At 41.9% G+C, this 72,089-nt stretch overlaps 2 protein-coding genes across 3 annotated transcripts in view; one reads left to right on the top strand and one right to left on the bottom strand.

Moving 5' to 3' along the window:
• Positions 1-18,904: 18,904 nt before the first annotated feature.
• c1qtnf6b (C1q and TNF related 6b) lies at positions 18,905-41,825 on the top strand. Its single transcript, XM_084076171.1, has 3 exons — positions 18,905-19,027; positions 24,800-24,988; positions 40,630-41,825. The coding sequence occupies exons 2-3, from the start codon at positions 24,811-24,813 to the stop codon at positions 41,175-41,177; spliced, it is 726 nt and encodes a 241-aa protein (XP_083932297.1). The 5' UTR covers positions 18,905-19,027; positions 24,800-24,810; the 3' UTR covers positions 41,178-41,825.
• Positions 41,826-65,660: 23,835 nt separating this feature from the next.
• The window catches only part of mgat3b (beta-1,4-mannosyl-glycoprotein 4-beta-N-acetylglucosaminyltransferase b), a gene marked incomplete at its 5' end in the record, with an annotated part of 69,064 nt that continues 62,635 nt past the window's right edge, over positions 65,661-72,089 (bottom strand). For both annotated transcript variants that reach the window (XM_084044625.1, XM_084044624.1), the window contains one exon: positions 65,661-72,089. This exon is cut by the window's right edge and continues 1,994 nt beyond it.

The following is a 72,089-nucleotide window of genomic DNA, read 5'->3' as shown; positions in this document are numbered from 1 at the left end:
TAAACGAAAAAGTGCTGCGTGATGACATAAAACAGCCTTCATGAAAATAAATGAATCTTGATTACATGCACCTGTTTGATTCCCATAGCTGCACGTTCTTCAAACACAGCTGATTTTAATTACAGAGATACTCCGTTTTGACTCTCATTGAAGATGAGTGTATTACTCATTTTAAACTTCATCTGCACACTAAAATATGTATCTGAAAACATTATAGGTTAGAAATAAGCCAGGTAGTAGCAAACGTGCTTCACTGGCCGTCTCTCTCTCTCACTTGTAAACAAACACTAGCTGTGTGCCGCACATAGAGGTATAAGGTGCCGCCCCTTATTTTTAACTCTATGGGTGCCGCACGGCTGAAGTGATTGAGATCCAACGTCCCATAGCCTGAAGGGATGGGACCTTCTGATTGGTTTAGAGTCGTTGAGCGACGTTTCTTTTTTCTTTTTTCTTTTTTTCTTTTTTTAACAAATCTTTATTTATATTCTCATAGATTACAATACAATACAAAACGAACAAACACAAATAACATACACAAACAAAGAAGTTATCAATACATCTATATAACATCAGAGCCAGGGGGGTTTACTAACAGAAAACATTAAAGAGTGAACACAAAAAGACAGTTCTTGCAGCTTTCTTATTTTTTGAGTCATAAATTGTTTTAATGTACTGCCTGGCTTCAATCTCGAATACAAAGAATGAGGGTTTGGAATGGCTAAATTTGGATTTATGTACTGTATATGAAATTTAGCTAGAATAATTATCAAATTAATTATGAATTCCTCATTTTTCTTCTTATTACTATTATTACTGAAGCCAAACAGTACATTTTGCCAATAAAGGCTAAAGTCAGAGTCAACATTATCAACAATATACAGAGATACATCCTTCCAAAACTTGTTAGTGTGGGTACAATTCCAAAATAAGTGCAGCATCGACTCTGGGTACATTTCACACAATGACCAGTTCCCTCAATTCTGTCAAAATATCATAAACAAATGTTGTTGGCATGGTCTTTGATATATAAACACAATTTTTTTCCCCATAAATGCTACATCTGGAATAATAGGTGCATTTTGTTTAAAAATAGATCTTTATTTTATCATAAGGGTTTAACAATAATATTATCCGTGTGTATCAGTTACTTGATGGTAATGGGGTATTGTTGAGTTACTCTGAGTTTTAAGAACTTTTGGCATCCCTAATACCCCAAAGGAGTATGCAACGGTGATGGATGCTATTCCTTCTGGAATTTTGATGCTCCTTAAAGGGACGGTAAGATCAGATGACGCACCATTACTTGACCCTGTGAAAACTCCAGTGGGTATAGTGTCTGCCTGTCACCTCATTTAAAAAATGCAAACCGTAACATACAGGCTTTATTCCAGAAAAATATTATTAGTACACCTTATGTTGTATCCTATTGGTCCAGATTTGTTGATAGTCTGAACTGGAAAGTTATTTGGAATCTTCCATATAAATATTTTCTTACCAATAAAGTGAGGGAAGTTTCGTTTAAAATCCTGCATAGGTATTATATACAAGTTGAGCCGACGTTTCAGGCTGAACCTTCAAAATAAAATGACCAAAAATGTCTCTTCAGTGCGTCTTTAATGCTAAGCCGCTAATTAGCTAAGCTAAATCACCTGCAGAAACTCACCTCTGTTTGGTCAGATGGAGAAAATGTCTTGTCACAAGCGTGTTTATAGCAGCTTTCACCACTCTGGGAAACACTGACAACTCTACTCAATGTTCATGTCGAGTAATGTTACATTATGAGTTGTTTATTTTGATCTTTTACTTCCAAACATTGCAGGGGGGGGGGGGGGGGGGAGCTGCCAATTGGAGGACTTATAAAGCCCGCCCCTCCCTCCCTGCTCCCTAGGGAGTGTGGAGCAATAACTATACCTCCCAGCCAGGGCAGGGTTTCTCAAAGTGGGTGCCCCGTGGCCAGTGGTGTGAAGTAACTACAGTACGTTTACTCAAGTACTGTACTTAAGCAAAATTTTGAGGTATTTTCACTTTACTGGAGTATTTACAAATTGCAATACTTTTACTTCTACTCCACTGCATCTCAGAGGAAAATATTGTACTTTCACTCCACTACAATTATTTATAATTATTTACTAGTTACTTTGCACTTTTGCAGATATAAATTATTACATTATAAATCATACATTAACCACTTTAGCCCTAGTTTATACATAGGCTGTTTGAAAATATCCGATCTACAAGCTCAACAGGTTGTTGTGAGCTTGTGTATGTATATATATATATATATATATATATATATATATATATATATATATATATATATATATATATATATATATATATATATATATATATATATATATATATATATATATATGTATATATATATTGCCATGTATGCCATCCATTTATATTGTAGTTATGTTAGGTTCATTCTTTAATAAACATTTGTTATTTATTTTACACCTGATATTCCTTCCCTTATTTGTCATGGATTTGAGCCAGCCACGACACTGGGGACACCCTGCCCCCCTGGATTCGCTATTTATCTGTGCCAGATTACATTATCTGCCATATGTGTTTCTTCAAAACACACTACGGTCATGTGATCAAGATGTATGAGTCAGACCCCATTCCAATTAGCTATGACTGGCTTCCAAAGGGCCCTGGGCAACCCGGCCTGGCGGAGACCTGTGCTCTGAGGAGCACACTTTTCTAGTTTTTAACTGTATTTATGAGACCGCATTGGAAACAAGCCGTCAGGCTTTATTGTGTTATACTTTTGACCAAAATGTGAAATTTTTGTTCTCTACATATGCTTGTTGTCAATCAATCAATCAATCAATCAAAAGCTCAATGGACAACAGTTATACCGACCTGCTCCAAGGTGTGTGACAGATTCTATTACACAGGCCCATAATGATGTGGATTCAAACATATTCAGGAAAACCTTTAACTACTAAAGATTAAAAAGAGTGACTTAAGAGTATTTTTGGATGTCACTTATGCACATTCTAATCGATTGGGTGAACAATCATTCATTCAACCATTTTATTATAATGCATTCAGTGCAAAGAAATCGTCAAAGTAATTTTGATGTAGTGAAACCAGATGGGGAAATCCAGCTGATCTGGCATGGAATGCTGATTAAGTTATGGACATCGGCCATCTTATATTTGTGAAGTCTCTGCTTTGCTTGAGAAAACTATTATAATAACAGATGGAGCTGCATCACAGCAGAGCCAACAACACCATGAAATGTGTTTGTCTTGACTCAAATCTGATCAGTGGCTTACCACAATATTTATTCATACAGCATACAAATAGATGAACCTGAAGCCAATCAAACAATTACATGTTTTTTGGTAATAAGCATAAGACAGTTGTGTGAGCATTTTTAGATATTCCATATTCCATTCATTACTTGAATATAGCCTACCTTACAGATAAGATAGGCTACTGTACAGTACATGTACTATCTTTGTATGACAACCTGCATAACCAATCAAATCAAATCAATCCAAAATATGAATTTAAAGGGAAAATCACATTCTGAAGTGTCTATTTTATGATCTATTATTTCTTTAATCAAAAATTAAAAAAAATAGCACTCGGGTGGTGACAGAGCCGATTCTCAGTTCTATGTAATGTGGGTTTATAAGTTCTATTCATATTGTTAATGTGTTCAACTAATTAATCATTCAATTGAATAGATGATGTATATTCTTCTCCTTATGTGTGCAGGAGCCAGAGACTGCATATTAGGTGGTTTGTTATCGTTACAGCTACAGATGTTTACATAGTTTCCTTATCTCTAAGTCCAGCAGAAGCTTGCTGTCTCTGTATCCTCTGCTCTGCCTGCTAACTTCAAGTACTGAGTACTCATAGAGTACTTCCTAAGCCCTGCCTCCTGCTTAACTGTATCTCCTGTCTCATGTTGCTGTATATAAACCAATGTAAAGTATTTGTACTTCAGAAATGATTCAGGTCAAGCTGTACATTGCTCCTTGCGCAAGTAAAAAGAAGGAGATCTCCGTTGTGTCTGTGTCTATCTTATTCCAATGTGTGATCTGAGCCTAAGGTGTTTGTAAAATGATAAAGCAATCTATCATTACAATGGTCCCTCGAGCCTGGATGTCAGAGCTGTTCCAAGAAGAGTAAGAAGGAAGACGCCGCTGGAAAAGTCTGCAGCCAGGACCCGGATCCTGAAAAAATCCTGGAGCGTTGAATTCGCCTCCAGGCCGGTGGTCATCTCGTCTTATCATCTGCTCTTCAAGGAACGGCCGACGGCATTTGAACGCTGATCACACAACTATAAGATAGCACGTGAGTGAGACACAAAAGTTGTCTATGTGAATATAGACATAGGCCTAAGCACTGAATAAGCAGTGAAATCTTAGGATATTTTGCTACGTTTTAGAAGCAACAGAGTGATTTATTTCCTGCAAATTGTATACTGTAGTGTGTATGAAATCACAGATATTGACAGACGTGCGTCATCACTATGTGTATCCAAAACGCGATCTGAGTGAGTTATCCGGGTCTAACGATTTTCTCTCCGCGGTCATCACTAGGAGTGAGCCGTGAGCACTTTTCCGGATCATCTTCTAGAATAACCCACGAGGTATCTGTATTCAGTCTAAATCTAGAATAACCCCCATTTCATTCTAAGGGGTGTTCGGTCTAGATTGGATGAGAGTACTCTTGGGTGTTCGATGAGAAATCCGTTGGAACGTGGTGAAACTGAATGTGTTTATATTGTATGTTTGTGCTTAATATTACTAAAAGATCCTCACTACCGTGAGCACCTTTCCGGAGAAATCCGTTGGAACGTGGTGATAGTGTATATTAAGATGTGTTATTAAGGAATGTGTGAAGTGCGATTCAACCAGTATACAGCAGTGTAAATAACGCTCGAAATAAGTATGAATGATAATCACGGTGGTTGAGAGACGAGGTCTGTTTGGGACAGTCGCGTGGACTGGTGATTTCTGTATGAATCTATGAATGAAAATACAGTGTGATGGATGGGATCCCAGCGAATGTGCGTGCCTGGTGAATGACATGAGTATGTGAATGAAATTGAAGTACATAGATACAGTGATTTAGTCAAGATCTGTGTCATTTGTAAGACTTTGTGTGTGTTTGTATTACTCTACATGTCGTGGTGTACCAGGACACGTGATGCATTAAGGCTTGAATGAGCAGACAAAGTGTTGTGACTTTGAATGAATGAGATTTTCAGTGTCTGTGTATGTCCTCACGAGTATAGGAATACAAGTGAATGTGTGTGTGTGCATGTGTGGGCAGAGAGAGAGAGATAGCGATTGCTTGAGAGAAAGCCGTGTGTGTGAAAAGTAACTGAGTACATTTACTCAGATACTGTACTCAAACGTGCTGTGTGTGGGACTGTGTGGGAGTGCGCGCGGGTGTGCAAGATGGATGTGAGAGAGAACGAAAGAGAGTGGGGTGCTAAGTCAAAAGGGAGGAGAGGCCCCGCTAGGCACCCGCGAGAGCGAGTATGTTATCGGTGTGGCCATAGCGGCCATTTCATAGCAGATTGTAAATCGAGCACTACGGTTGACGGATGGGAAGAGGAAAGACATAATAACAGAAAGACACGTAAACCTAAGAGCAGAATGGAGAAAGATGATACATGGCAGGACATTGGTTTAATTGGGACAGAAACCCTTATCTATATGTATATTTATATGGTGAGGGCACACATTTGGTATTAATTAGCTACGATGTCTTGGCTCCTTTCCTGTTTACAGTAAGCCTTTTGTCTAAAGCTACAGTTAAATGCCCCTTGTAGATACCCAAAACTTTCCCAGTAGTCAACTAGTGACACACAAGACCGACAAAGTGTTTGCACAGGAAGAGTAAAACTAGTGACGGTGTGGGGAGCATTTCCAATACATTATTTTATTGTCTACATAATAAGTTGTTAAGTAAGCCTTGCCCAGCAACAGTGTGAGGCCCATAGAACAGGAGCCTATCTCCTGTTTCCTTAGTGTGAGCCAGTTTTGATGTACAAGTACACCCCCCTGGACATGATGTTTTATGATTTCTGTTACAGTAAAATATGAAGTTTTTAGTAAATTATCTAAGCAAAGCGCTTAAGTATTGAGCATTGTAGTAGTTGTCACACACTAGCAGTCCCAGCAGAACGATGTATTAGGTGCAAGTACCCCAAGCTAGGAATGTGCACTCACAGGTCAAGGGTCATTTTTGTCCAGCAAGTTAGCCCAGGGTTTGTGTGTGGCTTTCAGGATCATGGTGTGAACGATGGCACTGCAGGGCCATCTAAAGCTCCATTATAATGAAAAGTGGCTCACAGACTTTGGGGAGATAGGGAGCATTTTTTTTTTGTATTAAAACTATATTCAATATTTTTGTTTTGATTTAAAAATAGTTAAAAGACTTAAGCGAAGATAGCTCTACTTTTGTAAGTGACATTTGTGTCTTAACTAGCAATGGAAATCTTTTTCCAAAAGATGGCAGATCTACAAGCTGTAGAGCAGTTGTTGATTTTAAGAAATACTCAATAATGAAAAGTATCATAAGTATTAGAAGACTTATGTAAAGTTACCCTATGTCAAAACGGACACTTCGTACATGTTTGAGAATCAGTAGTATTCATAGTTTTGGCCCTTTCCCTCTCCACATGTAAGAAACTAGAGTATTTCTACTCAAATTGTGGAGTATATCATGTGAAGACATTCTAATCTCAGCCTGCAAGATGTTATGGGTAGAGCAGTGACTACCTCGTCCCAAGCCCATGGGAACGCTTATATAAAAAAAAAAGCAAAGGAAGCGAGTTCAGTTCTCATGGAACTTATCTTTCATTTGTTGTGTCTTGATACTAGTGTGTCAAATTCCTATATTTGAAGTACCCAAGCAGTGTTATAAGGCGATTGTTTTATTTTTTTATTTTTTTATAATTATAGTGTCTTAATGCAGTAATTGAAATATATTGAACCAATCATCTGAGTAATGGTTCAACAGGAGGGATAGTTGAAGATTATGAAGCATATTCACACTATATTCACACTTATATTTTAAAAATTCTGGTAAAAGCCATACACTGTAAAAATGAATTTGAAGACGTTACAAAGGTCAAAAGAACTAGTAAGCTGCCAAGATTTTATCTCTTCCACAGGAACGATGGGACTGCTTATGGTGATGCTGACCAGGTCATCAAGTGTGAACTGAACTCTCCGTGCTAGGAGGGTCCATGCCCGGGTCACGTCAACATGCCAACTGCTGTGAGATGCAGTCCCTGGTCAACATGTCACCTGATGTGAGACGTGTGGTTTGTCCAATCCACACAAAAACATTCGCAAGTTGGTGCAAACATCATCGAACATTACGTAAGAAGGTGAAGAAGGCCGGCTTGTGGGGTGGAGTCTCACATATAGAGTGATATTAGGCCCTAACCGGTGAAGAATCCACTTAGAATAGTGCCCCCCCCTCACCTGATTACACTTAAAAGGACGATGCACCACACTTGTTTTTATTTTTATATTTTCCTATCTATGTTATTGTATATTTTTCTATGTATCTTTTGTCTCTATTATTAAAAGTTAAGCAGGGGAAGGCTAAAGCTAAGATAATTATGATTGTTATGTTGCATATATATATGTCTACATCCTACATTTCCTGTTGCAGTTAACTGGTAGTAAGTAAGTGCCTCGAATCCAAAATAGTGAGTGCGCCTTGGGGGTCAATGCTATTTGCCGTGCAAAACGTATGATCAGTTTTAAGCACAAAAATAAGAGCTTTTATGTCACTCTGAAGCGGACTAAGTATGAAGTGTGAGGAGGTTAAATGCATATCATGGAGTGTAAATGTGTTAGTGTGGAATGAGGGCGCATTTAAGACAACCTCCGAAGGGAGGGGCGGGATAACCGACCAAACGGTCATCATCTGGGCTAAGCCACACCCTAACATGCCATCAAACCCTCTCCGAAGCCACATACTAATGATGCCATCAAAACACCGTGACACCACTGGGGATCCAGTGGTCCTGGTGAGAAGTACTTTTCGAACAAGTACCTGTTGTGTTTACATTTCAGATGACATTAATGCTAAGGAGGCCAATAACGCGATGTCCAATCTACGTGCCCTTCAGAAAGCTATGAATGGTAACATCACGATAAGGGGTGTTTTTTCTTGGTTAATGGGAGGGGGTTGGATTCAAGCTCTGTGCAAATTTGAAACAATGGTACTCTGTGCTTTGGTGCTGTTTCGCGTGTTATCGGTCTGTGTGATCCCGTGCATCAGGACCTTAGTGAAACGCATGGTTGCTGACACGTTCGTTCAAACGTATACTGCGGTATCCCAGACTGGGCAAGACTTAAAAGATGACGGGAATGTGTTCTCCCTTCGAAGCCTTTATGATGAAAATGACACAGACATTTAAGCTCTGTTAATATTTGAAAATGAATTGTCAGTTCATAATGGTCAAATTAATGATACAAACGGTTGAAGGTTATTAAGTGTTACAACCACTGCTCACAAGAAAGCCACACATTTTGAGAGTGATAATGTCCTTTTTCCTATCCGTGGGTTTTTTCAGCATTATCTACAATCGTTTATATCATTATTGATCAGGATCAATTGACATTCTAATAGTCTCATCATGTGCCCTGATAACAGCTTTGTGCTATGCTCTGTATGACAAAGTGCGAAAAGCGGATAGCTTAAGTACCAAGGCCACTGAAAGCAAAAGAGGCAAGTGATTCCTGTTATGATGTCCATTTTGAAAAAGCGGAAAACAAGAAGAATGTGAAGATTAATAAATTTGATCAACAGGAGGGAAATGACAGAGCCGATTCTCAGTTCTATGTAATGTGGGTTTATAAGTTCTATTCATATTGTTAATGTGTTCAACTAATTAATCATTCAATTGAATAGATGATGTATATTCTTCTCCTTATGTGTGCAGGAGCCAGAGACTGCATATTAGGTGGTTTGTTATCGTTACAGCTACAGATGTTTACATAGTTTCCTTATCTCTAAGTCCAGCAGAAGCTTGCTGTCTCTGTATCCTCTGCTCTGCCTGCTAACTTCAAGTACTGAGTACTCATAGAGTACTTCCTAAGCCCTGCCTCCTGCTTAACTGTATCTCCTGTTGCTGTATATAAACCAATGTAAAGTATTTGTACTTCAGAAATGATTCAGGTCAAGCTGTACATTGCTCCTTGCGCAAGTAAAAAGAAGGAGATCTCCGTTGTGTCTGTGTCTATCTTATTCCAATGTGTGATCTGAGCCTAAGGTGTTTGTAAAATGATAAAGCAATCTATCAGGTGGCGCAGACTAGAGGTTCGAATCCACTACACTGCATCCGGCTTTGTGGAGCATCTATACAAACACAATTGGGCTGTGTTCGGTTCGGGGGTGGGAAGCCGTGCGGGAAGGGTGAAATTTCTCACTTCACGTATTCCCACGGGCTAGGGCAGCACCTGTCAGCAAGAAGTCTTGGGCAGGAGGAGTAGGACGAAGGCTCTACATGCTCCCGGTGGGGGCTTCTCACTGGCAGGTGAGCCGGTAGGATACAACAGCAGTGACAACACACAGAAATGTGTGAGGGGAGGAATTAATTGGCATAACGACTAAATTGGGAAGACAAAGTGCTAAAAAATAATTGGCTATTCTAAATAAAAACAGGTATAGTTCTACAGATCACACGTTTTTTTCCTCTTTTCTTTTCTTTAACAAGTCAGGGTCTAATAACGGTGTGACTACTCTGTGGATCTCTGATGTCATATTGATGCCATCAGTCCTGTCATCAGGCAGACACAAGGAGGAGAATGAACAGACACCACACACACATCATACTATGACACACATCATGCAACAGAGTTGCTCAAGGAGAGCAACAGAGTGAAAGTGAGGGAGAGGAGAGCTGAACCAGTTCACCATGAACCAAAAACAGCATTAGAGCGTTCAACTACTCAACAAACAGACCCTCTGATCCCATTACATCTGTCATACGTTATGTCATGCTGGCTCATAAGGCTGTACATACACACATATCTAAACACAGCCATGAAAACGTTTGAAGGAAATTCTCAATATGTGTCTCTACTCTGAGATCACCAAGTTCATGAATAAAGTGTCTTGCTGTAATGGCCCACATCATTGCCACCAGATTATGTTTGTGAGTGTGTCATAAAACATTTCACAACAATTCAGTACTTGAACGCCCCTTGAATGTCCCTAATCTGGGAATGTCATTATAGGTAAATATTCCACGAACAATCAGCATCTACTGGCTTGCAATGCAATGCGTATTGATCTTGCAGATTGGCTGTCAGCAAAGAGATGTGGTGTAGAGAGAAAAAAGTAGTTCAATGGCTCAAGTGGTTAACCCTTGATCCCAGTCTCTATTCTGGGTATGACATAATAAGCAAATATTCAATGAAAATAGCAGATCTGCAAACTCACAATTTACGTATATATGTAAGACATGCTAGGACTCAAGCCAGAATCAAACCTGCAGATTTTGTGTGTGTGTGTGTGTGTGTGTGTGTGTGTGTGTGTGTGTGTGTGTGTGTGTGTGTGTGTGTGTGTGTGTGTGTGTGTGTGTGTGTGTGTGTGTGTGTGTGTGTGTGTGTGTGTGTGTGTGTGTGTGTGTGTGTGTGTGTGTGTGTGTGTGTGTGTGTGTGTGTGTGTCCTTCAACAGAAGGATGTTTTTGTCCACTTCAACCTCTCCATCCATCCATGTCTCCCCTGGGCTCCAGTGCCTCTTCCCCTCTCCCCCTACTGATGGATTAAACAACTGAGGGCGTTGTGTGTTTTCATTGTGGTTGTCATCATCCTGGGAATAGCGGTTAGACTGGGATACGGGCAGGAAGCAAGAGAGAGAGAGAGAGAGAGAGAGAGAGAGAGAGAGAGAGAGAGAGAGAGGTGTTTGGGGACTCCAGAGGCCTGGCAGGAAACAGAAAAAGAGAGAGAAAGAGAGGGAGAAAGAGTGGAAGAAGTACTCTGATTGTTTTACTTAAGTAAAAGTAGCCCCTTTTGGGGTTCCCGTCCTGAAAGGTATAGTTACAAATAGGGGTTAGGTTAAGAGCAGACACAAACACATCTATTCGTGTCAGCTAAAATTTTGACTTGACTTGACTAAATGTGTTAGCATATCGCAATAGCATATCTACAATTAAGCTACACTTGTTGACATTTTCAAATTGCCAAAATATAAAATAACTTTAAGCTGTCAAATGATTGTAGTGGGAGTAAAAAGTACAATATTTACGACTGAGTTGTAGTGAAGTAGAAGAATAAAGTACAGTGTGGAGTTATGGAAATACTCCAGTAAAGTAAGAATTATACTTAAGTAAAATACTTTGAGTAAATGTACCTTTCCACCACTGAAAGAGAGGATAAGAGAAGAGGCAAGAGGAGGGTCAAGAGAGATGTGATTGTAAGAGCACTCTTCGTCTAATGTGTTTGTCTTTGTGTGTCTGTGCAACAGATTACATTTATCAACAGCATGAGTTGGAGAGGGAGTGTGGAGAGAGAGAGGGCAGGAGAGACATAGATATTATGAAAAATGGAGTCAAGGTGACTGTTAAGAGACATGTGGAGGAGGGGGTTGAAAGACAAGAACGTGTGGAAAACAAGGGAGCTGAGGTGTGGTGTGGTGTGGTGGAGTGATCATTGAGCCATGCTGAGTGAGTGTATAGGGGTGAAGGGAGCCACGTTGAGAGACTGTAGGAGGAAGAGAAATAAAAACACAGAGAGAGATGAGAGAGATGACAGGACACTTAAAAGAGGGTGGGTGGGCGCACACACGCGCACACTTGCATGCATGTGTGCGGCCACACGCACGCACACACGCACGCACACACACACACACACACACACACACACACACACACATGTCCCCACAGTGTGGATGTAATGAAAGAAGTTATCAAGAAGTAGCTAAATATAATGTATGTTTGGACCCCTGAGAGCATGACCAATCACTCTTGTTATTGTGTTTGTGTTTGTGTGTGTGTGTGTGTGTGTGTGTGTGTGTGTGTGTGTGTGTGTGTGTGTGTGTGTGTGTGTGTGTGTGTGTGTGTGTGTGTGTGTGTGTGTGTGTGTGTGTGTGTGTGTGTGTGTGTGTGTGTGTGTGTGAGTAAGGAAATAAAAATCTTTCATCTCCCCTTCCTCAGAATACACACGGGAGACTTTCTCTCTTTCTTCTAGTGTTGGGGTGGGTGTCAGAGACATTCAGAGAGACTAGGACTAAGCTCAGAGAAGAGACACAGACACAGAGATACTGATGGTTAATTCATGCTCCGTGTTATGATGGTGGCACGTGCCGAAAATACCAGAGCTCACAACGTGCCGCGTTGTGAGCTTGCAGATCGGCTGAAGTTTACGACAAAGTATCAATCGGGCTTAACAGGGACAGAGCTCAGAGCAGAGACAAAGAGAGAGCAGCCTAATTACAGTTTGAAGCTTAATGAAGAAGTGCTTTGATCAGTCAGTCTGTCCAGCATCCAGTCTCCTGACGCAGACACTGATCCCAGTAGACTGAAGCTATTCGATTGCAAAAGATTGCGGAGGATATTTGAGAGTGAAAGAGAGAGAAGGAAGGAAGGAAGATAGAGGATGGCAAGAAGGAGAAAAAAGAAAGAAAATAAAAGCGGGACACAGGGAGCAAAACAGAGAAAATGTTTCAAAGTCACTGAAGGAGCACACATGCAAAGATGACAATGCAAATGCAGAGGCAACAATTATTGGCCCTCCTGTCCAATCCTTTAGCTGTCAGTAGCAAGTTATTATGCATGACGTTTTTGAACAAAGCTGCGCAAATCACAATGTGGTGTTTTGTGGCACATTTTCCTGTAAAGTGGCTACAGGAAAAAAATGGGATGGCATTGCCCCTGCAGTGAAACTGTCTGCTTGAGGACATGTCGACTATTGTGATCTACGTGACGTGTCAAATGGACATGGAGTCCTTAATAAATACTTCAATTCCAAGAACTAAAGTGCAACACAAGAGCAATATTAGTGTAACTAAGATATATATTCATTGAATCCATCTTTTTTTACATGCATTATCACATACGATCCAAATGTCACACTCTTCAAGGGGTTCGCTATCACTTGCCCAAGAATGCTCTACTTGTGCGGACTGTTCATGTTGTGTTTGTTTATAACCAAAGGAGGATTTGTTTTCATGATATACCTATAACGGTATGATGAGCTGTGATTGGTCTACTTGTGAGGGGATATGCATATAAAATAACCTACAAATATTTTACAATTATTTTCAAATGAATGCAAAACCACACAATGAATGTGAATACTGTAGATCAAATACAGAGACACATGAGAATATGTACGTTATGCCTGATGAAGCTGAATGGGTCTGTTGAAGGTTGTTTCAAGGTTTATAGCCGTCTGTCTCATGAATGAAGAGTCACTGAGGTTGCAAAATATTTCCCTTTCCTTTCTGTCAGGAATCTGTAAAACATGAAAAATGTTACAGTGAGACAGAGTGGGGGGGGGGGGGGGGGGTAGAGGGAGGGAGAGAATCGGAAAGAGAGACTCTTCGCCACACACAGAGAGAGAGAGAGAGAGAGACAGACAGACAGACAGACAGACAGACAGACAGACAGACAGACAGACAGACAGACAGACAGACAGACAGACAGATACTGATAGATAGATAGATAGATAGATAGATAGATAGATAGATAGATAGATAGATAGATAGATAGATAGATAGTGAAACAGACACATACAAGCGAGCAGGACAAACAAGCGGGTAGATGGAGACAGACAGAGCAGTGGGGCCAGACGTAGCTACAGATATGAGGCAGACAGAATGAAATCAGACACAGCAGTGATTTAAACTAAGGGCAGTAATAGTGCAATGGCTGGTGCCAGAGCAGCACCCCAGAGACATACTGAAGCAGTAAATTAAAGTCCTTCATCAATGATTTACACTCTGAGTCCCCCAGAGATATGAAACTCAAACAACCTATACACACACTACAGTAAAATCCTCAGTGTCCATTTTACACTCGGGATATTACTGTGCAGTGAACGGGATCATCCCACTATCAGAGATAATGACACAGACATTCTAAACTTTAGTGCCGACAGTATAAAAAATGCGGAGTTGAACTGAGCTGAACTGAGCTGGGTAAAACAAAATAAAGAAAAGTATACAGTAGAGTGGGAAAGAGAATTGGAACTATACAGTGCCTTAACTGTGACGAAAAACAATTATATTCATGAATTTGCATATTGTGTGTGTGTGTGTGTGTGTGTGTGTGTGTGTGTGTGTGTGTGTGTGTGTGTGTGTGTGTGTGTGTGTGTGTGTGTGTGTGTGTGTGTGTGTGTGTGTGTGTGTGTGCGCGCGCGCGTATATGAGTGTGCGTGTGTGTGTGTGCATACTGTACAAAAGCTCTCAGATAAGCTGCTCCTCTGTAATCATCTTCCCCTCTCCTGTCTTTCACTAAATTATCATCTTTGTGCAGTGCTCCCCCCTACCCACCCACATAGACACACAGACATGTCTTTTTTGTTAGAGAGAGATAGTAGAGAGAGAGAGAGAGAGAGAGAGAGAGAGAGAGAGAGAGAGAGAGAGAGAGAGAGAGAGAGAGACAGAGCTGAGCGAAGAATTATGGAAACATACAGAACCCCCTTCCCCAGTTTTACCCCCCACCCACCCACGCACGCACGCACGCACGCACGCACGCACGCACGCACGCACGCACGCACGCACACCACCACACAATCTCCTCCTCTCCCCCTCAGTCCCTCAAACCATTTGTCTGCTCTGCCTTCATGTTGAGCTTTCCCAGATGGAACCACATGTACCACCACCTCCAACTGCACACTGCCACACTGGAGAACTTCTATACAACACTACAAAGACCTTTAAAGGACAGAGAGAGAGAGAGAGAGGGGGGGAGAGAGAGAGAGAGAGAGAGAGAGAGAGAGAGAGAGAGAGAGAGAGAGAGAGAGAGAGAGAGAGAGAGAGGGTAGGGGGGGGGTGAGGGTTGCGGCATGAGGAGAACAGCAACCAATTCCATTGCAGAATCATGTTTTTATTTTCTTGGGAAAAAATGATTAAAAACAGAAAGTCTATACATTCAATCATAATTATGTTACGTTTCACCAATCACTTATTGTCTCTCCTATTTCCTCTACAGCTGCATCCAGGGTTCGATTTGTAACAAAAAAATCTAAACAAAAAGCAGAGGGGGTGTGCCATGTCTTAACCACTAAGCCCTATATATTGTACTTCTTTGTATAACAAGTAGCTAAAATAGCCGATCAAAATATGAAACCTATACTAGCAGTAATTCAGACGTCCAAGAGTGGAGTTGAGGACAACTACACAGTAAAATCCAACTATTATGATATATAGAGGACCCTGATCGTGATCGTTAGTCTGCCTAGAGGTCTCCACAGCAGTACTTTTTTTTGTGTCCGTGTGTACTATCATGGGAAAATATTAATCACCAAACAGGGTGAAGTGTTGACAATTTATTGAAGAAGAAAAACAGTATTACAGCATCTCGGACCCAGAGCACCAATCTCATACAGTTCTTATAATTGTACACTCTAACAGAGATGCTATTCTAAATGGTCTTGTAAGGATATGTACAGGCATGTTACACTTACAGTATAGACAACATCAATGGTATTGCTGAACTAGCAAGAAATAGAATAGAGTAGTGGAAATAGACCTTGGAACAGTTGTTGACTGGGTCCTAATGACAGCAACAGGAGCTGTGACATGACCCCTGCTGTGAAGTTAACACTCTATGGTCCAAATACAAGTAGATAGAGCGAAAATGATTATAGAACAGATTGGCATTCTAAAGATTCTATTATAGCACCTGTCCATGTGAGTTATCACCTGTCCATGGAAAATGCCTATAAGGGAGTCTAGTAAGCTCTGACTATGCTTTGAGTACAGTGGACTATCAAAGGAAAAAGCTATGCTGACAGTCCACTGGGCTGTCCATCCGTATCCATGTCTGCTCCTTGTTCTAAACAACACATAAGCAGCTTAACCACATACACCCTAGTATGCCTATTCTGGGCATGTCATAATAGGCATACATTCGGCAAAACATACAACAACTGTCACGTATGGGTTAGAATGCATGACAAACATGCTAAATTATGTTTTCCAGCTTGAGAGATTCATACCAAAGTGAAACAGACAAGCACAACATATGAAGCGTGTGTGTAGAATTCTAGAGACATCTGTGTGTGTGTGTGTGTGTGTGTGTGTGTGTGTGTGTGTGTGTGTGTGTGTGTGTGTGTGTGTGTGTGTGTGTGTGTGTGTGTGTGTGTGTGTGTGTGTGTGTGTGTGTGTGTGCCTCCGCCAACTTAAGTGTACAAAATTGCAATGGATGAGCAAGCTTCTCACTATACGTTGGTAGACATGCAGGCGGGCAGTGGGTGGTGAACGACACAAATCTGGGTCGTTGTTTATGCCAAGATTGCAATGCACTTCTGATCTACAAACGACACACTACACCTCTCTGTGTAGGTAGCTCACACCGCTGCACAGCGAAACCCCAAAATACAAAACACATGCAGTCAAGGAAAAACACACTATACTATCTATATATATACAATTTGAATCCTGCGCCATGTCGGTTGTCAGTATGTACGTTGTAACGTTGTATGTAGCCAGTGTGACGTCATATGACATCACGGTCGTGACATCACGATGAGACACGCCAGTGTGACGTAATCTCACGACAGCATGACATCACATCCTACCTATAAATAGGTAGGATGCACCAGTTCGACGGCTTCCATCCTCAACACAACCCACGCCGACGACCCTTTACACAAATAAACTGCTAACTTCATCTCCTGCGATTTCAACTATCTTTTCACATTGTACACCACTGCACACTCCCCACAGGTCTGCCATACCAGGTCTGAGTAATCACAAAGTGGGTTTTGGTCATTGGAGAGGTGATGCACGTCACCTCTTTCTGAAGTGGGTACTTTCAAAGCCTGCCGTGGATTTAGGAGAGCACAAAACTCTCTCTCACACTGTGAGGTGCCTGTAAGGTGGCACTGCAAAGTGAACGACGCGTCACGCTAGACGTTCGGGCCGCGTAGCGGCCCGAACGTACTATACACTATACTACCTCTGGACGTCAATTCACCTGTTCACTGCTGCATGCCTCATGTCCATCCATAGGGTTCGATTCACCTGTTTCTTCCTAGATATATCTAAAAGAGTCACCATAGGCTTGCATGGGTGCACTCCAATAATCTAACCAAATGGCAGACCACTACGTACCATGCCCCAGTTGGATTACCAATGTGACCTATCCTCTTCTCTTCTATCATAGGTCTGTACTGTTCTAGATGGCATGGCCTATAGCCACGCTGTAAAAACACACGTCCTAAGGACAAGAGGGGAGAGACATTTGCTCTACAGGCTCTAGAGACTGTGCATAACTTTAGTCCCAGACTCCCGGGTTTCCAGAAAAAAAATGGTGAATGTCTGCTGGAAAATATTAGAATAGTTGAATGAATAGTTTAAAGTAATATACAGTAAAAGAATACAACAGAAATATGATCAGTAGGAAAGGTGAAGGTACGGAGGAAGAGAGAGAGTTTGGAAAACTCCAACTGTGTCATTTGTTCCACTGTCCAGGAGATCTGCTACAGAAGATGTGGTGAACAAACAGCCTTCTGGATAATTCCCGGCAACCCATGAGATCACACCATAATAGTAATGGTGTGCACACGTGTGTGTGTGTGTGTGTGTGTGTGTGTGTGTGTGTGTGTGTGTGTGTGTGTGTGTGTGTGTGTGTGTGTGTGCGTGTGCGTGTGCGTGTGCGTGTGTGTGTGTGTGTGAGCGTGCATGCGTGCGTGAGTGAGTGCGTGCGTGTGTGTCCTACAATATACTGTCCAATCTATTAATGAAATATCCCCTGAGTTGCAGTTTATTCCCAATCCCTGTTGCTGTAAATGTAGCATGGTTTAGGATTCACTGAAGCATTTCACTGATCAAGTGCAGCTGGCAAAAACTTCTTCATGTGGAGGAATGTTGTGCTATGTAATTACTTCAAATCCACTGTATTATCTGCCCATAGGGATTTTTAACCAATTAGAGGCCAGGGTGAAGTAGGTTCACTGCCAAGGCTCAGAATATATGGAACAATGCCAACCATTGCATTTTTGACTAACAGGAACTGATTCAACCCCAGTGTTATGTCTATTTTTTTACAGTCTACTTTGCAGTTAGGCTAATTGCTACAGTCACACTGGGGAGAATTTGTTTTACAAACGGCAATCTGTGAAACATTATATTTGGGTTTATTTTGATCAACAGAAGCTAAGTTCAGAGAGTGTTGAAATGTGAAAATGTGACAAGATCGGATAAAAGAGATAGAGAGATTTATGGTCAACACGTTGTGAAGGTTTATGAGAAATACTGTAGTTATCTTTGGAACACATGTTGGTCAGATGGAAAGCTTACAATGGGCTATTTCTCCATTAACTGACACAACATTATGGATGGAGAGAGAGAGAGAGAGAGAGAGAGAGAGAGAGAGAGAGAGAGAGAGAGAGAGAGAGAGAGCGAGAGAGAGAGAGAGAGAGAGAGAGAGAGCATGAGAGCTGCTACTTACATGTCTGCAGTCTGCTTAGTGCTTAGTAGTTATTTCATGCTACATTAACCTCTCTGTTTCCCCACTATCTATCTATCTTTGTAGTAATAATGACAGGCATGTTGAGGGAGAGGAATATGGAGGAGGATTAAGCAGCTGATGAAAAAACTTTAATACACTTAAAGAAAGTTGAAGAGAAGAGAGGGGAGGCTAAAGAGAGAGAGAGAGAGAGAGAGAGAGAGAGAGAGAGAGAGAGAGAGAGAGAGAGAGAAAGAGAGAGGGGGGAGAGGGAGAGCGGAGACAATGTGCAACGTGCGCACAACTGCTGCCACACCGGGGGCGTCCAGCTGTTTGACACAAGCAGCTGTCTGATTTACTTTGTGCGAACAGAACACCGCTGCTGTATGAAACTCAACAAGGTAAGTGAATGAACATTTTGACATCATTTCAACCTAGAGCAGCGACATTTCTTTTTAAATAACACTTATTGACACGTCTACACAGAAAGCTGTTGGCAAAGTGCCCAAGGAGGCGCGCTGCAAGCTTTCAGACGCGCAGTCTTTTGTTTAAAGAGAGAAGTTGTTCACAAGTCGCAGCAGTTTCAGCATGATGATGAAAAAGTTGATGAAAATACTGTCATACTCGTTCTTACATGCAGATAGGTTACGTCACGTGTGATTTCTTTGGATCATTGATTGGATCATATCGGTGCCAATAACTGATGCTCCGGCTTTGCAGACGTGGCTCCTAAATTAATCCATCATTTCCTGCACGGAGCTGCTGTCATTCAGCAATTCAATTGCAGCCCATTGTAGAAATACTCTGTTACAAGTAAAAGTCTGGAATTCATAATGTACTTGAGTAAAAGTACAAAAGTATTGGTATCAAAATGTAGTTAAAGTATCAAAAGTAGAAAGTACTCATTATGCATTACTCATCACCATTTCAAAGTTTATACAACGTACAATGTTTAAAACATCTTTGGGAAATAGCAGATCTACAAGTGAGTTGCATCTTAAGCATTGTGAGCTTGTAGACTAGATCTGCTATTTTCAAATGGCCGAAATGTATGGCTGAAGTGGCTAATGTATGCTTTGTAATAATAATCAAAATCTACAAAGTAACTAGATACTAGTTTTCAAATAATTGTAGTGGGGTAAAAGTATAATATTTGCCTCTGAGATGTAGTGGAGTAAAAGTAAAAGTATGGAAAATTGGAAATACTCCAGACAGTAAAGTAAAAATACCCCCAACAATTACTTAACTACAGTACTTAAGTAAATATACTTAGTTACTTTACACCACTGGTCGTGTGTAGAACTCATTTTATTTCACATTTCGTGTTCGACAGTGAAGGACACATGCGTAAAGAGCGGAAGAGCCTATAATTTATGTGCAACGCGTAGATTCTGCTGAGTGAGTGCAATTCATCTCACTCTGGTTGTGATTGTAGTGGAACTCCATGGGAAACTTTGAACTCTTTTTCTTACCACCAGCGGAAGACAGAGAGAGAAATACTGAATGGGATAAACAGCTCCACTCTCACACAGCCATGCTCCATCCATCAACCCAAATACTGTTAACATTCTTCTCCGGCACTGTAAAACCCCAGAGAACCCCTGTATCTCAGATCTCTCCCACTGTCTCCAATGTCTCTTTATCTGTCTCATCTCTAATCCCCATCCTGTCTTGTCTTCTTGCAGATTTAGCAAAGTAGTGGATTGGGTGGGGTGCCTGGTGGCTCGTTAGAGCACTGATCATGGACCCTGATGCTCCCATCATGTCTCGCACGTCTCCCCTCTCTCTGAATAAAGCATTAACAAAATCTTTAAAAAAGAAAAGAAAGAAAGAAAGAAAGAGAAAGGATTGGCTTGGGTTTCCTATTAGGTTTATATTCCTGGTATTCCTATTTTATTGCAGTTTCAAAGGACAGAGCTGAGGGGAGCAATACATGATGTGTGAGACAAAAATAGCTGCATCTGCAAATTCACAACACAATGTATCGCAATGTGTTGTGAACTTGCAGATCAGCTATTTTCAATAGGGGAGAGGGTTGGGCACAGCCTCATAAACCCGGAGTATAACCCAAGTTGAGTTAAGAGACAAGACATAACTTGTCACTGATTACGATGTCTCCTGTCATCTGGAAACAATCATAATATAAAGCCAGGGTTGATTAGTGTGCCCTATAGGGCTCAATCAAAATCAATACTATAATTACACACCCTTGACTCTTGAAAACAAGTGCTCCACTTTAGAATCATGAACAGCATGTTTCTGTTTCCAATACCGCAGGGCAATCCAGAGAATTTAGAATATTCAGCTGACTAAATCCTCTGCCATATGCTTGCCTCTCACACATGACATGGTAACATATGTCACAGCTGGCATTATGTTTGCCTACATAAAGACTTTGTTGAGCAACCATACGTTTTGTCAGCGACACCCCGAGTGTGATACATATTTACAGTATATTTGAACAGGGTGGCGCAGTCACTGAGCAGCAGTGTTTTGAGTGGTATTGATACAGTATGCAGAGCTATAGACTGGAAAGCATAGCTGTCATCGAGAAAGGAGAGAGCATGCAGGTTCGTTCATTCATTTGCCCCAAATGACATTTCCCAGACTGTTGAGGGCCACATGGTAATGTTAGCCTTATAACTTGTCTGTGTTATCCTCAATGAATATTTATTTAGTCAGGAAATATCATACATTTATCATGTATGTGTTGTTTTTAAGTTAAATTCATCAAATAATAATAATAAATCACTTGGGGACTCAAGCATGCGACGACACAGGCTCTCTTTCAACCTGGGGTCCCTATTCTGGGCATGTCATTGTATGTGGAAAGTTTTTAACATTTTCAGAAATTTTCTTTTTTCTTTTCCTTCTCGGAAATAGTGGTATAATAATGGAAAAACAAAAACAAATTGACCTCGATGACCTCATGGTCTCCAACTCTCCATTAAACTTCAGACTACAATTATCCCACTAATTTCAAGGAAATCTAATCCAATCCAATCCACTTTATTTATACAGCACATTTTATAACTCAAGGTTTCCAAAGTGCTGCACAGAAAATCAAAAACCAAATACACTGGGTAAGCTAAAACACAGAAAAACAACAGCAAAAACACTACAAGTGAGGTTTTCCATTGAAGAGCGGGGTCGTCCCGCGCCACAGACAATGGCGCGCTCCCGCTGAGCTAATTAGCACAGCAAAATAAGAAACAAAATAAACAACAAAAGGAGACACATCACTGAAAAATCACACCCTGTGTGAAGAGAGTGGTGCCTTTGATGAGCCCCGTATCGTATTGATGTTGTCATCAATGTTTGTTTATTGGACATACACCCGGACACACACACAAAGTCAGATATAGGAGTGGTTGGCACCACTCAAAAATACTAGACGGCAGACAGCGAAACAAAACATAGACCATAGAAACTCTCAAACGGGATCGAAAGCCAAGGTATAAAGGTCCATGGAGCAAGGGCTCCTAAAAGTTGATGTAGTGCACTATGTTGAACTACACTGTCTCTCTGGGCCTAAACGACCTCAGCCAAGATATCCAAGAATATGATATTGTAAACTATACCAGTGATTTCTTTCTAATTTCCAGAACCCCAATTTGATATGCATGAGGCCATGGACCCCCATTTGATATAATTATTAGCATCTCTGGGACCACAATCTACACTGTAAAATCCTCAACGTTAATGGGTTTCTAACTATCAATCATTTTGCTGGGGACCCCTGGGGTCCTTGAGGACCCCGGGGGTCCCTGGGGTCCTTCTCACGTTGAGAACCAGAGTTTCTCTCCTGATGTGTTCCTCTCTGGTGCATTTCTTTTTTCCTTTCTTCCCCTTCTCCTCATGCTACCTCTCAGCCTGATGATGTAACTCAGTGATTGGTTACAGCTCCCACTGTGTCCACTTCCCTGCCAAACTCTATTACCACACTCTGTATGAAGTGTGTGTGTTTGTGTGTGTGTGTGTGTGTGTGTGTGTGTGTGTGTGTGTGTGTGTGTGTGTGTGTGTGTGTGTGTGTGTGTGTGTGTGTGTGTGTGTGTGTGTGTGTGTGTGTGTGTGTGCGTGCGTGCGTGCGTGCGTGCGTGCGTGCGTGCGTGCGTGCGTGCGTGCGTGCGTGCGTGCGTGCGTGCGTGCGTATGTGCGTGCGTGCGTGCGCGTGTGCGTGTGTGCGCGTGTGTTGACTAATTTGACAGTTAACTAAAACCAGGTGCATTGAAGCTCAGACTGACAAATGCAGGTAAGACATGGGCTGTGTGTGTGTGTGTGTGTGTGTGTGTGTGTGTGTGTGTGTGTGTGTGTGTGTCCACACGTTGAAGTGAGAGAGAGTGTGATGCATACTAGAGTGAGGTTCTGTGCTAATTGGGTCAACAGGTCAAATTGTCCGTGGCAGTGTCTCTTCATGAGCGGTCGTGATGTTGTTTCATGTGTTGGCCCAATGTGAGCTCATGATGACCCTGAGTGTTTCCCGTTGCTGTCGATATTTTCATAATCAACAGTGTGGGTATATATGGATGGCCACGTCCAAGATGGAGAGAATATCAACATTTGTGTCGTACACAGCATATTCTCCCTGTGTTTAACGGGAGAATTTCAGCTGGAAAACAAAAGAGAGGAGTCACGTTTTGTAGTTATATTTCTATACCAGGTGGCCTATCTCCTGTTTCTGTAGCGTGACACAGCTTGATACAAAAGTACACCCCCCAGCCATGATGTACAAGTGCACCCCCTGGACATGATGCTAGTATGTCACAGGGACTTATACCCCCAATGCAACCCTTGATGCTGAGTACCAAGCAGAAGGCATTGGGTCCCATTTGTATACTAGTCTTCTTTGGTATGACTCGGCCGGATCTCATGGCGGACACAAGGAAATGAGCTACGCTAATGATGACAGACACAGGAAATAGCCAACGGCAGTAATTATCAACCTTTTTAATTTCAAGGACCTCCAGTTTGATATGCATTAGGCCACTGACCCCCATGTGATATGATTTTTAGCACTGGGACCCTAATCTGTGCTGTAAAATCCTCAGTGTAAATGAAACTCTTTGAGTGTCCATTTGTACACTCTCTATGTTACATGCCCGTAAAGTTGTTCCTTTGGTTCTTAACTATCTATCAATTAGCTGGGGACCGCCTGGAACCACCTCAAGGACCCCTGGGGTCCCCAGGCCCACATTGAGAACCAGTAGTCTCTACACCAGGGGTCGGCAACCTTTTTAACACATTGATTGCCAATATATTAAACATAGTTTTCTATCCCCTTGCCAGCGTATAATTATCTCAATCCGATGATATTTGAAACGCTGTGGAACCGACATTGTGTCCCAAAAACACAAACAAAATAGTCCCCGTGGGTTAGCGGAGGGATCTGTGTATCCATATGAACGACAACTTTCCAACCGTGATCCGCCATTTTGGGGCTTTGGCCCGCTGAAAACGGTTTCAGTGGTTTTCAATGCAAAAAAAAGAAACTGAGTTACAGCTGTTTTTCTGAAAATCCCAAACAGGAAGCGGATGGCTTCCGATCGATCGATCATTCCAAAGCTGTGTTAGGTCGCCCCTTGTGGAATTTTCCAAAAGAAATGAAAGAACTCATCAATGCGATCTTGGCCATCAAGTGATGCATTTGAAAGAACACATCAATGCGATCTTGGCAATCAATATGTTAACATGAAGTGCCATGTTTTTATTTTCTTGATAGTCAGTGTGCCAAATCAACATTAAGTTTAATTATGACACACCATCAAAATGTAATATTTACAACAGATTTTGATCGTCCATAGGCTGAACATAACAAACTTCATTTTTGTTTCTTATTTTTTTGGGAATATTTTCTTTCAGATCAGGATGTAATGCTCATTAGATTCAGAGCAATAACCCACTTATCTCCCAGACTCCCTCCCCAGTCAGAGTTAGGAAACTTAATTTAATTGACGACATTTAAAAAAATAAAAACCTCTCTCTAATGCCAGTGTGCCTACCTGCCTCAAAAATGATATCACAGGTGCTTTGGTGGAGAATTGCAGACAATACAACAAACCAAGAAGACAACAGATTGAATGATCCCACCAACCCATTACCTCGCTCTTTTTTTCCCTCCCCTCTCCCTCTTTCATGCCTTCTCCCCCTCTCCCTGTCAAACCACCCCCTCCCAGGTGTTATAGCCATGTTGAAGGTGTGTCTGTCTGTGGTATTGCTCCTCCCCCTGGCCTGCTGTGTCCCCTCCCCGTCCATCAGGCCTCCCCCCAGAATCTGCAGGCGATGCTGCGATCACCTGGAGCCGCCGGCATCCACCGTGCACATACCAGAGGTCCGCACTGTCATCAACATGACCATCCTCAAAGGTACACAAGCCTGATCTGCCGCTCTGGGAACTTTCAGTACAACCTGACACAGGAAGGTGATTCGTCTTATTACTGTACTTCCTGTCTGCTGCTCCTCACTTTCTCTGTTTTCTGTTCAGTTGAGATCCACATTTTTGAAACTTCAAACTTCAAACTTTTCAGTGAAAAAAAACCCTTACATTTATTCATTAAAATAACTCACAGTGGGGCACGGTGGCGCAGTCGGTAGTGCTGTTGCCTCACAGCTAGAAGGTTCTGGGTTCTATTCCTGCCGGGGGCGTGTTCTCTCCTCCGTATCAGTGCCATAGGTGGGGTTGGCGAAAGGGCCTTTCTGTGTGGAGTTTGCATGTTCTCCCCGTGTCCCCTATAGGGTAGGTACCCTCACAAAAAACAGTAATCCTGGTCTCTATACTGCCTCCCCCTGGTCAGCCGGGGCGCCTGATGGAGGGGAAAGGAACTGGTTGGAATAGCGTGTTCCTTCCACGCGCTACGTCCTACCGGGGAAACTCCCCCCATGTCAGGTGATAAGCAGCAGCCTGCTCAGTTCGGGGCTCTCCCCAGGCTGGCAGAGAGAGAGTAGCGCCCAGCATTACAAGCTTAGGCATTGGCACTGGGTGAAAAATGGGTTACAAAATCGTGGGATAAAAAAAAAGAAAGAAAAAAACCCCCACAGAGACAAATACATTGATATTTGTTAGTCAGGATCAGTGGTGTATGAGAGTGCGTTGATGCAGTGTAATGTGAGGTGCAGTGTAACACTAAAGAAAAGGAAACACAAAGACAAGCGTATCTGGGTGATGGCTGTAAGGACCCACACACGTTTGCAGGCTTAAGAAAGGGAAACAGTGGCCAGGTGCTCCCAATTACCTCAAAGCCACCTCAGCTTCACCCAGCCAAAGACCTGCACACACACACACACACAGTACACACAACAGACGTTGGCTATGTAAAGAAGGAACGGAAATGTTTTACGCCATTGGCATGCAGCCATTTGGCGCACCTGGGAGGCAAACTGGAGCCAGAAGTTTGACGGAATGCATCGATATCAATGAGATCCGGGTGGACAAGCGGGTGAAAAAACTATATTTTGACCTTTATTTGGTCTTTGTCAGATAATCAGTTCAGGAAAATGAAACATCACACGTTGTTTTCGCATCTCTTGTTTTTAGATGTGCACACAATTTTATTGAGGTATCTAGTACATCTAAAGAGAGAGGAGTAACTACCTGGGAATTATGGGCTGTCATTGTGAGAACTGCTTAACAGGCTGTTGACAGTCTCATGATGTCAGCCCACACATTACTTACTGCAACTACTACACTTGTTCTGTGCTGTTAGACACCTCAATAACATATATCTATATACAAAAAACAAGACTGCAGAAATGTGTGATATGTGTTCTAGTATTTTCCTGAACCGATTATCTTCATTAATAAAATAATGTTTATTCTTATGCTTGTTGATCCCTCTCTCATTGACTTCAGTGCATTCCATCGAATATTAATTTCCCCTCCCTGTCCTTCTTTACATAGCCTTGGCAACACACAGAAAGGCCACAGGCTCTGGGGCTGTCACACTGGCCAGAGAGGAAAGGTGAGGCAGATTGATACTAATAGAAGCAGGGTCTGCAACTGAGATGGGAGCCAACAACCATCTTACTTGTGAAAGATGTACAGTATATTGTGTATCCTGTATGAATACTCATCTCTAGTTGTGCAAACAAATCTAAACCTACCAAATGACCAACCAACCAAGCAATCCTTGTCACTATGGTGGCTAAAATGTAATCATTTAAAGTTTGCCTGAGGGTGGTGCTAGAGAACAGTTAATTGATTTGCCAATATCAAAATAGCATGAATGTGCTAATCAAGTTTGATGGCAATCCACCCATTAGATTTTGAGATTTCTTAGTGTGAAATGGAAGTAAGAAAAAAAAAGCAGGTGCGCTTCCTCTGGATGCCTTTTGTGTTTAGGCAGTGGGTGCTCAGCTATAAATATAACTTGAATCAAATACCACCGAAGTGGAAAAAGCGGCACTCCAAAATAAAGGATGCAAGACTGGCTCAGATACACATTCTCATTTATTGGGAACGCTTACTGAGCCTTCCTCAGAGCTCCCAATAAATGATAATGTGTATCTGAGCCAGTCTTGCATCCTTTATTATGAAATGGAAGTATTTGGCTAATCGTGATGCTAGAGCAGGGGTTTTCAAATGTCCATGTATTTGTACCACCCGCCCATAAGCATTTAGCCGAAATATGTTGCTAGAAGTTCTAGAGATTCTAGCCTAGAACAACGGGAGTTTCTTGATCTAGCTCTCGCCAGGGCCACCGACCCTGACGTTTTTCTCTATCGCAGTGTTATGGTCTGGTTGTCTGTATGTGAGAATGATCTCCCCGCGGCGCTCAGTAATGTTACATCGCGATCTAAATTTAACTCTGTGAGGGTACAGATCATGGAACCAAATGGAACCGTTGTCCATGTATTTGTACCACCCGCTCATATTGAACATACAGTAAGTCCTAAGTAATGTAAATCGTTTATGAACAGCTAAAATCAGTTTGTGTACCTCAGCCTCTGCAAGGGCTGGTGTGAGTGTGTGGTCTTGTACTGCTGCTTGTTCTCGGTCAGTGTTGGACGCGGAGCTGAGTGTGTATGAGGAGTTTTTTTTACCGTTTCTTGATAAACACGACTAACATTTACATGTCATTTACAGGGTGGCTACCAATATAAAGACAATGAGTGCATCTGTGTATTTTGTGTGTGTGTGTGTGTGTGTGTGTGTGTGTGTGTGTGTGTGTGTGTGTGTGTGTGTGTGTGTGGTGTGTGTGTGTGTGTGTGTGCGCCGCACGTGCGTGCGTGCGTGCGTGCGTGCGTGCGTGCGTCTCTCTCTCTCTCTCTGTCTCTCTCACGCCGGCGAGAACCGCTACAATAGAGCAATTACCATGGGGACACCATAATCAGTAGGGTTGATCCTCTGCGAAGGTGTACAACAAATTACATGGCAATGCTGCCAGTAGCTTTTGAGATATATTGTTTGGGAGTAAAGTATTGGCCAGATGGAGCAACTGACCAACCCACCAACTGACAGACATAGCCAACCTTACGCCCAATTCACACCAACAGCGGTAGCAATAATTGTTTAAGCATTTTGTCACTAAATGGGTCAGGGGCGTCAATTCGGTATGGCAAGGTATGGCAGGTACCTCAAAACGGCAGCAAAAATGATGAACTTTACTCAACGTTTTGCTGGCTCCTGCTGCAGCGATGTCGCTCTTCATCATAGATAGGCAATGCATGGAACAATGCCGCTTTCACGGAACATAGAATACTACTGCTGATGTGAATTCAGCGTTAGAGAACCACCACTAGAAGGGCCAAAACATCATGGTTAGCTATGGTTTCAGTAACAAGTATGATGGTACTTTGCATGAACATGGTGTTCTGAAATATTAATCAATTTAATGCTCTCACAATAACCCCACACAACCCGGCCAAGCCTGTGACAGCATGTATGAGTTACATCTGCTTTGCTTATCTAACCAGGACGATTAAGAGCCAGTTTATTGCAAGATTGTGTGTTCTGTGTGTGCGTTTACATGTGTGGCGTTCACATCCAAGTTTCCTAGAGCCAGTGAGAAAAAGGAGAGAGAGAGAGAGAGAGAGAGAGAGAGAGAGAGAGAGAGAGAGAGAGAGAGAGAGAGAGAGAGAGAGAGAGAGAGAGAGAGAGCAAAGGCGGAAAGGCATAAAAGCAGACTTTCTTTCCTCCAAGCAACACAATCAAAGTGGAGCAGGGCTTTGTGGAAACACGTGTATCTAATATGTGTGAGTCAGTGGCCAAGCCAACCATAGCAATCCAAATGATGCGTCATCAATCTGTTTTATCTGGTGACCCTGTCATAAGTGGAGATTCCAATTCTGTTCTGACCCGCTGTCGACCCTACAGCCACTCTCAACTATTTAAACCAAGAATAAGAAAGAAAAAGAATATGGCTTTGCACTTCAGTTTCATCTTCTGAATAGCTGCACGCACACACACACACACACACACACACACACACACACACACACACACACACACACACACACACACACACACACAAACATCTGTATCTATATGCATACACGCACAAAAACGCATAGTTGTTTTTCTCTATCCCTTCAGACTCTGACACATGCACACATGCAATCACGCAAACTGTTCATGCATGAGTCTCACAAACACACACACGCACACACACACACACACACACACACACACACACACACACACACACACACACACACACACACACACACACACACACACACACACACACACACACACACACACACACACACACACACAGGACACTTTAGCTCCATTTCTTCATCTGTGTTAACCCCTGAGGCTGAGGAGCTGTGTTGTGTTTAACCTTGCTCTCATGTTCCAATGAAACCCTGAGTACAGCAGAACAGCATATCTGATGTGCAGCTGTGCAGCGAGGAGGAAGGCCCCAACAGGCTCTCTCACCTGGCACCGAACCTGCTTATGTGGCAGAAACCACACACGCATTCACACACGACACATGCGCATATGCATGCACACACACATACACACACACGCACGCGTGCACGCATGCACTGCACATACACACAAACACACGCACACACGTATGTATGCATGCACGCACACACGCACAGACAAACACACACACACACACACACACACACACACACACACACACACACACACACACACACACACACACACACACACACACACACACACACACACACACACACACACACACACGCACGAAGCTTTTGTGCATAGGGTTGTTCCAGTGACTCATTCATTAGAAAACAAACAAAAAAAGGGACTTGTGTATTTGTGTGTACTGTACATGCGAGTGTGTGCAGTTTTGTTTGCTCTCACAGCATTGTACTGATTTGCCGCAAACCACAGAGAGAGGGAGCCAACAGACAAACCTCAGAACAACTCATCGCAGAATGCTCATCCATTTCCAAGTACAACTGAATGGATATCCTATAATACATTGCACAAACCAAAACCCATAATTTCCGTGTCACTGTGTCGGAATAAACACAAAAACAACATATCAATGTCACTAACAACACAAGCCACAACGCGCACAATTACTTCACGCAGTCCGTAGGCCACTTCTCACTGTTCAGCACACATCTGCCCCCTCGAAGCATAATTAATTGCGGCCAACACAAACTCACAACATTACGGTCGGCCATGTTGTTCCTTAGCGTCATCGCTGACCACCGCCCAGCGAGACCCAAACACCGCGAGGCGGACAACATTTCGTGTACACCACTTTTGTTACCTTTTATTTCCTCCGAGGTGGAAAGACTGGGGACGCGAGGTTAGTTCCCTTTAGCTGTCAGCACGCTGTGTGTGTGTGTGTGTGTGTGGACTACTGCACGCTTTTGTGGGTCTTTGCGAAATCCCGAAGTGGAGTTTATTGGTCATTGGAACGGTGATGCACGTCACCCCTTTGTCAAGTGGGTATTTTCAAACCCTGGAATGGATTTAGGGGAGCATCAGAGTGTTTGTGTTGGAGCGCCTCAGTGCGGCTGCAGAGTTCATGTGCAACCTCTTGCATGCGATCTTTCGCGGGGGTCCAAAAGGGTCCGCGATGTTTGGCGGGGGTCCCGACACTCCCAGGGGACCCGGGGGTCCCCCATATTGAATATCAGTGTTGCCACATTTGCGCCAGAAACAAGCAAACACCTTCATGAAAAAAAAAAAAACAGCCGAAGGGGTCCGCCATGTTCCACAGGGGTCTGCGGGGGTCCCAACACTCGGGGACCCCCTGGAAGAAATACAAAAAAACAAAAACAAAAAAAATAAATAAATAAAAATAAACTTTTCTTTTGGAAATTGTTATCGCACGATTTTGAGTTCTTTACATTGTGATGCTTTGTATGCATCATACTGTATATGAATACAATGTATTTTTGTCAAATCTATATGGTAGAGTATGTTAATACAATATGTTGCAAGATTGTGTGTTCTGTGTGTGCGTTGACAGGCAGGCTCTATTAGCTCAATGGTAAAAATGTCTGCACTTTCGCAGGAAACCGGGTTCAAATCCGGGGTAGAAGAAGAAAGTTACATAGTGCAGCTTTAATCTAAACAACAGATATGAAAAGATTCTGCACTCAACCTAGTAAATTTTAAAAGGCGATAATCTGGTTCAGCACGCTGGTGGAGCAAAGTCACTGGAAAGGTTTTGCTTACGACCTTCTTCATAGGTTCTTTGAGTTTGAGTGACTTAATAAAAGTGAAATAATGTTTAATTTCTTAACCCATTTAGACCTGAGGTGTAAACGCAGTTTTCAAAAATGACAACAAATGTCATTGTTGCTATATACTGTACATAGCAACAAGAACCCCAAAAGGGGTTCCCGTTCTGAATGGTATAGTTACAAATAGGGGTTCCCCCCCAAAATGGGTTAATTTCCATCTACTTGTGGAGGGTGGGTACATTATGGAGTCAAATTCACCTCATGAATAGATCTGATGACGTTTTTCTTTTCCAAATCCTAACCTAATCCTTGGTGATTAACATGAAATCTGACATAGGCCTGGGAGAACATTTTCATTTACACTGGGATCAGTTCAACTATGTGTGGCGATTTGTACACTCAGAGTTACAGGGGACAGGGGTCATTGTGAGGGTTTCAGGGGGTCCAGTTACAAGATTGATGATAGTTAGGTACTGTACCAAATGGACCCTTACGGGTCTGTAACTCTGTGAGTGTACAAATGGAACCAAATGGACCCTTAGGGTCCATTTGGTTTCCTTGTGTACACTCTCAGAGTTAAAGCATACCAAACTGTGAGTCTTTGAAATTAGAAAAGTTTGACATTCACTGGTTGAGGGAAATTGATTCCTCCTCAGGGCTCTGTGGTCATTGGTCACAGTTGGCCAAATATGGCTCCATTTTGGGAGGATCTTACTCCAGATCACCAACGTTTAACCTAGTTCTCTGTGAAACCGAGCCTAGAGGTCTTGGTCTTATAGCTTGCCAGCCTGGATTAGTCAGAACAGAGGTGTTAAAAGCTGATCCCGAGGGGCGAGGGCTCGCCGGATGAGAGGGATTACGCTCCTTAGACCTGCTCAGTCAGATACCTGAGTCAGACCCACAGCATTAGGTCCTGTTTGAAGTGTTTAGAACTTTAGATTAAACCAATTCTAGAACTAGACAAACGTTGGAGTAGCCTTAGTGATGGGTTGAAGTTGTGTACATCTCAGGGGAGATTTAAAAAAGCTTTAAAAAGTAAAATAATTTAGGAGTACAGTTTTGAGTAAAACATTTTCTTTCTTTTTTTCTCTTTTATCTTGCAGTATATTTTAAGTTTATTATTAGTATTTTTTTTTTAAGGATTGTAAAGGATAGGCAAAGAATAATTGTGCTTCAGCCTATTCCTTTTTTCGGTCATTGAATTTGGATTTCGTGTTTGAGTTGGTTAGATATGTACATTGGTGACGATGATTTTTTTCCAGTCTACACAAGTGTGTTTTGATTTGTTGTAAACAAATCAAAACACACTATAGATCCAAACCAGATTAAAAGAAAATGTCTTCACAAACACACATATTTGTCTCACCAAATTTAAGCTCACCAAATATTTGGTGTTTTGTTTAATTATTGAAATCTATATATCCCCTAGGATACATAGATTATTTTTTGGGAACATGCAATGCAACATTTTATTAATTTTTTTACATTCACACAGAATAGTTTATTAGTACTTGTGAGCAAGTTTCAACACACCTGGGTTTCAACGAAAGCTTGACAGATGTTTTCGCAAGCTCCACAAGGAGCAACACTTTTCTAAAACATTTAAAGTAATGAATAATGTCCTTTGGTTGGTGCACGTGCTTCAAACCAGGCTATGTCAGGTAAGGTCAAGACAAGACATATTTTACTTATAAGCTACTTTTAATGCATCACAAAATTACTTAAAGAGTTAAAAAAATAATAATAATAAAAGAATAGTAAAGGGAATGAATATAGTTAAAAATGAGAAAATAAATACATAAATACAGTATGAGCCCTGAATCAGCATAGTGTGCATGCTTGTCTGTGCGTGTACGCATGTTCATGTGCACACCCAGGTGCGTTCTTGCTGGCTTACCTTTTGGTGACCTCTTCTCTGAATACAGTTTGTTTCAGGTTCACAATCTAATATATATACAAATGAAGATGACATTTATGTGAGCTGACATCTTTTTTATTAACAAGACAGAAGCTGCTTTCACACATGCACTGCTACCCTGATCTTACAGTATCTAGACATTAACCGGAGGGGTTGTATGCAAATGTCCAACTCAGTAGGACCTGACATGCAACAGACCTGACACTGCCAGCTCCGTAGTACAAAGTGTTTACTCGGGATTGAGCCCCATGGGCTCAATGTGTGCATAGAGCTGTTCATTGTCTGCTGAATTCACAGCCAGCCAGTTGATGACATTTTTATGGGAATAGCACGAAACCGGAAGAAAACTGAAGAGACAAATTGACACCTCGTTTATAATTTGCTTGTCGAGGAGCCAAAGAGCTTGGAGCGAGGACACACAAGTGGATCCTTTGTTTTTGGCTTTTTTGGTCGGAATGAGTTACATATGAATTGAAATCTGTTTAGTTATTGGATAATGCAGCCAACCATCTAAACTCTATGCTCTCTGGAAGCTGGGATGAGTCAGCACGGCACTCGCAGACTGCAAAAGAATGAGCTAACAAAGCGTGTTTACATAGTTTAATTGGAAGACAGATACTGAAATTATGTCTATCTGAAAAACAGTGGTCAAAGCAGCTGAAGCTGTTTATTAATTCAGCATTTTTTTGTAGTTGTAGTAGTTTCACAACCTGCAGTAGACTAAGGGTAGTATTTCAACACTGTTCATTGCTGTCCCACTCTGTATTCCCATATTCACCCCTGTTCTTTTTTTGCAAACTGCACCCTCAAATTGCACCCCCTTGAGCATGTGTAATACACTTCCAAATGTAATAGTGGTTTGATTGATCTGTATTTACATCTTTGTTTGTTGTGCATGGGGAGATCTGCATATTTGTTCAATTAAGGAACATGAGCTTATGCATATTTCACATTTTATTTTCTCATCATCAGTTATGTTCTGTGGAAGTACTTTTTTTTTTTAAAGGATTGCATTGCATCTCATCCTCATATGTCTCTCTCGAGTCGTTAATTGGGATTAGTTACAGTAGATGTTTCCTTCCTGTGCGCTCTACCCAGGCACCACCCCTCGCCTAAATCAAACGTATTTCCAGTATGTGAGAATGCATCTGTAATGGACAATCTCCTGTTGTATACTTCATGATTCAAATCTTTGGCACACCTGAATAAAACCGTTGTGACAGGTGTGTAGGAGTATACACACAGATCAACAAATACAAAAATGTTTTCACTTGCTTAATAAAGAAAATAATGAATACATGCAAATTATAATGATAAATACGTTTTGGTCATGGACCTTGAAGATACCTGAAGGTCCTCGACTGAACTGTTGCGAGTAAAAAATATCTTCTTAAAAGTTCAGAGATTTATAATGGAGGCGGATGGAAGGTATTGGGACCTCAAAAAAACACTTTCACCTAGAAACTCCATTCACAGTTCAAAAAATCCACCTTACTGTGGACATGCAAGCTTGAGATGTTTTCTTTGAAATCATTTGTAGTTTTGGAGATATTTAACTTTAAGCGCCCCATGCATTGTTAATGCGGCAATGGACATTTAAAGGCAGGCTTACAACTACATACTTACGCCTAGTAACCTCATTCATACTTTAAAATGTTCATCTTACTGTGGACATGTTTGCCTGAAAAGGAATCTTTAAAATGTTGCATAGTTTTAGAATTGTACTCCTTTAAAAGTTCAGAGATTTATAATGGAGGCGGATGGAATGTTTTGGGACCTCAAAAAAACACTTTCACCTAGAAACTCCATTCACAGTTCAAAAATTCCACCTTACTGTGGACATGCATCCTTGAGATGTTTTACTTTGAAATGATTTGTAGTTTTTGAAATATTTGACTTTAAGCATCCCATGCATTGTTAATGTGGCAATGGACATTTAAAGGCAGGCTTACAACTACATACTTACTCCTAGTAACCTCATTCATACTTTAAAATGTTCATCTTACATCTTTCGAACTTTTACTTGGGGCTTTAATGATTTTTTCGGATTTAACTTTCGTTTCGGTAAAATAAATTTGACCGAAACGAAAATTACCAATCAACTCTAAATTGCCTGAAACGTACTCCTAACAGGTTTTTGGGGGGACGATTTTGGCCTCCACACTTAGTGATTTTTTGGGATTTAACTTTCGTTTCGGTAAAATAAATTTTATGAAACGAAAATTACCAATCAACTCTAAATTGCCTGAAACGTACTCCTAACAGGTTTTTGGGGGGACGATTTTGGCCTCCACACTTAGTGATTTTTTCGGATTTAACTTTCGTTTCGGTAGTGACCAACTTTCGTTTCGGTAGTGACCCAATGGTGAAAAAATAAATTTACTACCTTTATCTAATCTTTGAGAAAAGTCCACACAAGTCAACAGAATAGGTAAGGACCTCTGTGGTGCAGTGGTTTAGATAGGCTACAGGACTTGCAGCCAGAAGGTTCCCGGTTCAAATCCAACCAGCGCACTTTTCAAACTTTTACCCGACTCTTGCACCTTTATCTGATCTTTCACTGAAGAGTGTGCAAGAGACCACAGAAAGTATAGTAAGTTACTGTGGACATGCATCCTTGAGATGTTTTACTTTGAAATCATTTGTAGTTTTTGAAATATTTAACTTGAAGCGCCCAATGCATTGTCAATAGCAATGAATATTTAAAGGGAAAAGGGTACAGGCTTTGCCAGGCTAAGTTGACAGAATAAGTCAGAACCTCTGTGGTGCAATGGTTTAGATACAGGACTTGCAACCAGAAGGTTACCGGTTCAAATCCAACCAGGACAGGTTTCTGACTCTTGCACCTTTATCTGATCTTTCACTGAAGAGCGTACAAGAGACCATAGAAAGTATGTACCATGGTGGAGCAGTGGTTAAGATTCAGGCCTTGCATACTGAAGGTCCTGAGCTCAAATCCCGCAAGGACATCTTTTTAACTTTTACTTGGGGCTTTTACCTTTATCTAATCTTTAAGAAAATTCCACGCAAGTCAACAGGATAGGTAAGGACCTCTGTGGTGCAGTGGTTTAGATACAGGACTTGTAACCAGAAGGTTCCCGGTTCAAATCCAACCGGCGCGCTTTTCAAACTTTTACCCGACTCTTGCACCTTTATCTGATCTTTCACTGAAGAGCGTGCAAGAGACCACAGAAAGTATGAACATCAAATTTCTCTTTTGGGCCTTGAGTCCCAAGACTCAAGACCCAAAAGAGTCTTGAGTCGAACGCATTAGATCCAAGTAGACATCAAATTTCTCTTTTGGGCCTTGAGTCTTGGGACTTAAGGCCCAAAAGAGAAATTTGATGTCTACTTGGATCTAATGCGTTCGACTCAAGAATCTTTTGGGTCTTGAGTCTTGGGCCCTCTACTGGCCCTCTACTGGCAGTGACGTCATACTTCGGTGCTCTATATCCATTGGCATTGGTCAATGCGGCAATGGACATTTAAAGGCAGGGTTACAACTACATACTTACGCCTAGTAACCTCATTCATACTTTAAAATGTTCATCTTACTGTGGACATGTTTGCCTGAAAAGGAATCTCTGAAATGTTGCATAGTTTTAGAATTGTACTTCTTTAAAAGTTCAGAGATTTATAATGGAGGCGGATGGAAGGTTTTGGGACCTCAAAAAAACACTTTCACCTAGAAACTCCATTCACAGTTCTAAAATTCCACCTTACTGTGGACATGCATGCTTGAGATTTTTTTCTTTGAAATCATTTGTAGTTTTGGAGATATTTAACTTTAAGCGCCCCATGCATTGTTAATGCGGCAATGGACATTTAAAGGCAGGCTTACAACTACATACATACGCCTAGTAACCTCATTCATACTTTAAAATGTTCATCTTACTGTGGACATGTTTGCCTGAAAAGGAATCTTTCAAATATTGCATAGTTTTAGAATTGTACTCCTTTAAAAGTTCAGAGATTTATAATGGAGGCGGATGGAAGGTTTTGGGACCTCAAAAAACACTGTCACCTAGAAACTCCATTCACAGTTCTAAAATTCCACCTTACTGTGGACATGCATGCTTGAGATTTTTTCTTTGAAATCATTTGTAGTTTTGGAGATATTTAACTTTAAGCGCCCCATGCATTGTTAATGCGGCAATGGACATTTAAAGGCAGGCTTACAACTACATACATACGCCTAGTAACCTCATTCATACTTTAAAATGTTCATCTTACTGTGGACATGTTTGCCTGAAAAGGAATCTTTGAAATGTTGCATAGTTTTAGAATTGTACTCCTTTAAAAGTTCAGAGATTTATAATGGAGGCGGATGGAAGGTTTTGGGACCTCAAAAAAACACTTTCACCTAGAAACTCCATTCACAGTTCTAAAATTCCACCTTACTGTGGACATGCATGCTTGAGATTTTTTCTTTGAAATCATTTGTAGTTTTGGAGATATTTAACTTTAAGCGCCCCATGCATTGTTAATGCGGCAATGGACATTTAAAGGCAGGCTTACAACTACATACATACGCCTAGTAACCTCATTCATACTTTAAAATGTTCATCTTACTGTGGACATGTTTGCCTGAAAAGGAATCTTTGAAATGTTGCATAGTTTTAGAATTGTACTCCTTTAAAAGTTCAGAGATTTATAATGGAGGCGGATGGAAGGTTTTGGGACCTCAAAAAAACACTTTCACCTAGAAACTCCATTCACAGTTCAAAAATTACACCTTACTGTGGACATGCATGCTTGAGATTTTTTTCTTTGAAATCATTTGTAGTTTTGGAGATATTTAACTTTAAGCGCCCCATGCATTGTTAATGCGGCAATGGACATTTAAAGGCAGGCTTACAACTACATACTTACGCCTAGTAACCTCATTCATACTTTAAAATGTTCATCTTACTGTGGACATGTTTGCCTGAAAAGGAATCTTTCAAATGTTGCATAGTTTTAGAATTGTACTCCTTTAAAAGTTCAGAGATTTATAATGGAGGCGGATGGAAGGTTTTGGGACCTCAAAAAAACACTTTCACCTAGAAACTCCATTCACAGTTCACAAAATCCACCTTACTGTGGACATGCATCCTTGAGATGTTTTACTTTGAAATCATTTGTAGTTTTTGAAATATTTAACTTTAAGCGCCCAATGCATTGTCAATTGCAATGAATATTTAAAGGGAAAAGGGTACAGACTTTGCCAGGCTAAGTTGACAGAACAAGTCAGAACCTCTGTGGTGCAATGGTTTAGATACAGGGCTTGCAACCAGAAGGTTACCGGTTCAAATCCAACCAGGACAGGTTTCCAACTATTACCTGACTCTTGTACCTTTATCTGATCTTTCACTGAAGAGCGTACAAGAGACCATGGAAAGTATGTACCATGGTGGAGCAGTGGTTAAGATTCAGGCCTTGCATACTGAAGGTCCTGAGCTCAAATCCCGCAAGGACATCTTTCTAACTTTTACTTGGGGCTTTTACCTTTATCTAATCTTTAAGAAAATTCCACACAAGTCAATAAAATAGGTAAGGACCTCTGTGGTGTAGTGGTTTAGATACAGGACTTGCAACCAGAAGGTTCCCGTTTCAAATCCAACCGGCGCACTTTTAAAACTTTTACCCGACTCTTGCACCTTTATCTGATCTTTCACTGAAGAGCGTGCAAGAGACCGCAGAAAGTATGAACATCAAATTTCTCTTTTGGGCCTTGAGTCCCAAGACTCAAGACCCAAAAGAGTCTTGAGTCGAACGCATTAGATCTAAGTAGACATCAAATTTCTCTTTTGGGCCTTGAGTCTTGGGACTTAAGGCACAAAAGAGAAATTTGATGTCTACTTGGATCTAATGCGTTCGACTCAAGACTCTTTTGGGTCTTGAGTCTTGGGCCCTCTACTGGCCCTCTACTGGCAGTGACGTCACACTTCGGTGCTCTATATCCATTGCCAGTGGTCAATGCGGCAATGGACATTTAAAGGCAGGCTTACAACTACATACTTACGCCTAGTAACCTCATTCATACTTTAAAATGTACATCTTACTGTGGACATGTTTGCCTGAAAAGGAATCTTTGAAATGTTGCATAGTTTTAGAATTGTACTCCTTTAAAAGTTCAGAGATTTATAATGGAGGCGGATGGAAGGTTTTGGGACCTCAAAAAAACACTGTCACCTAGAAACTCCATTCACAGTTCTAAAATTCCACCTTACTGTGGACATGCATGCTTGAGATTTTTTCTTTGAAATCATTTGTAGTTTTGGAGATATTTAACTTTAAGCATCCCATGCATTGTTAATGCGGCAATGGACATTTAAAGGCAGGTTTACAACTACATACTTACGCCTAGTAACCTCATTCATACTTTAAAATGTTCATCTTACTGTGGACATGTTTGCCTGAAAAGGAATCTTTCAAATGTTGCATAGTTTTAGAATTGTACTCCTTTAAAAGTTCAGAGATTTATAATGGAGGCGGATGGAAGGTTTTGGGACCTCAAAAAAACACTTTCACCTATAAACTCCATTCACAGTTCTAAAATTCCACCTAACTGTGGACATGCATGCTTGAGATTTTTTCTTTGAAATCATTTGTAGTTTTGGAGATATTTAACTTTAAGCGCCCCATGCATTGTTAATGCGGCAATGGACATTTAAAGGCAGGCTTACAACTACATACATACGCCTAGTAACCTCATTCATACTTTAAAATGTTCATCTTACTGTGGACATGTTTGCCTGAAAAGGAATCTTTCAAATGTTGCATAGTTTTAGAATTGTACTCCTTTAATTGAGCAAGTGAAAACAGTGTGCGGTTATGCTTCATGTATGAAAGGGAAACTCCGGACAGTGTCCCGAATCTTATTTTCTGGACATTGTCCGGGTGTGAAAACTGCAATCTGCCATACTAGATATCTTGTGTGCAAGTCTTGGGAAATGAACATTTCATGGCAATCTGCCCATTTGAGCTTGAGATAACTTATGTGTAAGTGGAAAGTTTGGAATCATTAAAAGTAATCATTGCTAATCATTGCTGGACACATTGCGTTACATGGTAATTTGCCCATTACATTTTGAGATATCTTGTGTGGCTAGTGGAAGTTTTGACAATAGAGTGGTGCGAGGTGAAAGGCCATTGGGTCACCAATAGGGGGCCAGTAGTTTTTTTTGATTGATTGAATACTTAATTAGACAGAAATGTAAACAGCACGAGGTACAGTCAGACATTTGAGCTAAAAGGATAACACAAACAAGTCCTGGGGACTTGTTTCCATTGTGTTCCTATGTATTCAATTCATCAACATAAAAATAACACAAAATACAATATCAGGGTCACCTACTGGCCACCAGTAGGGGCCATCCTCTGGGGAGCCACTCTGCTAGTGGGGAAAAAAAATAATCATTTTGAAGGGCTCATAACCATAACATAACATAACACATGTGATTCTTCTTGTCCCCTCAGGTGATAAAGGAGACCGGGGGGACAAAGGAACTCCTGGCAAGCCAGGTCCGGAAGGCAACCCAGGTTATCAAGGCCCCATGGGACCTAAAGGCAGCAAGGGCCAAGCAGGTGCCCCCGGAGATGCTTGCAAGATACCCCACTCCGCTTTCTCAGTGGGGCGACGCAAGTCTCTGCACAGCGAGGACTACTACCAGGCGATGGTGTTCGACACGGTGTTCGTCAACCTGCACGAGCACTTCAACATGTTCAAGGGGAAGTTCTACTGCTACGTCCCGGGCGTCTACTTGTTCAACGTCAACGTCCACACGTGGAACTTCAAGGAGACCTACCTGCACCTGATGCACAACGACAAGGAGCAGGTCATCCTGTACTCCCAGCCCAGCGAAAGGTCCATCATGCAGAGCCAAAGCGTCATGCTGAACCTGGCGCTCAACGACGAGGTCTGGGTGAGGCTGTACAAGCGAGAGAGGGAGAACGCCATCTACAGCGACGACGTGGATGTCTACATCACCTTCAATGGCAACCTGGTGGCGCCCAGCCTCCTGTGAGGAGTACGTCTGAGCTGTTTTAAAAAAAAAGCTAATCTGCATAATGGTTAGGTATTGGAAAAATAAATTCCAAAACGGTTTTCATTCTCTGAGGTATGGGTTCTTCCAAGAGAAAGATGAGGTGTTGGGAAGTTGGCTGTCTCTTGCTACACAGATTTACTTTCATCAAGCAAGGATGAGACAGTGCTTCGGGAAGGGTTCACTTTAATGGGGACTACTTCATCACAAACAATTTGATCCAAATTGATAGTCAGTGAGAAGAAAGGAGGAGGTGCATGGCCAAAACGACTCCCCATGCTCCAGTCATTAATTAACCTAAATTCAAAGTAAGTAATTTGTCACTTTTGTCCTTTTTTCTCTTTGAATATCTAGGTAAGACAATGTGTCATCAATTCTCAATATATGGAAACCTTAGAGGTACTTAAAGGTGCTATAATCAATGCAAGGCTGTATTATAGATAATCGTGTGTTATGTGTTGCTATGGGGACTTCAAACTGCAGAGCAGTTGGGATGATGTAAATAGCTGTATAGTCCATGTGTCTTAATAATGACCGAAACCTCAGCCACTCAACTTGCGATATTGTGGCAAAAAAAAGTTGATGCGTGTGTTGTTTTATCTTTGCTGCTTTAAAGTATTCCTCTATAAACGTGTCTTTATTGTGGATGACTGAGTAACTAAAGATAAGTTGCGCCAAAAGAGAAACCATTAGAAAAGTTCTTCAAATGTAACTCCAAACCACTACACCTATGGGGAAAACTGTATTTCAGACCCCCAAACTGTATCCCCCCCCCAACAAAAAAGAATTGGCTGTCTTTCTTTCGAAACAAACAACCGAAGCTTCCAGAAGCAGTGGGTGCATCTGTTGTATGCCAATGCCATCTGCTTGGCCATATCGCTCCTATTAGTTGCGTTTGCCATCCTCAGGGAAGCTTGCGAGATGATAACACTGTGGTGCCGCTGTAAATACTTTAAGCCACATGGTCAGATCTAAACATTTCCCAGGGGAAAGTAAGTGGGACGTCAGAAAACCTCCCTGATTCGTCAGCGAGAGCAGAGATATTGGATGTCGGTCCCTAACGACTGTCAGCTACCTGCTGTGGCTCACTGCTAAAGAACCTCATCCCGGCGTCTGTTCTCAGGACTTCATAAAAGCTCAGAACCTGAACTCACTTGCAGTCAAGGTGCCGCTCATTACATACTGTGAGGCGACATGGAGCATTTAACCATGCAGGCTTCACAGTCAGTAGCAGCTCTCAGCCTGTTGTAGTTAAATTCTCTTACAAGACATCCAGCCAGTTGATGCCATTATAGCTAATCCTATTGACATAAACAACTAAGTGGCTTAAATTGCCTTCCCATAACCACTGTTGTGTGTAAAATACTGGCAAATAAAAACGAATGTGAGACATCACAGGGATTCTTGCAAAGCAGGCAACTCAGTTCCCAGACCCATATGGTTCCCTCAGTGACACGGGTCGGGGAATGCTATTTTATGTACTTCTGTGCCGCTCCAATTCATTACTTTCACTTAACACTACAGACCTGGCTGATTGGTTCATTGGTCATTGGACCTTTCGCCCCCCCCATTAAAGGATCCAAAGTTATTGTGTGGAAAATCTCTGCTACTGCTTTTCTTTATTATGTAGAGAGAGAGAGAGAGAAATGGAGGTGTAGAGTCTGTTGGTGGTGGAAGGTTATGGTGTGTATTATGAGGCAGTAAATGACGGGTTACAGAAAGGTTTATTTAGGGAAGGAGGCGGAAGGTTGAAGGTTGGAAGGACATTCCCTCTATGATCTCTCTGACGCATGTCTCTCTTTCTCCTTCTGTCTGTGTCTCGCTTATACGCTTTCTGCCGGTCGTTATTGTCTCCGCCAGGCCGATAGGCATGGCGAGAGAGTATGTTTTACCCTCCGTCCGTCCGTCCGTCCGTGTGTCCGTCCGTCCGTCCGTCCGTCCGTCCTTCTGTCTGTGACCAGCTAATCTCCGCCACCGTCGGCCCGATCGCTGTGAAACTGCACACACACGCTCCCTGGATGCCACAGCAGAACCTCTGCCCCAAATTTTTCAGATCAGCCAGTCATAGCGCCACCATGAGGCCGACTTTTGCAAAACACATTTTTTAATGTTACTCCTACAGATTTTCTCCAAATAACACACAAATCGGTACACAGTATCTCTATAGCCATGTGATCAACATGGATCTGTCCGATTTTCCATATTCCATCCTGATTGGCTAAGATTGGCTTCCAAAGTTAGTAGGATTGGTTTATTTTGAACAAAATGCCTCAAATCATGAACGCAACATGCACTTTCCGTGCAATTTTCCACGTACATTCCCACTTGGCCCAGGAAGAATTGTCACTTGAAAACTTTCAAATCAGCCTCATGGTGGCGCTATAACAGGCCGATTCACGTTTTTAGCTATAACTGCACCGATCTGCGTGCAACTTTGCATGCACACTCCTTATATTAGAGGCCAAGGAAAAGCCTTTGCCGTGCATTTTTCACATATGCCTTTTAGAGCGCCTTCAGATTCTGTTCAAAAATCACGCAAATCGGTACACAGTCTCTCTATAGTCATGTGATCAAGATGGATGTGTCCGATACTTCATATTCTATCCTACTTGGCTAACATTGGCTTCTAAAGTTTGCAGGATTGGTCCGTTTTTAACAAAATTCCTCAAGTCATGAACGCAGTGTGCGATTTCGGTGAAATTTTTCACGCACATTCCCACTAGGCCGAGGAAGAAATGCCACCCTTTTCACATTGGCCTGTTATAGCGCCACCAGCTGGTCTAATTTAGCAAACCACATTTTTGGAACAAAATGCCTCAACTCATGAATGCAGTGTCCGATTGCCGTGCAAGGCCTAAGAAGAAATGCCCTTTTCACATTGGCCTATTATAGCGCCACCAGGAGGCCATAATAACCTAGCTGACCTGGCGGAGACTTGTGCTCCGAGGAGCACTTTTTCTAGTTTTTTCTTTGCTTCTCTTTCGTTCTCTCTCTCTCTACGCTCTCTCTCTCTCTCTCTACTCTCTCTCTTGGTCCCTCTCTCTCCTCAGTCTTTCCTCCCCTCTGGCTGTTATTCTTCAGATCAGAAACAGGATGCTGGGTAGCATGCTGGGTCGGTTCACTCCTAATTACAACCAGATGACCTATGACCACACACATCTGTCAAAAAGAGTGAGGAAGGGAGAGAGAGAGAGGCAGGAGTGGCGAGGGGGCAGAGGAGAGAAAATGACTGTGAGGAGGAGAGATAATGACCATTGGAAGTAGAGAGAAGAATATTCTATATTATTGGCCAGAAACCTTGTATGTCCAAGTACATGGACTTTTCAAGAAATGCAAACAAATAACTTGTGTTCCAGTGGATCCAATGTTGTTATTAATTCGTCACAAGCTCTTGTTAGTACATTCCATTCATTAAATATTTATAAAAACAAAACAAAAACAAAGAAAAAGACAGAATTAACTACTTTAACTTTGCATCTACATTACAAGCTCACAACTCATCGCCATGTGACACATTATGAGCTTGTACTGTTAGTAGATCGCCTATTTTCCCTACTTTTGCATGAAAAAGTAGGGCATTCATTTACGAAAAAACAAATATGGAGAAATATGGAGATACAAGGTTTCTGCCCGACAGTGATGATATACTAAGAATATACACAGTACATCTAAGAATGTGCCTGATAGCTGTCCCTACTCTTTGAACTCAGTGGCGTAGGCCTACAGTACTTCTCTTGCAGTACATTCTATTCTAAAAACGAAAGCTCCGAGATATAAATCTGCAGAATCTACAGTTTCTAGATCCACAGTCTACTTTTGCTGTATAAACACAGCCAGGAAGCCAAGCTGAAAAAGAGAAAAACTGCGCTTGTATTTAGCCTCTAAAGTAAACAACATAATTTCCAAGCATTTGAGAATTATACCCCTTCTGGACAGTGTTTATATTACCAGCTACAGTTACTGCTTGTGTGTATGTGCGTGCGTGCGTGCATACCATGCATACGCATGTGCATGTGCACATTTGTGATCCTGCCATTGTGTTTGAGGTTGGCAGGAGTCTACAGACAGGGTGATTTTGGTGCCTTCACCCAAGTCTTAGAGGTGAGCAATACTTTTCTGGCACACTGGATAAGAGCAGAGATTTTACCACTGTTGATATTCTGTTGCCAGTGTAAACACACGCATGCGCGCACACACACACACACACACACACACACACACACACACACACACACCCCCCACCCACCCACCAAGGGCCTGTAGAGAGAGAGAGCAGCATAGGGAGGAACTAAAATATGTGTATTATGTGTGTACTGTACACGGTTGTGGGGCAAGTAAATAGAACAGCCAAAACACATTGTGTATGCATGTGCAAGGTCTGCATTTCTATAATGCCTTTTATCCAAAGCGCTTTACAATATGCATTACATATATCCACTCACACAGAGAAGGTAGAGGCAACCAGGCTTTGAGGGGGGAGACATGTCTTTCTTTCTTCAGCACTTATATTATACTTTGTCATATGACAAGTCTGTGATGCAACGTGTAGTGAGCTTGCCTATTGTCACTATTTTCACTATTTTCTATAATTCTTTAACATTTGCCTACAAATTGAGATGTGAGGGTTAATATCCCATGTGGTGGTTAACATATTTTTATATTAGATTTTTAAATATAAATATAAATATTAAACATATCAGATATGTATATAATTCAGTCTGACCCAGAAGCAGGGATAAAACATCCCACACAATAAGAATGAATGATCATAGGGGGGATAGATACAGTATCAAAAGCATAGAGGCATATGGATTCCCCCCATTCCCTCCCAGCAAATCGAACCCTGGAGGCAAACATGCAAGAGGGCAGTTAGGGGTTCAGTGACTTGCTCAAGGACACTTCAACACAAAACCGAGCGAAACCTTCCAGTTCCCAGACACGTGATCTACCCGCTGAGGCCCTGCTGCAACCTCTGTGTGTGTCTGTGTGTGCGGATTTATGTGTAGATTTACAGTCATGACGGAAGAGAAAGGAAAGTGCAATGGATGATGCTGATGTTGTGAACATATGTGTGTGCGCACACAAGTGTGGAATTACGTGTTCAGTATGTATTGCTTTTATCGGCAGTGATTCGTAATATGCAGCCACTGTAACCAACAGCATGTGGAACTCTCCGCTGGACTATCAATCATCCAGGAAAACGCTTCTGGCATTGCCTCCAGACTGTCTCAATAAAACACAGTCCAGGGTTGGAAAGGCATCTGTGAATGTCTACCTGTAATCTGTTGCAAATGACAGAATACCTTCATGTAATCTGTCAGGGAATGGGGGGTTGTTAACACAAAGATTCTGCGCTGCTTGAAGGTGAATTCACATTAAGCAATGCAAAATCTGTCTCAAAACTGTCATTTGCTTATCAGCTGATAAGGAGAATTTGTGTCATTACAGACTGGATATGAGAACTTCAGAAAAGACATTTCCAGTTTTTAGGACTAAAAGGGAATAGACCACAAACTATTTGTTTGTTTGGCATGGTGCTACAGAATGCTGTTCATTTCTGCATATGAAAATGCAAGGTGTTTTAACATTTTAACACAAAATGTCAAAATAATTGTACATACATTTTCTTACCTGGTTGTAGTGCATATTGTAAAAAAGAATGTTATAAAGATGCTTTATTTCATTCATCAGTGAAACCTTGTATCTATTTTTCAACATTTTATGTTTTGTTGTAAATCATTGCCCTATCGTACAAGTATCGCACAACAATAGCAAAAATAACACGTTGTGAGCTCGTAGAACATTTTTTTACCATTTGAAACATTTTGAAAGTGAAAATGATTAAGTGTGTCTGTGGGTTTTTTGAAAATGTAACCAATGTAAAGTATTAACAAGAGCTTCTGACAAAATAATTACTACAATGGATCCATTGGAACATTTTGCATTTCCTGAAAAGTTTGTGTTTTGGACATATAACGTTTCTACCCAACAGCGACGATATATTAATATGTTTATATTTTTATGAACCGTTATCTTAGTCTGCAGTCCCTGGAGTAATTGGATTACAACTGTCTGCATTTAAAGTAATTAATAAAATAAAATGAGTATTTTCCACGCCTTAGATGTAAAACAAATCTCTGTTTCACATTTCTCAAAGTCTATCTTCAGCTACACATCGGCACCTGTTAATAGATGATTATTTACCGTAATTTACCAATGATTTAATTGACCAAAGCATCAGATGGAACTTCGTAATATTATGGACACAAAATAATTAACTAAACAGTAAACTAATCCCTGTTGATATTATATAGTCAAGAGTAGGGTGAACAACTGTAGCCCTATTCAATCATTTTCAAAAATAGCCGATCTACAGGGAACGGCATGACCCCGATCTACAACCTCACAATGTGTCTCATCACTATGCATTGTTAGCTTATAGATACATTTTTGAAAACTTTAACATTTTCTTTCGAAAATGTTGGCCTATCAGGTCACGAAGCACGGTCACGAAGCACGGTCACAAGGCACAAATCTTTTATTGCAGCAACAAAACCTGATAATAGAGTCCTTTGTAAGAGGGCAGTGAAGATGGGACTAGTACTTAAAATAATAGAAGATCTATAAGGTCACAACGGGTCGTGTTGCGGCACGAACTTGAATATCTGATATTTTCAGTCTGCGACACAGCACACGAGCCAAGTATAAATCAGGCACTAGTTCCTGGGTAGATGTACATAAAGACAGGACACTGCTCTGCCTTATCTCTCTATCAGAGGCTAATATATGAGCCCTTTGTTCTGAGAGAGGAGAGAAGAGTGGTTGATAGGCCAGTCCATGCAGGACATAGATGGGGATTTTCTTTTTTTTTATCCAGGCCGTGATCTGCCTGCAGGCTCTGGGTGAGCTAGAACAAACGTTGACTCCTAAAAACTCCCTTATCTGAACCCTGCACACTGTGATTTGCAGAGCTGAGAAAGGAAATCAAATTCTGTGTTTATACCTAAAGACATCTTCTACGTGCTCGTAGTGCTCATTTTTACAACAAGGTCAAAGTTTAACTGTGTATTAACGTTACCTATATTTCTACCTATAATGCAGAAATGATTAACATACTGCACTTGCAACAAAAGTTGCATATTTGTATGCAACAAATATAAAAAATAAAAAGTCAAAGTTTCAGGCACAGTGTGTTTTACAGATACATACATAAACATTTTGATATTTGTAGGTCAGTACTACAAAAACAAACAAAAAAACAAGTAGGAGAGGCACTAATCATGGGACACAACACTATCAGTCATAGCCCTGGTTTATCAAGGCATTTGTCGTTGCCCTTGGTATCCAACCTAAGGAAAGCTGGGTGATAATTCGTTTATCACATACTTACAGCCTTATTTATTCATGAAGACGATTAGAAAATATCATTTCATTTAATTGCATCAATAGATTAACATTCAAATGATATAATAGTCCTGCTGGGATTTCCCCACAGTGTGAGAAGAGAGCTGGCTGCAAACACAGCCATTACACAACAATTTTGTGAACCTGTTAAACTCCAGTGTCTCCTCCCCTTGTCCGTTATTTTCCAGTACCGGATGTTGTGCATTACTTGCTAATGTAATGCCACAATAAAGGACCAGTGGTTTCAAGGGTGTAAAATTTTACCTGTTCACATTTGTAGTTACATTTAAGTTGGGCCTATTTTAGCTGGGGCTCTTCCCAAGTGACTTATGAGTAACAGTAGAAGAAGTTACCCCATTGCTAACATCAAAAGTAACCGACGGAAAGAAGTGGAAAAGTCAAAGCCCCAGCCACAGTTCTCACGCAGTAAAATCATCAGTGTTCGTTTAACTCAAATGGCCCAGTGTACAAATGAGAGTTAAATTAACACTCTGGATTTTACAGTGTACTTGAATGTCCTTTTAGTTTGCCCCCCCGGACTGTATTTAGATGTCGAGTCAGGTAAGTGAGGCGAGGCAGTGGAGTTTCCAGGTCAAGTACTCCTGACCAGTCATTAGTCAGCCAACCTGACAGCCATTACAACCACACAACACTGCCCTAATGTCCTGCTAACATCGCTGCAAAAATAAACCAACTAGGCAAGCGGTTCCCAACCTGGATCAGTGGTCACTTGAAAATCTCGAAAGTGTTTTAGCGGCCCACCGGTCTGACCACTTATCACGGCAGCCGAATGGTTTTCTACTTATGTTATTTAGCCTAGGTATGAATGTGCTATTTTTAAAGATTTTGAAAAATTATGACTTGTGGTATTGCTACTTTTACTTGAGTACTTCTTCAACCACTGTGGTATACACACACACACACGCACGCACGCACGTATGCGCACACGCACACGCGCACGCACACGCACACGCACACGTACAGAGAGGCTGGCTGTCTCCACTTTAACTCCAAATTACAGACGGTCTCACCACAATGGCCCCACCCAGTGCGTTTCAGGGCAGCAGCTTGACGCACACAAACATACATACTGTACATGCTTCCCTCCTTTGTTTGCTGGATGTAGTTTCCCATATGAAACCCGTAACCTGCTTGCTCGACATTGTTCCCTCACGCCTGCTCAACCACTTAAACCCTATATAGCTACTTAGTGCACCGGAATCCCCCAGGGCTATATACTAGGCCCCCTCCTGTTTTCACTGTACAGTAGAAATCCTCTGCGAAAATAGCCGATCATGGCAACGCGATGTGAGCTTGTAGACCAGCTATTTTCGATGGATGAAAAGGCTTTTGACAGTTTGCGCCGCAGCATCCTGTCAATTATAAACAGCTGTCCTGGGAAAAGTTACAGTGTATGCCCCATCGTATTTTAAACACGCTGTGGTTCAGCCTGTTATTAAAAAGTCGAACCTTGACCCGGCAGTCCTCAGCAATTTTAGACTGATCTCTAAATTACCCTTCCAGTCAAAGGTTCGTCAAAAGGTTGTATTTCCCCAACTACGATGCTTTCCTGATGACAACCTATCCCTAGAAGTTCTCCAGTCTGGGTTTAGAACACGTCATAGCATAGAATCCACTGTTACAATTTTACATTTTGGCATTTAGCAGACGCTCTTAATCCAGAGCGATTTACAGTAAGCAAGGGAAACACAAGGTAAATACTAATCTAGGATAGGTAAACCAAGAACCTATCATCAGTCTAAACAATATAATATAAAAATAAACTAGAAAATGTGCTCCTCGGAGCACAGGTCTCCGCCAGTACTGTTCCTGATTAATCCTGTTAAGTGTTACTTGATTAATCCTGTCTTAAGTGTTACTCCGCCATTTCTCAGCCATTTCGTGATTACTCCTGTCTTACCTCACTTTGAAAGAGGCTAAGACTCTTTCAAAGTGACACATCTATTTATAGGCCGCTATACGTCATGCGTCTCACTAGCCAATCAGAGCACACTCTTTCAACGTATTGTCACGTGTCACGTGAGGCTTGACCAATGTTAGCTTGGCCGAGGGGGGGAGACAAAACAAAAAAATGAATCTGTACATTGAAACTATACACACTATAGGATGCCAGGTCTACAAATGAATCTGGCATCTGTCTACATAACATGCTAAATTACATTTTAGCCTTTGCATTAGCCTGCAAGGTCATCAAGGCTAGGGCAAGTGCTACAAGTTACAAATGACCGATTTTTAAAGGTAGCAAAGGCCTAAGTGGTATTTTTTTAATGAATAAAATGTCATTTTGTCCAATCTGTAAGGGTAGAGTATGTTAATACAATATAACTGGGCTCAAATCCAGGATAGAAGAGGAAAGTTAGTGCTGCTTTAAAGCTCTATATTAAGATAGTAATCATTTCCATAGAGTGTTTGTTTCAATAACAGTCTCCTGTTACTGAACAAACACTCTGCAGCAATGATTGCTATCAGAATATAGAGCTTGGGGCTTACCTGGCCACCACGTGACACTGCGACAAGTGTTGGGCGGGAGGAGTGGGACGGAGGAGCTACGTCCTCCTGGTGGGGGCTCCTCACTGGCAGGTGAGCCAGGAGTGACAACAGCAGTGACAACACACAGAAATGTGTGTGGAGAGGAATCAACTGGCATAATGACTAAATGTGTAAGAAAAAGGGGTAAAGGGCAAAAAAAAAGAAAAGGTATAAAAACAATACAGAGCTATTTAAGGAAAGAAAATTACTGCACCTTTGACTCAGGAGACTGCTATTGATATGCAATTGACACGGACGACCACTATATTATTATTTCACATCTTGATATGCACTCAGGGAACATCATTAAATTGGTTCAAATATTATCCCCTGCCCTATCACCTGCAAGGTCCCCCAGGGTCAATTCTGGGTTCCATATAGTGCTCCCCTTGGGTTCTATTGTCCAAAAACACAGCATCTGTTTCCATCTTTACAGCAACGGTACCCAACTGCATTAAAACAAAATAGAAAATGCATAGGTGTAACACCCAGGAATCGAATCCGGGTCTGCTGTGTGGAAAGCCAACATCTCATCCTCTAGCCAGCCTAAAGGGGAATTCCCCATTGGCCAGGGGAGATATTAGGTTTTTGGTCATCAGGCAGAGGGGCTCTGAGCCGCTACTGCTACACTTACTCCACTTTTGACCAGGAAACTCAATCCGGATCGTGGCACCATTTTAACGCCCGGGAATCGAACCCGGGTCTGTGTTGTTCGAGTCTGCCCTCAAGTTTGACAAGCAGATCAACTCTGTTAAAAAAGGAAGCTGGTTCCAATTCAGGCAGTTAGCTAAAATCAAGTCCTTTCCATCCGTCCATGATCTGCATGGAGAAAGTGATTCATGCTCTGTTTTCATCCCGTCTAGACTATTGCAACTCAGTGGACTAACCCCTTCTGCAGCTTGTCCACAATGCTGCTGTTGGACTCCTGACTGGCCCCCGTAAGCAGGACGACATCGCCCCATACTGGCCTCCATTCACTGGCTCCCAGACTTAGACCTGATCTTAAGTTTTATTATTTGTTTTTAAAGCCCTGAATGGACTAGCACCACTATATATCTCTGAGCCCCCCTATGGATCCTCTGACCAGATGCTTCTTACGGTCCCATGAGCCTGGTTTGAAGCAAAAGGGTTTTGATTTTTCTGTTGCTGCTCAGTGCTCCACAGCTGGAATAGCCTAGCCTACCCTGTTACTGTAAGTCTGCCTCTTCATGGTAAATACAGTGCAGTACTATGCAGCCATGTGTCTATCTTGGACCAATACACTTTCCTTTACAGTACAGTATTGTAAAACATATTCAGTCATTAATTAAAATGAAAACCCCTACTGACAACCAACCCCTCACCAATTAAGAGAAGCATATACTGAGCAGGCTTGAAGCTTGCCTTTCCAAGATATCGGATTATTAATATGCAATAGGAAATTAGTGCTGATAGAATAGAAACAGAAATAGTAGAACTAGTGTTTAGTCAAACTTTCTTCTACCTTTTTACCCCATTGTTACATTAATTCTCTCTCGATAACGAGTAGCTCAAGCTATGAGAGATGGTCCTCGCAGTCGAGCACAGGTACAGTAGCATGTACATTAAGTTAAAGGTGCTATAGACAACATTCAGCAACTCCTCATCATAACACCTTCGCTGCATACGTTTCCTTAGTTATGTCTATAAGGCAGAACTCATGCTGTTTGCAGCGTTGTAACAAATGTTTCAATGATTATTGGGTGCAAAAGTGATGCTTTTATTTCACACATTCCTAAATGCTTTGTGGGTGGTTTATTTTATTATATTATTCCTCTACAAAAACAATCGTATTGATTTAACGTTTAACTGATGCTCTTTGCAGTGTTGACAGTGAGTGATATGTCTGCAGCAATCTTGTGCAGACAGACCTACGTCTGGCTTAAGAGACAATTATCTCTGCAGAGGTCAGCTCTTTCATAGAGATAAACAGAAGGTTTTTCTACGAGCACTTTAAGGTCAAATAAGTTAACAGCGTGCTCCAGGATCATGCACCCCTCCTGTCCCTTTTTCCACTTTCTTCTTCTCTTTTATTATCTACCTAGGAAGGTAAGTAAGTGTTAACAATGATACATTGATTGAGAATAGGGAGAGAGATGCTGTCAGATAGAAGCACATGGCACACCTTGCTGATTCACCAGGACTCCCCGACCACAAACTCTTCAATCCTGGTAACACCTGTTTCCCATTGAAAGCAGGTGTTACCAAGGTTACTACTATTCACAACTGTGATCATATAAACTAATATAACAGGCTGATTTCATGAACGAGTCTCCTTCCGGAGGCTGTGTGTGCATGTTTCATTTATTTCAACTTCATTTAACCTAGCAGGCAGCTCAATAAAACCAGCGTTTACTTACAATGACAGGCTGTGAATAAAGCATGTTGTGATAGAGCTTGGAATTAAGAGATTCTACTAGCGTATAAAGTAGGCTCTATTCTATCTAGTCTATAATTTATCAAAAAGACCCTTTAATTGAAAGGTCATTTCCTACTGAGGTCATTGCAGTCTCTTAGTAAGTAGTATTAACTGCAAGACTGGACAAGCAATGGATGATGCTCTCACCCTGTCCAAGGGCAGAGTTCCATGGCCTGTGAGAGAGCTGTCTGGCAGTGTGATGAGGTCATATCATAACTCTGATCTTTTACTTAACCACTCAAACCCCAGCATCCGTATTGCGGGGAAAGCTTTCACGGAAAATAGCAGATCGACAAGCTCACAACGTGTCGCAATGAGCTTGTCGATCGGCTATTTTCAGCGAAAGCTTTCCCCACAATAACAGAAAACTGAAAATACACTATTGCATAGAGCCCTGAGGGACAACGGTCAACCATATAGGGTTTAAGTGGTTCAGTAAAAGTAGCAATACCACAAGAAGAAATACTGTGTTTTGCAAGGAACAGATGTGTTCAAAATTGTACTTGAGCGAAAGTATAAAAGTATTGGCATCAAAATGTACTTAGAAAACCAAAAGCAGAAGTGCTCATTTCTTTGAAGATTATAAAAAAAATTGTGACTAGCCGATTTACAAGCTCACAACGCATCGCATCCTGATGCGTTGTGAGCTTGCAGATCGGCAATTTTTGAATAGCTGAAGTATAGAATATGGGTTTTGTATTAATAATAAAGATCTGCAAAGTAACTAGTAACTAAACTTTTCAAATAATTGTAGTGTAGCAAAAAGTCCAATATTTGCCTCTGAGATGTAGTGGAGTAGGAGTAAAAAGGAAATACACAAGTAAAGTAAAATACCTCAAAGCATTTAAGTACAGTACTTGAGTAAATGCACTATTACTTTCCACCACTGCATAACAGATGAGCACGCTGACACACCAGGTCCTACTTCATCACATGAGCCATAGCATTGCTATTCTGGGGGGGACCTTCGGCCAATCTACAAGCTCATGTGTCGTGTTCTTACCTGTTGTGAGCTTGTAGATCGTAGATATTTGGTGTAGAAGAATAAAAATCACACCCTGTGTGAAGTGAGTGGTGCCTTGCTTAGCTTGGCTAACATGTTCAATCAGCCAAGCTAACATGTCCAATGTCAGCTTGGCTGATGGCACTGATGTCAAAGTGACACACCTATTTATAGGGCTCTATTTCGTCATACGTCTCGCTAGCCAATCAAAGCACACCCTTTCAGCATATTGTCACGTGTCACGTGATGCTTGACCAATGTTAGCTTGGTGGACACACGGACATACAGACATACGGACACACAGACAAAGCCACGTATATAGGAGTGGTTGCCTTCGGCACCACTCAAAAAGGAGGGGGGGCCTAGTATAGACCCCTAGGGCATTGGTTCTCAAAGTGGGGTCCAGCGGGGGACCACCAGGGGTCCTTGGGGGGTTCCAGGGCATTCCCAACCAAAGTAGTTAAGATAGCATCACAGTCATTTTAACCCCTTTATCCATTTATTTATATGTTGGCTGTTCGTAAATCTTTGAAAAATATAGAATCTGTTTGGAAAATCTTGAATAATTTAGATTCTTTATTTTTACATTAATCTTGTACCTGGCACAAAACATATCAATTTGGGGGTCCTTGACATGATTTTTTTTTAGAACCACCACCAAGTATACAGGGTTTAAGTGGTTAAAACCCAGCATGGGTGAGTCATTGATTGTTGGATCAGGGGTTATAATAAACGCCCTCTGCTTTTCGTCCAGAAAGTGTTGAAAGTATGCAGTCGCAGCAGTGACCTACTAATGGACTGACTCACCCAGCCAACAGGACTTTTATAGTCTCCATATTTTCAGGGTTTAGGTGCCTGTATACTCGACTTAGTGATGATGGGAATAAAATATTCTGTTTGTCTCACAACACTGTCTCTCACGTCACCTCTATTTTCTGGCAGAGAGGCCCCCTCCCTGGGCTTGCTTTAAAGAGATTACGTTTTTTCTGGTCTGAATGCAACGCCCGTGTACTGGCTTTATACAGTATGCTACTTCTTAGTGCCAGTTATTTATCAAAGTTATTATCTGAGAAAAACAATAAATCTATGTTTTGTTTTCCCTCCCAACATCACTGTTGTGATGAATTATGGTTGAGATTTACGAGGATGTCTGTCAGTGGCGTACTCGAAAGAGGTTGAATGAAGTATGAGACCGAAAGGTTCCCTTTAAGCCATAGTAATATGACTATGATATGTAATACCATGTCCACAATGGAGGTGTCTAAAGTGGGGGTTAAGTAAGCTGAACAGCAACAATGCTATTCTCCTGAACACAACAGCTCTGAAATAACATGATAACAGGGACTTGTTAGCATTGTAGCTGTAAAGTGGTACAGCTGTATCCACTATATATTATACACATATTGACCATTATGCCATATTTAGCTTGATGCCATATAGTGCGGTATATCAACTAACATGTAGCACAACACTGACATAATTGTGCTATAACACAATATGAATGTGAATGCATCTGTGTGTGTGTATAATACAATTTACAAGTATATGTTTTTGTCTATGAGTGTGAATGAGCTGTTTGCCTGTGTGTGGAGAATATCGTCTCTGTCGGGTGGACACCTCATATGTTACTTTTCAGGATCCAAAATTCAAAAGTATCAAAAGTATCAGATCTACAAGCTCAAAACGTGCTTTGAGCTTGTTGATCTGGTACTTTTGTGTGACGCTGTAGCATGATCAAGTAGGGCATTCATTTACGAAAAAAACACAAAAAGTTAGAATACGGAGGTTTCTGCCCGACAGCAACGATACGTAAAGACCTGTTGTTGCATGAGTCAAAGCCACAACACTCATGCAATCTGGGGTCACTGCGACCGGGCAGTTCCCTGGCTGTTCCACCCCTTGTCCACTGTGTGGCTGACCTGGTACTTACACTAGGCAGAAAACCACAGTGGACATTTATACATACAGTACATCATGGTGTTGTGGCCCCAAATGTTACCATTCTGCTTGTGGTTTCCCAAAGATTGAATTCTAACGTTCCAGATGCTCCGCAGAATGCCAAATAGACAGACTTACTGATTGGATGTAATTTCATGTCTTCCACTGTATTGTACTGGGCTCCAACCATGTGTCAGTATGCACAATATGTAGGCTACTACACAGTCAACACTCAGTATTCTCTTGTAATAATTCCTGTATATTTATTATGATTTATCTATGATGAGCTAACTGATGAACTATTGTAGCTACTACAATGAACTAGCAACTCATATGTATAGTTTACTCTGAGAGTGTACCAATGGAACCAAAGGGTCCATTTGGTTCCATTTGTACACTCTCAGAGTTACAGACCTGTAAGGGTCCATTTGGAACCCCTTCAAGGAACCCTGAGGGTCCCTGGACCCCACTTTGAGAACAACTTACTGCACCAGGGTTCATTTCCGATTCACTATACGATTGGTCTTCAAAGTTTGAGGGAGGGAGGGACCTGTTTTGCAAATATTCTTAACATCTCTTATGCTTCTATAGCATGAGCGATGTGTCAATGTTTTATAAAAACATGGTCCCTGATTCAAGTCACCTTTTGGATCTTTCTTCACTTCGCATCAAAATCCTATTAGAGTAAGTGATTAGTTATCACAAGAATCATCTATGTACCTATAGCATGAGAGAGATGGGTCAGTGTTTTATAAACACAAGGTCTGGGTTGAATCCAGAATATTGAACATTTTCACATCTGAATCCTAACCACGCTGCAGTGAGTAGGAGGTATATTTCATTTACTGTAAGTGGTGTGGTATAGAATGCTATGCTAATAGCAGTAGGCTGAGACAGAGGCAAAGAATGTAAGATACCCCCCCCCCCCACACACACACACACACACACACACACACACACACACACACACACACACACACACACACACACACACACACACACACACACACACACACACACACACACACACACACACACACACACACACACACACACACACAGTCTTAAAAAGACATTACCCATGTCACAGACATTTTCCAAGTCTCTGTGGTGCTGGAGATAAGGTCATGTCCTAGAAACACAAGGTCCATGTACTGGTTCAAGTCACCTTTTGGATTATCTTCACTTTGCATCTAAATTAAATTAGTAATTAGTTGTCACAGGAATCATCTATGTATCTATAGCATGGGAAAAAGGTCAGTGCTTTGTTAACAGAATATTCTTGGTTAAAATCCAACAATGTTTTCCAAGTTTGTGTCTGGCTCTAATATGAAGAGCGTGCATAAGAACTGATTATGTGTGAACTACAGTGGTACAGTGGTAAGGTACATGCCTCACACATACATTATTACATTACTGCACAGTGTAAATTAGTTTAACTACAAGCTCGCAACATGTGTCGTGATTTCATAGTTCTGTAAATCCTGTGGAGGAAAACCTCAGGCAATGATGAATACCTAGGCAATACTCTTAATAAACAATGGTCAATGGTCTATAATGTGCTGTCATGTTACATGGAGTGATGATCAGCAGTAATATAATAATGTCTGCTACAGTGCTGCCCTCTAGTGGGATCAGGGACAGATGATGCAAATCATTGCAATGCAATTTACTTCTGAATGCACATTGCACACAAATTTACTTTCCCACGCTTTCAATTGAGACGCAAGTCGAGGTGATAAAATTTTAAAATTAATTTATTATATTTCTTTGTCATAGAAGTCATTACTTTTTGTTCATTGTTATAACATACAACCATTCATATAGAGAACAAATGAGTTTTTTTCTTATTCTTTGTGACCCCGCAGAGGAGAAAAATATCTTTTTTTTCAAAAGTATCTTTTTTTCTCTCTTTTTTTCCCCCTGAAGGAGAACTCACTCTCTGCCCCCTTCATCCTCCCCAAATTCTCTCCCTCTCTCTCTCCGTTTGGGATGAATGGATGCAAAGGGTGGGAAAACCTGAACACACTGGCACAATAATGAGAACACAGGCAAAGGGCTGATGAACGCTGGTTGCTGAACACCAAGCCACTGATCATTACAATCTCTCTCTCACACACACTCACTCAACACACACTCACGAACATCCTGTATTACAGACAGTCCCATCAAACCGTTTTGAAATAGCATCACAAAATAATAAACAGGCAAGTATCAAATAAAACCCCATGAAAACCCTCAAAAATAATGGTATAAAAAAATAAAAAATAAACTATATTACCATATACAATCATTATCAGTGCATGGGACCAAAACAACGGCAGGGCATGGGTGTGATAATACAGTATATTGCTGTACAAAATGTCACCATCTTGTGGTAAGTGTAATACCACTGCACAAAGCCTTTTCTTACTGTTTTTCCTTATTCTCAGTGGGACAGTGTGTAATGGAGCTTTTCTGACAGCGTTCGTTGACAACACTGGACTGGACAGCAACTTTGAACCTGTTCAATTTCAGCGTATAGGTGGCGAACGAGACTTAAAGCTGCAATCCGTAAGACCCGAGATTTGAACCCGGGCCTCATGCGTAGGGAGACCAAACTTCTACCACTCTTCCAAGACGGAATCCTCCCTGCTTGGCCAGGTGGGAGGTATTGCACTATTGAGCTTCAGGCAGTACTATTTGTCAACCAGTAGGTGTTCCTATCCAACACCAGGGTCTACATTTCTCAATGGAAGAGTAGAGACCACCTCCCAACCCCTGCAGATGTACTAGTTATTTTATTCCAGATTGCAGCTTTAAGGTTTTGTGTTCGTATGACTGTGACTGCAGGTTGCCTGGGCAGAGGGAAGTATAAACTGTGTTTGTGCTTGTCTGAAATGCACACAGTGTACAAAACAGTAGTCCTTTCCAATTGTTATTAAAAGGACATGAACTGCAGACTTGTTTGAGATTGGTTTGATGTTTCCACACGTCATCCATCTTTGGGTTAAATTTGCAATGGATTGAGGGGGGAATGCTGCTGTATGCTCTCCCTGTCAACAGTATCCGTTAAGCCCCATTTCTACTTCAGAGAATAGCCGATCTACAAGCCCACATGTCGCATGATCGGCCATTTTTGGTGAGCGACACAGTCATACAACTATAGTATAATTTAAGCATTACCCAACCACCACCACCACCACCATAAAACCATCTGTATGTACATTTATTAGTCCGCTACACACACACATTTTAAGTGTCTCTGTTTCAGGATAATAAAGTATGTGAGCGTTGGAAGGCTATATCTGGCAACCCGACAGGAGAGCATTAGATGGCAGTGGACCTGGCAACCGGCCCTGCTGGTTAATTGGCTGCAGACAGCACTCTGCCTCGAGGACATGGCACTGGGTGGCAGCTCTGTACCTAGTGCCAGTCAGCTGCCAAGGCCACTCGGTGTGCATGTAACTGTGTGTGTGTGTGTGTGTGTGTGTGTGTGTGTGTGTGTGTGTGTGTGTGTGTGTGTGTGTGTGTGGGGGGGGTATGCAACATGGTCTCTTTTGTTAGCCAGTGATTTGCCTGCTACTGTTTAAGGGCAAGATGGCCAGAGGTCAAATAAATGCGTCACTTCAACGAACCCCTGTCCCTGATATAATCTATAGTCGAACCAGATGCCACCCCAAAAATCCCTCGCTCTGTTCCCCAACACACTTGCGCTGTGGAGAGGGGGAACAGGACACCTCCTGGTGGTCATTATGTGATATTACAGGATAGCTTAGTGGCGAGGGTTAGGTGGTACTGTGTGTTGTCTGTCTGTCTTTAAATGGGAGTAGTGTCCACACACCAGCATTGGTTAGCCATGCACTCAATCCAGTAGCAGTTGGCCAGCAGTCCATCAGGTCAGCATTACAAGAGATTTGTTTCAAAATGAGACATCCACCATCTAATAACAAAGTGACATGTTCTTACAAAATGATTGATAGGGGGAAAAAAATCCATTTCTTTTAGACATAATATTATGACATTGTAATCCCCCAAAAGTACGGTTAGTATTTTGGAAATCACATCTTGATTTCCTAAACAGTGGTTTAGGATAAAAACAGGTCACAGACCTCAGCATGATCAGCCGTTTTGTGTACGTTTTTAATGCGCTTGAAGCCACAATTAGAGGGCTGTGTATGTAAAGGTTTGACAACCCTGGTCAAGCATTCTAGATTCAAACTGAGAAGCTGATAAGATTGTCAGTGACACCATGGTCCGTGTTCTGGTGAATCAGAGACATCTGGATCTCTTTGGGTTCTGGTGAGCCTGCTTTGAGAAGTAACCCCAAGAAAAGCCCAGTGACTGACACTATACCATTAGAAGCACAGGATGAAGCCAGGCGATAGCAAATATAAACAATAAATCAAACATTTTAAAAAGAAAACTTTAACCCTGTTTAGCATAGAAGTAGCACTGTCTGGCTAGCTAACAGTTGTGTTATCAACACAAACAGACCAACAAACAAAAACAACAACAACTTATACGTAATGAAAACATAAAAAGAACCAAAACTAAGTCACAAAACCACATCTCTCAATATAAGGTGCAATTCAGAGTTTCACAGACAGGACAGCCATCTGCAATTCAGCATGCAACTCAAATAAAAAGCTCTTTTGAAAACAGATAATAGTCTATTTTCTCTCTTCTTCTTTTGACATCTTTGAACATTTTGCAGAAAGGAATGAAGGATATAATAAATAGGAAAGGGAAATAAAAAAAGAACATAAAAAAATAAAATAAAGGCCACACCAGCACCACTTTGGTACCAGACAGATCACGTTGAGCGAATGGCAGAGGGGAGAGGTTTCTGGTTTTCCTGGGTTCCTCCTGGTCCAGAACTCTGGCCTAAACCGGTTCGGAGTGGCTGAGTGAGGACAAAATGGGTTCTGAAACACAATGGTGAGCCTTCATGGCTATCGCATAACGGCTTGGGCACAGAACAAAGCAGCTACAGTAGTCTGACTGTTAGACTGGCAGAGGACAGAGCCACAATCAGGCCACAGTTAAAAAAAAACAAAAAAAAACAGAGGCCACACTGTGTCTCTGTGTGTGGTATGTGTGTGCATCAGCATTTGTATACATGCGAGTGTCTGAATGTGTGTTTGTGCATCTGTGTGTGCATGTGTGGAAGTACGCCAAAAGTTGAGCCCATGTCAAACCCTCAAAACAAAAACAACGCCATAAAAAGCAATAAGTGGCTATTTCATATCGTTAAGGTCACTGGAAAAAGACAACTATGTCCAAAGGATTGGCAGCGTGGAATGGTTATACTCCAAACAAAATGGCCACCGTCACCTCAAATCCCCCTCATGACTTTGTAGGAGGTATATTTCATTTACTGTAAGTGGTGTGGTATAGAATGCTATGCTAATAGCAGTAGGCTGAGACAGTGGCAAAGAATGTAAGATACCCCCCACACACACAGACACACACACACACACACACACACACACACACACACACACACACACACACACACACACACACACACACACACACACACACACACACACACACACACACACACACACACACACACACACACAGTCTTAAAAAGACATTACCCATCAAGCTGCCAAGTGGATGAAGTAAAAAAAAATAAAAAAGCATATGAAAAACAAAGGGCTAAAAGACAGCTACCTCCTCCCAGGATGTCTGTTGAACTTGACTAAAACAATATACAGTTAGTCATATCGACTTTAAACAATAGAAAAAGTGCAAAACAAGAAAGCAATGGGTTATAACAGTGAAAGGCAAAATGTCTGTTTTCTTCGTGCAGTACATGATTGCAGGGACGATGTCGGCTGTTGTTTTGAATAAACAAACTCATTTAAATGTTCCCATCACACACCACCCCCTCACTCTCCACTCCCTCAGTTTCTGGTCTTTCGCTCAAACTACACCCCCCCTGGAGGAACTTTCTCCATCTTTCCTCCATCCTTTTGCACCCCATCTCTCTGTTTGTCACACTCACACACACACACACACAGTTCAGCAGGTCCGAGCTCTGAGGGACTGTGTGTGTCTGAGAAGTTGCTGGGGTGAGTGAGCAGTCAATTACAGGCAAGCTAGAGTTACAGGGTGAGCCGCACACACGCACGCATGGTACTGTACACACACACACACACACACACAAAGAGCGTCACCTGGACTTAGATCAAATGCCATTAGAAGGGTGTGTGTGTGTGTGTGTGTGTGTGTGTGTGTGTGTGTGAGAGAGAGAGAGAGACAGAGAGAGGAGTCCATCTGTCTTCTATGATGCTCCAGTGTGTTTCATCTCTTTGAAGTGCAGTGTCACACAGCATATGGACTGCTGGACCCCAGCTCTGTCTTTCTCCTTCTATGACCCCTTCTCTTTCCTCTCTCTTACATTCCCTCCCTCTCTCCCCATGCCAACAATCTGTCCTGGCTGAATTCCTAGTGCGTTGTTCACACACACACACACACACACACACACACACACACACACACACACACACACACACACACACACACACACACACACACACACACACACACACACACACACACACACACACACACACACACACACACACACACACACACACACACACACACACACACAACTACACCATTATTACTACCAGACACATTCATCAGGCAATCATGAGATGTTTACAGAAGAGGAAGTGAAATTATAGCCCAAGCATCCCAGTGATGTTGATATGGATACAAACATGTCAGCTCCACCTACGACTGGATCGCTTTCAGAATGTGTTTTCCCAGTCCTACTGGCTCTGAAAAGTATCACGCTCGATACTTTGATATCGACGTCAAAGAAACATTGTATGGTACACATCGGTATCATGTGTTATGATACCTTTCGGCTGAACGCAATGAAGTATCGCTGTTCTTGAATCGCTCAATATATAGTTCATATCGTTATCGGACAGAAACCTTGTATCTCCATATTTCAACATTTTAAGTTTTTTCGTAATTTAACGCCAGACTTTGTCGTACCCTAGCGTCGTGCAAATGTAGCGTACATAACCAATCTACAAGCTCACAACGCATCGTATCGTGCTTATAGATGTACCATTTTCCCTTATTTTGAAAGATTTGGAAAGTGAAAGTGGTTACGTTTTTATAAAGATTGAACCAACACAAAGTATTAACTAGAGCTTGTGACTAAATAATAAAGTACATTGGATCCACTGGCACATTATTTTGACACACAAGGTTTCCACCCGACAGCAACGATGTATTTTCCCCATCCCACTGGCTCTGAAAAGTATCACGTTTCGATACTTTGATACAGATATTGTGGTCAAAGAAACATTGTATGGTACACAACCGGTGTCATGTGTTAGATACCTTTCAGCTGGACACAATGAATGCATCTCGTATCGCCGTTCTTGAATTGCTCAACATATACTTCATATGAAACACGAGCTGTGACGCATAAAGACCATTATAGTGCAGCGACACGGCGATGCACATCACGACAGCCACAGGGGCTGATATGATCTTTCAGCTCGTAGGATGCATTACGCATACACTCGTGCACACGTGTGAAACGCATATACTAACACGAGACCCATTTCCTTCACGTATACAAAGGGGACAGCATCTATAGCACGCACAAACAGCAGCCACTTTAGGCTTGAATATACTTAGTTGCGCGCGGAGCCGCACGCCACTAATAGCCGATGTCCAAGCTCACAATGCGTTGTGCTGCAACACGTTCTGTTCTGAGCTTGCACTGTAGATGGGCTATTTTTGTTGCCCGACACCGGTGTGCAACTAAGTATAAATCAGGCTTCATTACCACAGCCTGACAGGGTGGTAAGGAGAGAGAAGGGAAGAGAAAGAGGAAAAGAAATAGACAAAAAGGGGGAAAAAAGCAAGTAAGAAAGAAATTAAGCAAGAAAGAAAGGGGACCCCTGTAAGCTCGTCTCCAATACGCCCGCCCCCTCGATTTCCTGCCTGCCTGCCACTAACGTTTCTTGGAAAAGATCAATCGGTGGAAGCCACACAGAGCTGGCAGGCTGCCAGAGCCGTGCAGGCATGCTGGTCCTGAAGCCAGCCGCTCTGCAATCACAAGACAGGGGGACACACTGGAGAGCCTTGAAACATACTGTACACATGCTGAGGGTACGCATGCATGTGCACACGCCAAGTACGCGCACACGCCAAGTATGCGCACACGCTAAGTACGCGCACACACACACACACACACACACACACACACACACACACATGCACACGCTCCCTTAAATGGGATGTGTCGTTTTCATCATATCCATGTGTGTAGTTTGAGACGAACTGCTGCGTATTTTGAACACGGATACATCATTTTTACAGCATGGCTCCTACAGTATGTGGTGAGCTGTCTAGAAGATGGGTCTGTGTCTGCTGTGTGTCTGTGCTCGTCTCCCAAACCGCTGGATCGATTAGTGCCAAACTTCTTGTGCAGGGCGTCAGCAGGACATGCATGTGAATGATTTTCCACATACGTTTTATACTTTGTGAAATATTTGACTTTTTGCAATGCGTTGTGAGCTTGTTGATATGCTATCATCTTGACAAAACGTGAAAACATTTGCAAACATTTTAACAACACACATTCTGTATGGGAGGTCCCTGGCACAAACTATTTTCAGATAGGGGTCCATGACCCATTCCATATTTTTTGCCCATAGCTCAGTCGGTAGAGCGCTCGCCTTTTGGCCACAAGGTCATGGGTTCGATCCCGGGCACCACCAACTCAGTGCATGAGTATTTTAGATGACTGGTTCTCAAACTTGATTTCAAGGACCACCATAACTCTGAGAATGTACAAACGAAACACGTGTATGCGTCTGAGGGTCCTTGGACCACAGTTTTTAATTTACTGTTGAACCCATTTACTGTTGAAATTTTCTGACTCTTTTTAAAGAATAAAGTGTTGTGTTGCAAAACATTGCGTTTTGTTGGGCTTAGCCTCGCCCTAATTCGTGGACTGTTTGGGTCTGGGGGATCACCAGTAAAATGGACCTTATGTATGAGTTTTTCGAACAATTTACAGTGTAGATTGGGGGTCCCAGAGATTCTTTTTAAACATGGTATCAAATGGGGTGGGGGGGGGGGGGGGGCTGTGGCTTATTGCATATCAAACTGAGGGTCCTTTAAATGAAAAAGGTTGAGCATCACTGTCCTAATGTTTCTTCACAGCATAGCATGTTGACTACATCGGGTATAATTAATGCAGGCAGTACTGAATCCAGGAGTCCACAAGCGGTTCCTGTTCGTTCTTAAAATAATTGCCTTCGACCGAAATAAGACCTTGGCTGTATCTTAAAAGTAATTTCTTACTAACCTCCTGAATCAATATCTTAACTGGGCTATATGCAAAGTACCAAGTACCAAATTATTTGTATCAAATATTCTTAAAGCAGCCTACCAAATGTAGTACCTTTTATGCAGAATGAGCCATTTCACAATCATTCGATTGCGAATTTAAAAAAATATATTGAATTAGATGATTCAGGTTTCCCACGGTAATGACTTTCCTGGAACATTTTGAATTGAGTTATTCCCACAGGGCTGTGGGCACCCGGTCCATGACCCCTTCCATATTTTTTGCCCATAGCTCAGTCGGTAGAGCGCTCGCCTTTTGGCCACAAGGTCCGGGTTCGATCCCGGGCACCACCAACTCAGTGCATGAGTAGCACGCCTTGGGTGCGGCAAGTCCTGCGGTAAGTACTGGGAGCTGATGGTAGGTGTTGCGCTCCACCTCAGCAATCCATCTCCCAGGGGTCTAGCGCATTGAGAAACGGCGATAGACTCCGGTGCTCTACATTCTGGAAGTAGTGGGGTCTAGACCGGAGAGCCGGTTATATGGAAATTTAGGAGCCTAGTTGGAATAAAGACAATCGAAACACGAGGAGTGGAGTTCATGATTTGTGGATCTCCCACTGAATTGATGAAATGCCCATCTAGTTATGAGGAGGGCAGGGCTCCATGCAGCAACATGAAGAAAGACTTGACTGTTACAGCTACAGCAGGAAAGTATAAAATACTTCAAAAACCTTCCCTTTGAAAGAACACATCCCAGTCAAACCCCAGTTTACACCTGTGGATGTGACTACCAAATTGTTTTCTGGCAACAACACTGGGACAGTCCACAACGAAGAAAACGGAAATAGTCACAAGGGCTTAAGTGGTTGACCAGGAGACCGGAAAGTTAAACACTGCACTCTCTTTTCCACGATTACAATCTTGTTTTTCACATTAGCCGACTCCAGGCCTTGATGTCTATATATGTCTATATATTTTTTATGGGGATGATAAGGTGCCTCCACCTTCTCACTATTAATGAATTCCTTCCCCCGAAAGTGAGTTCTTTCTCGTTTATGAGTGAAAAATCTAAGCAATTCACGGCATTAGCCCATCATCTCCTCGTGTCATGAAAAAGACATCTTAAAATACAAGTGTCACTGTGATAGCTGGAGGTTAGGTTCAGCCAGACGTCTATTTTCCATGTAGTTCTGGTTCCGTTATAGTTGGCTTTGTGTCAAACATGCTTGTTCTCTGAGCCGTGGATCTCTGCTGCGCTTCCTGTTTTTATCTCTCCTCTTAATCCAAAACTCACTCCTTTCTTCTGCTTGGCTGATAATGAAACCCCAACAGGATTCACATCTACACTGCAAAAAGTGTATTACTGAGAGTATACAAATGAACCCATTTGTACTGTACGTAAAATTAGCACTCAGGGTTTTATAGTGAACCTAGTCACGTAAATTCTGTACATGTGCTTACTTGGACCATGGCACGCCTCATGACAAAAAACAAGTCAAAATAAACAGCTAGTTATTGGGTCATAACTTTTGTGTGTACATTGAGTGTGCGTGCTGCATTTTTGTTGATCTTCCCTTCAAACCATTAATGTATGAATGCAGACAGTTTCCGTTTTCCTCTTTTCACTCAAGGATTCAAGCTGTGTGAATTCATATCTTTTAATATACAAATCGGTAATTGATTTTTTTGCTCTCTCCATATTCCATTCCCCTTCCTCCAACCACCGTTCTGTATTTCTCCTCTTATCTCCTGGCCGTGCCACTGACCTCACAATGTTAGCTTCTCAGGAATTCATCAGGAGAATCGTCGCCATGGCGATACAGTGGTAACAGACCGAGTGAGGTAACCCTGCCTTGGCTTTCATTTGCCAAGCAGACACCCTTATCTGGCATGACTCACTCTGTTTGTAACACACACACACTCACACACACACACACACACACACACACACACACACGTATCACTACACTTGCGAGGACCAACATTTTTGTACAGTAATTTTATAAATGCCATTTTAACCCTAAAGCGTTAGTTTAATTGCGCACCAGGTGTCACACACCCCAAATAGCTGACCTGCAAACTCTTAAACGTGTCACAGCGCGACACATTGTAGGCTTGTAGGTCAGCTATTTTGGGTGTGCGACAGCATTGCACAAGCAAGTATAAATCAAGCCTAAATCTACTCTCTTTTTTAAATAATAACCATAAAACAACCAATATTCTTGTGAGGACCATGAAAATTATCCTCACAATAATGATTTCTCAAATTCTACTATTCTTGTGGGGACATTTGGATCTCGCAAGTATAGTAAGAAAACACACACACACACACACACACACACACACACACACACACACACACACATACACACACACACACACACACACACACACACACACACACACACACACACACACACACACACACACACACACACACACACACACACACACACACACACACACACACACACACTACCAGATGTGCAGCCTCCTCGCAGCAGGCTAGGGCTGTTGGCTAACCCCCGATTACGAGCCTCTCGGTGGGGCTTATGTACACAACACCCTCACCCCTGGGAATTGGAACTGACAAGCACGAGTCCACAGATTTAATCTACCAACGGTTGTCTATGAAAAAAAAAAAACAACATCTGAGCATGTGTGAACAGTGTTACGCCCACTGGTTTTCAACCTCGGGTCCGGGGACCAGCAGGGGGACCCTCGCAGGTCTGTAGCTCTGAGAGCGTACAGATGGAACCAAATGGACCCGAAAGGGTCCATTTGGTTCCATTTGTATGCTCTCAGAGTTAAGTTAGCACTGATAATTTTACAGTGTAGATTGGGGCTCCCGAAGAAAAAAACAACCACCAAAGAAACTGTCGGTAAGACTGTATGTATATTAAGGTCGGGTCTAAAATGCATTATAAGATCATTTGTAATGCATTATAATGCACTTATAATGCATTATAACACTCATTAAGAATGTTTATATGTACCTCATAACATGTTTTATGATGCATGATAAGTGCTGGTTATAATGCGTTACAAGCTCATTGGAACAGCACATTATAAGTGCCGCAACGCTTAGTCAGTCATGACGTTTCTTTGTTCTGAGTCGTCGAAACATTTACCCTCTCAGAGTTACATACCCTTTAGGGGTCCATTTGGACCCCTGCTGGGCCCCAGACCAGACGTTGAGAAACGGACGGTTACACCCACACTGTAGCAGACAAAAACAATGAGCTCCCAGTTGCAGTCGAACTCTCCGAGGTCTGAGGGATGTTATACAGTGTGTATAACAATGAGAACATTATGCCAAATGAAGGCCCTTCATCTGACCATTCTAGCATGGAAATCCAGACAATTATACGGCAATTAGAAGGTCCTAAGTAGTTTGTGTTGTGAATTCAACAGGCAATGTACTCTGAAATAATTGGCAAAACCGATGCTGTATCCACCAGCAAATCGACGCCGTCGGGCAGAAACCTCTTATCTCCATATTTCAACTTTTTTAATGTTTTTCTTTAATACCCCTTCTTCCTCGTACAACAGTGTTGAGCTTGTAGATCTGCTATTTTCGCTTGTCTGTCTGTCTGTCTGTAGGGCTTTATAAATGTCGAACCGAGGAAAAGTATTAACACAAGCTTGTGACTAAATAACAACTCTATTGGAACGCAGGCTCTTTTTTTCCCCATTTCCTGCAGAGTAACGGTTTTGGACATACAAGGTTGCCGCTCGACTAAGCCGACAAAACGAAGTAAACAATCTAGCCTTTCTTAATTTGCGTTGCCTCCTGTAATGCTACTTAAGACCTTGTTAAAGCAGTCAGTTCGCTGCCTTAGCAGGGGCCGCGGTTCTCAACACCCCGGCGTACCAGCTGCTGCCACAGACCATGTTCTTTGTGCAGCCAATAAGACAGACCTGACACAGCTGTCAACAGCTTCATCAAGCCTCACCAAGCATGACTTAAATAGCTGGGAAGCCATAACAAGCCGGGGTGTTTAGGACGCACACTCTTAAACACTCCCGACTCAGCGACATAATTATGGGGAAAATGCACCCAGTATCTTAAACGTTTACATTTTTCCTTTAGGTATTTTTGCTGATGCTCTCATCCACAGTGACAACCAATGAGCAAGCATTTCTGCCGTGCAGAACAGCCTCGACTTTGAATACACGTCGGTTACTGTGGGGATCAAACCCGTATTTAGTCAGAGACGCGTCTCTCTGAACACCAGACAACCCCCGCAGCTAAGATCTGAAAGCTTCACCTTTGAGACACCTCAACTGAGGAACCAATTAGTGCAGTGGTGGCGATAGACTTTATTGTTTGCATTTCTCTGTAGATTGGTTACTGTCCTTGACAGTATTTTAGCATTCGTGTTTGGATGTAAATCCATTTCCAGCTCTATCTGGCTGACATTTCTGCCATGCATTTTCGACGATAAAGACGTGCTTCTCTTCCAAGCGCCACACATAACATTTCAGGCTCTTGCCATCCAGCATCGTCTGGCCTACCGCGCCCTGGGTATGTTGAGTAGAAATTAGCTACATTTTTGGAGAGGAGACGGCTCATCAATGTCACTTTCCTATGCAGAGCGACATGCCCACAAGCGGCAAACATTGACCCTTAGGCGTCTAACTCAGCTCATATGCAGTAGGGCTGGGCAATTAACCGAAAATATATAAAAATCGATATTTACAACCAGTAACCGACTTAATCTTGCTCATGTAGGCTAATCGAAATAGTGAGAATAGCCGATCTGCAAGCTCACGATGTGTCACATCGCAATGCATTGTGAGCTTGTAGATCTGATATTTTTTACTAAGAACTACTAATACATTTTTACTAAGAAATAATCTAGGCCAAAGTTTCAAATAATATTACCCAGCCCTAATATGTAGTGCTCCGCTGCTCAAAGAACTGTGGACACGATCCCATAAACTTTAACCTGCACGGATCGGAATTTTGGTTACAATTGTAAACACTTTAAAGCCTATATACTTAGTTGACCTTGGTCCCCCAGTGGTCTATACTTGCTCCCCTCCTTGTTTCCCTGTACAAGCTCACAAGGCGTTGCAACTATTTTGACTGAATGTTCACCCGCAGAATAGGGACACTAGGGTTCATGTGGTTAAATGACAGCAACTGAGGAAGAACGGGTGCAAAATGTATTTTAAAAAAGAAAGAAAGAAAAAAGAAGACAGCCGTGTATCGTTTCAGGCATACAGTATGTGTGTTCTTTCTATTCTTTGTAATTGTGTAAATGTTAGTGAAGTGATGGCCGCCTGGCGGCCACAAGAGTGGATGGTACATTAACTCATCATGCCTAAATGTAGGGTTGATAGTGATCTGTGGGCAAATGAAAGGCATTGCCATGGTAACAACTACTGCCCTGCCCTGCAGGACAGTCCAGGAGAGAGAGAGAGAGAGAGAGAGAGAGAGAGAGAGAGAGAGAGAGGCAGCAAGAAAAACAGCCTTTTATTGGCAGCGATCACTCTTTTGTTGATAAAGAGGAAATTGATACAAAAATGCAGGAGGACTCAGCAGTGTGTGTGTGTGTGTGTGTGTGTGTGTGTGTGTGTGTGTGTGTGTGTGTGTGTGTGTGTGTGTGTGTGTGCGAGAGAGAGAGAGGGAGAGAGAGGGCGAGAGACTAAATGAGTGTGCAAAGGCGTTAACAAGAAAGACAGAGGCAGCTATTCTGAGACAAAGAGAAAGACAGAGAAAGCAAGAAATAAACAAAGAGACTATCGAATGGAACAACGAAATCCTAGTAAAAGCCTCAGTGTTCATTTATCCATTAGTAACTCTGAGGGGGTATGAATCTAACCAAACGGACCCCTCTCTGAATGAAATGCTCTCAGCTCAGCAGTTGTTGTTGACCTCAGTTGAACGCAGCAGCCATTCTTCCTCCCCTGATGTGACCCCGCCCACTTCCTTTGTTTTAACTCCTCCCATCCCGTCTATTTCCGGACTTTTGTTGCCAAACACTTCTCTTTTCCTTTTGCTTATGGGAGATAGAGAGATGGGGTGTGGCGTGTGTGTGCGTGTGTGTGTGTGTGTGTGTGTGTGTGTGTGTGTGTGTGTGTGTGTGTGTGTGTGTGTGTGTGTGTGTGTGTGTGTGTGTGTGTGTGTGTGTGTGTGTGGGGGGGTGATGAAGCAATCCTTTCCCAGTATTTTTTTCTGATAAACGATAGCTTTGCTTCTCTGAAATGTTATTGACAGCATATTATTTATTCA

This window comes from Gymnoscopelus microlampas, assembly GCF_963454915.1.
Source record: "Gymnoscopelus microlampas genome assembly, chromosome: 2".
NCBI classification, from domain to species: domain Eukaryota; kingdom Metazoa; phylum Chordata; class Actinopteri; order Myctophiformes; family Myctophidae; genus Gymnoscopelus; species Gymnoscopelus microlampas.
Note: the sequence above shows the minus strand (reverse complement) of the source record. Positions and strands in the feature narration are given on the sequence as shown.

Bases quoted from the DNA above. Each gene is read 5' to 3' on its own strand.
- c1qtnf6b (XM_084076171.1), top strand. From the start codon at position 24,811: ATGTTGAAGGTGTGTCTGTCTGTGGTATTGCTCCTCCCCCTGGCCTGC. The intron at 24,989-40,629 runs GTACACAAGCCT...TTGTCCCCTCAG, and splicing joins CAACATGACCATCCTCAAAG to GTGATAAAGGAGACCGGGGG.